Here is a 72,089-nt window from a genome sequence, read left to right on the forward strand (position 1 = left end):
ATATGTATATATATATATATATATATATATATATATATATATATATGTGTCCGTGAACACGATAACTTGAGTAATTTTTATCCGATTTTCATGAAATTTGGTTTGAAGGTGTAAGGCAGGATAAACTTGAATGAGTTCGCGAACCAGCATGATCAGACCATGGGAACGGGGTTTTACGGGGGGTTTTATGGGGTAAAAATTGGTTTTTCTAATTTTTGACCCTCCAAACGCAAAATTTCCCAATTTCTCTTCAGACCTTCTTAAAGAGCTCAAAAAAACAAATAATTTAGTATATCAAAGTGTTTTTGTACTATTATTAGTTACGGAGAAAATTCAAATAATTGTTATTTTAAAATTCCCATGTTATTCTTATGGGGAATATTGTAAAATGTTGTAGTCTGCTTGTTTATGGATATATTTTGATCAAACTTGGTAAATTTATTCATTTTATACTAAGTTATTAATATTTCTCTAAAAAAAAACACACTTTTTATCCTCCCTGTAGCAGCAAGCCTATGTACTCATTAAAATTAATGTTAATTAAATACATTTAATTGAAAATCAATTCAGGCAACTGGAAATTCGCTTAGTTGGCAGGTTTGCTGCGGCTGGGGTATTTTATTTAAAAAATTGTAGTCAAGTCAAAAAAATTATTTTAGCCACAATTTTTCCAATATGGCTGCCAACTTTGATTTTTCTTACGGAACATCCTGTATTTTATGATGTATTCTGGTAGAAAATGTGATTTTAAGACGATTTTATTCTTGTGATTTTTTCATAAACCTAACCGTTTCAAAGACAATAATGGTTAAAGTTTTGAAATTTTTGCATGAGAAAGAGTTTCGATACAGGCCTAAGCAAGAATGCCAGCTGTTTTATTCGAAAACCATTCAAAATTTCACAACTTAAACCATTATTATCTTTAAAACGGTTAGGTTTATGAAAAAAATCACAAGAATAAAATCGTCTTAAAATTACATTTTCTACCAGAATACATCATAAAATACAGGGTGTTCCATAAGAAAAATCAAAGTTGGCGGCCATATTGGAAAAATGGCGGCTAAAATAATTTTTTCGACTTAACAACAATTTTTTAAATAAAAAGGCCAAGGCACTTGTTGAATTGTTTTATTGTCACCGCTGCCTAGCCACTGTTTATTATTATTTTTGGTGATTACTCAAATTATTACTTCACATAACCTTAAAGTTGTACTTGTGTTGACAGTGTGCATTATTAGAGGTTATTGTGGTGATTAGTGGTAATAGTGGTATAGTGTGGTGAAAAATAGCGTTCGTACCACGTACCAAAATATACTATTCAATAAGGTTTTAAAAACTAAATGAAATATTAAAATCAAGATGTTTGCACTATTTGTTGTGATCTCCAACTAAATAAAATTTTTATTGAATCTGTGGAGAAACTCAATTTTCAAGGAACAATACATTTATTCCTTTTATCTATTAAATATAGGGAATGGCGCCTGCCTCTTTCGATATACTTACCGTTTCTGATAAGTTTCAAGAACGATCGTCAGAGAGGTTCTTGCTATTTGTGTCAGACATATGATTCTCGTCACTGAGACAAAACGATTGCATCATGTAAGCTATTACAACATGTTGCAATCATCCAATTAGAGATGAATATGTTGCTACAAATAATCAGGGTTCAGGTTTTTGGTGGATTATGTAACTTATAACAATTATTTTATGTGCTCAACAAAACACACAAACCTAAAACAAACTATATATTGTAAGGCAACAAAATAATTGTATTAATATAAAGCAATATCCAGAAGTAGGACAACGAATTCTTTAAACAAACTTACAGTTCCATTATAATTAAATTAGAAATATGAATAGTATATTGTTCGATCATGTGTAGGCCTATCTGTCATTGTATAAACAACAAAATCACCCAGAAAAACTAAATATTTTCTTAAACTACACACTTATAATTAAGAAATTATGGAAAATACAAAGTTGGTACAGAATACATATACAATCTTACCAAAAGTGATCCAAACACCATAGCAGCTAGTAGTTCCATGACTCAGATACAAATAAGCCCAACCATTCGCACTCAGGCAGTTGGATCTCTGGATGTACGCAATTTTGCTGTCAAATTAAGCAAGTGATAAATTACACTTAAACACATGTCAGTGGCATGAGCTCTCTTAACTGAATCATGACTTTTGCATTTAGAAGTTATAACTTATAATATTAGTCGTCATCCATGTACGAAAAATAGGTACTCGATATTTGTAGCATTTTAGTGACACAAATTGACTTTGAAGCATAACGCTCACTCTAAATTAAACGGCCGAGAGCCTTAAAACTTGGCCCTGTAAAACTACTTAATATTATTACACATGGTTTTATACTTTTCTCTGAATCCTCTCACATGTAACCCCGAATAAATGTATATTCTTAGGCATAAAAAATACAATCACTGGAATCTAAAATACTAATTAGGGCCTAATTGAAAATTTAAAATATTATAAAAATGAAATCCTCTTTGCAATTTTCAAGAAAAGAACGCTTGAAATATTAATAACTATTGGAAAATATAACTAATTTGAATTCTACAAAAATCTCTAGTTTGAATTAACTTTAAGAAATGCAAGTTAGGATATCGAGTGGTAAAAGTTACGGCAAGAAAGCGTTCACCGTAATTTTCTTTTAAATTATCAAAATGGCGGCCATTTAAAATCTTGAACTTAAATTACTTAAATGGCTGGTAGGGCCTATTATGGAAAAATGACAAGAACACTTTTATTTAGAATGTTTATTCCCTATCAAACGGTACCAAGTTCAAAAAGATCGAATAAAGAATACATAGCTAAAATATAACAATCTTTAGTTGTAAAATGGGGTAGAATAAGGCAAAGCTACAGGTAGTCAGGTTTACCTCATTTTACAACTAAAAATCATGATATTTCATTTCTTCTTTATTTGATCTTTTGAAACTTGGTGTCATTTGATACGGAATACAACAAATGCTAAATAAAAGTGTTCTCGTTATTTTTTCATAAGAACAAGCCATACTTTAGTAATTTCAGTTTAAAGATTTTAAATGGCCTCCATTTTGTTAATTTAAAAGAAAATTACTTAATATTTTTAAAACGTTTTTATTAACTCGCTTTCTTGTCCGGTACAAATTTTGCAATCAATTTTATACTAACTTCCCGATGAGCTAGAGACTTGAAACTTGAAACATAGCTCACAAATGGAAAAAAATGCAATATTATATAATTTAATTTTCAAATTTCCCTTGGGCTACGCCCCATGGGCTTGTTTTATTAATTCGCTTTCTTGCAAATTTTTATACTTCCCGATGAGCTAGAGACTTGAAACTTGAAACATAGCTCACAAATGGATGACCATGCCATATTATATAATTTAATTTTCATATTTCCCTTGGGCTACGCCCCATGGCTTGTTTTTATTAGCTCGCTTTCCTAAAAATGTTGATATCAATTCTAAACGAAGTTCCCGATGAGATAGAGACTTGAAATTTGAAATATAGCTCACAAATGGATGACAATGCAATGTTATATAATTCAATTTTCATATTTCCCTTGGGCTACGCCCCATGCGCATCGATATTTTCAATGTTTACATTTTGATAAAATGTAAATATATCAATTAATTTAAGTCAGATGTAAATACTTAAATTTGACAGTTTGAAGAGCAGAGGTTAAGAGGTACAGGTTATGCTCCCAAGAGATTCTTTATACAAACAAACATTTCAAAATAAATATAAACAATCTAATTGTAGATATAAAGGTGTTTGTTATTAATGTCAATTGTTATTTATTTAGTATTCTATAAAGTAAACAATACATTAAATAGATTGATATATTTATAGTTAGTAGGTAGGCCATACATTCAATCTAATACATAATTATATGAAAAGAAACTCAAATAAACCTTAGATTTCCCACATGCCTCTAATTGTCTTAATCTGATATAGATGCTTGAAATAGTTTTAACATCCACACACATTAAAAACTAAAAAGTAGAAAATAATTTATAAATAAAAAGGGTTTTTAAAACAAAACGTTTTTAAACGCACTAAAAAGTAGAAAATAATGTATAAATATGTGGAGATTATAAATACTTGCAAGATTTAAAACTAAAAACGTGGGGTGCATGCAATTGATAATAATACATTAGTTTAATAGGTGAAGGTTATTGTAAATTATCTATTGCATGCACCCCACGTTTTTCGTTTTAAATCTTACAAGTATTTATAATCTCCACATATTTATAAATTATTTTCTACTTTTTAGTGCGTTTAAAAACGTTTTGTTTTAAAAACCCTTTTTATTTATAAATTATTTTTATTGCCTCTTGACACAATAAATGTATGGAAAGTAAATAAAAGAATTGTCTTATAACACTTAAAACATATATTTACTCTTATACTGTTACTCACAAGACTATGGTCACCATGGGGTTTTCCAATTTGATACCCTAAAAACATAATATTTTGACATTTCTTTCCCACCTTTTTGTAGAGCTTAAAAAAATAATAAAGTATATTGAAGCATTGTTCCATGCTCATTTGTTACGTAGAAAATTCAAAAAATTGTAAATTTAAAATTCACATTTTTATTCTTATGGAGAAAATGAAAACTGTTGTAGTTTACTTGTTTATGGATACATGTTGATAAAATTTGGCAAATGTATTTATTTCAGCCTATACTATTGACGTATGGTCAAAACACACTTTTTCCATCAACGTAGCAGCAAACCTAAGTACTCATTAAATCTAATGTTATTTAAATTGGGAAATATATCTTATTTATGGAAATATTTTTGAAAACATGTAATCAGACAAGTTGAAATTCTCTTAGTCTGCAGGTTTGCTGTGGTGGGGGTATTTTAAATTAGGTTTCGTAAATCGTCAGGACATAATTTATGAAATATTCTTTTAAACATAAGTTAGTTCTTACAGCATTAACAAAGTAGATATGAATAAGCTAAACCATTGCATGTCTTCTGGCAATATGTTTTAAACATAGAACACAAATCTTAAAATTATATATAGTCTAAAATTATATTAATACAATTTTAGACAACATCAGACACTCAAATTATGCTAACACGATACACTCATCAAACAGGCTTCCAACTTAGAGAACATCATTGCACTTTTTAAATCCAATGGCACAAACGTGTGTTTCTAATAGCCCAAGATAAAGATTGGTTTTACAATGTGCTAATTAGTTGCCTCAATATAGGCTTGGTTAGCATTAGTAGTTTATGTAAGCGGCTAGTAAATCAGCGTAGTCTTGATCGAGATTTTTAATAAGTATTTTTTGCTAATTAGTAAGCTGATCTTTTAACCAGTAAGAAAGTTACACAAATCTCTCACAACCCACCCATTTTAAATTTATATTTTCGTTTGAATATGCGTTAGGTAGGCCTATATACTCTATGTAAAAAATTTGTAGTTGTTTATGTTTCGAACTCTACCAGAAAATAATTTATGGTTGTACTCGAACGAGGATACTACAGTAAAATGTTCACCAATAAGAAGGAAGGTCCAGTAATCAGTGGTTCTCAATGATTTAGCTGACTTATCACTTCACATCAAGCTTGGACTCTGGACCTCGGTAAACCTAGAGTGGTCGATGTTTCAAAGTTAGCAGACTCAAGCAATCGTCAAGATTAAACCGTTACAGCTTCGGTGTTTGAGGTTGACCCACATGTTTATTGGAGGGTGTTTTGCATAAAATAAAAATTGAAATAGTTCAAATACTCTGCTACACTAATGCTGAGGTGTTATGGTCTGAAATAATTTCTAGATTATATTATATGAAAATATTTTAAAATGACAAAAACATTTATTTATCAAGTTTTTTCGATTGGTGCACAACTGAATTCTTTCCATATGATATATACACTGCCAAAATTCATAGTTTGATGTTCATGTTTGTTACAGGACGTTTCTTACTGGAAGTCATTGAACTTCACTGTAATAAAATAAACAAAATACTGTAAGTTTTGGAAAGGCTCTCTTCAATTTTCATCATGAACTCAACTCAGTGAACTCATGAACTCAGTCCTATGTTTAGTGAAAACAATTTTATACCTGTAGGTATTGGTTCTTTAAAAAAATTGCTTTATCTTTTTCGCTGGTTTTCGGCATACCAGTTTTATTTCAATTTAATTTCCCTGATATAACCAATTAACTAGTGTATAAATAATTTTATAATTACGTAGTAATAAACGCCAAGGTACCTCAAGGCGTTCTTGAAATATTTATTTACATTTTTAATTTTTAATGGAGATTTTCCATAAAAACCCATAAAATGATAGAAAAACCAGAATTTCACCAAAATGGCTTGAACGATGTTAATTAAAATATGATATGTTTCTCTGAACTCCAAAATGTCAGCTTATTCATTGACAACTTCTATTTTTAGACCTTCCTTTTCACTGGTAAACATTTGAGGGAAACTACATAGTTCTTAAACTTGATTATAAGTTACTATGTTTATGGATTACTTAAAGTCAACAACTTTCAAAACTAAGAAATAGTATTTAGTTTTCAGATTATTATTAGAAAATAATTCATTTTAATTTAATACCAGTATAAATGATTAACATTAGTGGTTTGATAGAAATATTCAGCTACATTGGAAGAAGTGGTTTCTGTCGATAAATCAAGAGCAAGAGCTCGTTTAATCTAGGGAAAACTCCACCGTAAATACTGTTTATCCCCGGCCATACATAACCCCTCCAATTCAATTGTTTTAGACTTTTAGACTGTTATTCACTTCGTTCTCCATCAAACGTTACATAGTAAGTTTTGTACCAAAGTTGGGATTAATTAAGCAGTAATATTCAACAATGTAAACCATTGTATCGTACTAATTATATTGTAAAAGATTTTAAAAGTTTGTATCTAAGAAATCTATGCAACCTTAATTTATTTATACCGTATTATTTGTACCCCAATAATAAGGACTTTGCTTGATCTAAACATCCATCAATTGCCATTGCTTACGTGCTTTTGTTTATTTGTTCTTAGATTATTCTGCTTGTAAAATTACAAGACCCATTGCATGTATGTATATGTTTATTGATCGAACTTGATTTTAGAGGAAAGTTAACGTGCTGGCGTAGTAAGTAGTTAAAAAATATAGCTATTATGATAAATAAAAATTAGCTACATTTTGCTTATTATCATAATAAGCAAAGGAAAGGTTACTGTTTTTTTTTTACTTTTAAGTAGTTAGTAGTTAATATGTTGCTAGTGTTTGTGTTTTTTATGTGTACAAATATGCATTTACTTATGTTCTATATGAGAGGACTAAGGTGTAAATCCATGTTTACCACTTACGTTTGTTACAGTGTTAAATTAACTGTTGAGTTTAGAGTGAGCGGTTTGCCTAAAGTCAAATTATTTTAAAATGTTTCCCATGGTCCGATCATGCTAGTTCGCGAACTCGTTCGAATAAATGTAGGTTTTCACGTTTATACAAAATGTCATCAAAATCGCATAATTTTTGTTCGAGTTATCATGTGAATTTGAACGGATGGTGTTTTTGGCCTCTGGAGACCTCAAAACGAAAAATGTAAATCGGTCCCGGGTCCAGGTCTTACATTGAGACCTACGGTAATAGCTTATTCCCTGTATAGGAAATTCACTAAAAGGGAAACAAATTGAAAGAAAAAAACTAGATGTCTTATTACACCACACCAAATGAATCTATCAAAGCGTATAATAGGAACAAGCTAAGAAGCACTAATGTACCTTTACCGTATATTACCGCCAATAAAAATAACATGACTGATAACGCGACATCAGATGACTGCCAAGGAATAACAACACCGCTTTATATAAAAAAATTGTCGTGTGATATTTCGGAACTATCTTTGGACCTCTTCGGGCCTTGGCAGCATACACTGAAACTTGCATCATATACAAATTTAACTACAGTGAAAATTACCTTGAAGAATTCCTTATTTGCATTTTAGTGCAATTGAAAAATGCATTGGACCTACATCGTATAACGAGATTACCTATTCTTTTTAAGTAACTGATCCTTTTAAATCGAATGGAGTAAAACTTTCTTGAAGACAATCCCTATTAAATCTTGCCTCTGCGATTTCAGTACATCTCAGACAAGCACTTAGTTGTGGTGAATATGAGAAAATAAAATTTAAATGGCTTGCTAGTTGAGCAATTTTTGATAGGGAGAGTTACAAGCATGAACAAAAACAGTAAATGGACATCAGGTATTGAAGTATAATGAAGTATTGTATTGATACAAGTTTTCTTAACTTGATATGTTATATTCTATTAGCGAATTAAATTTTTTAATTCAAATTTCAATTCAAAAATTATTTATTTATGTTTTGTTTGCTCCACTCAATTAGCTGACCTGATGCTGCATACCTGAACCCAGTAATATGTTTGACTTCTACCCTGGTAACAGATTTGTTTCAATACAAGAGTGCAATCTGTACAGTTTGTAAGCAGACTAGTCATTCTGTTCCTTTCTACTGTCTATTTGCTACGTCCGTAGTGTTAACAGCCGTCATGGTTGTTTTATTTACTTAGGTCTAGCCTACTGCTTCTTTGGCCGATATTGTATAAAATACCTTTTAAAGAAGAACAAAAAAACATGTCATTAAATCAGATTACAAAAGATACGTAAAATATTTTGAAAAAAATGTTTGTTGAACGTAATACGATCCACTTCGGGTATGTAATTTATTGTACTGTAAAACTAGTGAAATTGATATTACAATGAAGAGGGGAAATGGTCAAGAGTTGTGCAGTTCTCAAACAAGACTCAATTCCGTGGAGACATCCCTTGTAAATGGCTCCATAGAGCCCCAGGTCTAACATATACCACCCTTTAGTTAGTTATGCCATTGTTAGCTACAATTAGTGGCTAGGATTGTACATGCTTCTCTAATTGAATGAGGGTTAAATAAAGTTATTTGAGTAGGGAAACTGTATTACATACCACATGTATCCAACATTAAGTAATGGCAATTTAATGTGCTGAGGTTAAGATTGCTGTAAAACTATTTTTAGTTTCTTCATATAAATAATTACGGAGATAACCCTAAATGCAAGCTTTATTTATAGGTTTGAAACAATTCAAAGAATAACAAATTTATGGATTTCCGGTTAAAAATTGATATGTTTCAGGGACAAACTCTGACTTTATTCATCAACACATTTAAGTAATTAAGCAGCACTTTGTGGTTTATTTAGCAATTTAACCAAGCCTATTACAATATTCCCCTATCCCATTAACACGAACAATTTAGTTATCTATAGAATTATTTTCTAAAAGGACCTACATTTTTATTCCATCATTTACATGTTAGGACTCTGGGTTCTAGTCAGAAATCGTTTGATATATCGCTCCAGGATTGGCCTGGCCTAGAGATTCGTGGCACTATCACACAGCTAAAATCCGTTGGCGATTTGACAAACTTGTAGCCCAGGACGAAGGGCTGAGGCTCCCCACCCTACTAAAGAACCAGCTCGCTCAGCACACGAAGAAATAACCTAATCTAACACCAATCCAGCCGTCAATCGCTAATTATTTTGGACGCACTTCTCACACAAAGATCTGCCACAGAAATTTGTTCTTTTATAATCCTAAATATTCCCCTAAAAACCAAAACGATGTTTTAGTTCACAGTCAAATTAGGTGACTTTGAACACTTGAGTTTATTGAAGTTTATCAGTTGAATAAATTGGGATTAGAATGAATCTATTTTGATATAGCCATTGACAATAACTCAGAATAATAATAAAAAATATTTTAAGTCAAATATAGCACACTCAAAGATGCTGTCATAACCTTGGTTGTAGAGGACATACTACAGCTAAAACATGGTGTAGTACGTGAGAGTTACTCGTTGTAGCAGATAATAGAAATGTCGTAACCAGAAGTGACTTGTGACTTGTCAACATGCTCGAGTGACGATGCTGTCATAAGCTTGGTTGTAGAGGACATACTACAGCTAAAACATGGTGTAGTACGTGAGAGTTACTCGTTGTAGCAGATAATAGAAATTTCGTAACCAGAAGTGACCTGTGACTTGTCAACATGCTCGAGGTACGATGCTGTCATAAGCTTGGTTGTAGAGGACATACAAGTACTACAGCTACGACATGGTGTAGTACGTGAGAGTTACACGTTGTAGCAGATAATAGAAAGGTCGTAACCAGAAGTGAACTGTGACTTGTCAACATGCTCGAGTGACGATGCTGCCATAAGCTTGGTTGTAGAGGACATACAAGTACTTGTTTTGTAATATGATTTCTATTGTACTGTCAAATATTTCTTCAGCTGTTTTATTTAAGACTGTTTTGTTTATGCATATAATGTTTACAGTTTTGTGCAATTCTCTCATGTAAAATGTAGCTGATTATTAAGTTGAATAAAACCATATCAATTTGGTTTCTAAACATTTCTTTTCATAACAATTTATTCAACTTAATCTTTTAACTATATTATTACAAGTTTTTCTATTCAAGTTTATTCCGAGAAATCTAAATGGATAAATTCTTCAAGCCGGAGTGCCTATCTTTGGACCCTAATGATTCCCATTCTGATCGACAGTGGAAACATTGGAAAACCACTTTCAAGAATTTCATGGAAGAAATATGTGCTGCAGAAGATGATCTACTAAAACTTCTAACTAATTTTGTGGACTACAACATATATGAAATAATCTCAGAGGCTGATTCTTATACTGAAGCTATATCTATTCTTGACAAACTTTTTATAAAGCCTACTAATGAGGTATATTCACGTCATCAATTGGCAACTAGAAGACAGGAACCTGGAGAAAGTATTGATCAGTATCTTCGAAAACTCAAAGAACTTAGTAAAGCATGCAACTTTAAATCTGTCACTGCTAATGAAAATCGCAACGAGTACATAAGAGACGCTTTCATTCGAGGATTAATATCACAGTCCATTCGACAAAGACTTCTTGAAAATCTAACTTTGACTCTTGAAGAAGCTTATAATCAAACCATTACCTTGGAATCAGCTGAAAATCAGGCGGTTTCATATATTTCAAGCCCTTGTAACTCTATATCTCAGTCAACTCCTAAAAATGTTGATGTTACTGATACAAATGTTTCTCAGGCAGCTTCTGATTCGTCTTCACACCAATTATCCTCGATAAGAAGAGAAAAATGTTTCTTTTGTGGACGGTCACGACACTCTCGAGCCAACTGTCCTGCCAAAGACTCAGTTTGTAATGTTTGTGACAAGAAAGGCCATTGGGCAACAGTTTGCAATTCTCGCAACCAAAGTAGGACATTTAAGGGTAAAACAACTCAAAGTGAAAAGACAGAAATAAACTCAATGTCTTCCTCTCTTGTTGCTGCCTCACAAAAATGTCTTTCAAAAGCTACAGTGTCACTGATGTTAAATGGCAAACCAGTAGATGCACTCATTGATACTGGGAGTTCCGACAGTTTTATATCCGAAGCTACTGTGAAAAGATTCAATATTTCTAAATACCCAACAAAGCATGAAATATCGATGGCATCAACAAGCCATGTTTCATCAACTCTTGGCCACTGTATTGTTCACATGGTGTACGATGGCCACGAATACCCACAGACAAAGCTGCTCGTCTTAACTGATTTATGTGCCGATGTTGTAATTGGACATGACATCCTTCGGCAACATTCTGCTGTGGAGCTGAATTTCGGGGGTAAACGCCCACCCTTCAACGTTTGCAATCTACTTAGGGCTAAAGTATCACCACCACCACTGTTTGATAATCTAACTAATGACGTCAAGCCTGTAGCCATCAAGTCCCGCCGCTACTCTGAAGATGATAGTAAGTTCATAAAAAGTGAAGTAAGTAGGCTTATATCAGAAGGAATAATTGAACCGAGTAAATCACCTTGGAGAGCCCAAGTGATTGTGGTCAACAATGGGCACAAGAGACGTCTGTGTATTGACTACTCTAAAACCATCAACAAATTCACACAGCTTGATGCCTACCCTCTACCTCACATTGAATCATTTGTCTCTAAGCTTGCTCAATATAAAGTGTTCAGTACAATCGATCTGAAGGAGGCATATCACCAAATACCTATTCGGAATGAAGATAAACCATTCACTGCCTTTGAAGCTAATGGGAGACTTTACCAATACACTCGAATTCCTTTCGGCGTAGCTAATGGTGTGGCGTGTTTTCAAAGAACTATTGACCAGATTATAGAAACTGAAAATCTACTAGACACGTTTGCTTATCTGGACGATGTAACTATTTGTGGTCGTAGCCAAGCAGAACACGATCAAAACCTACAGAGATTCATGGAAGCAACTAAAAAGTATAATCTTACCCTGAACAAAGAAAAATCTAAGTTTTCGTTGACCAGCATTCCAGTTCTGGGTTACATTGTAGAAAACATGTCCATGCGTCCTGATCCTGACCGCTTGCAATCACTCTTGAATTTCCCTGTTCCAACTGATAATGCAAGCCTTAAAAGAGCTCTTGGCATGTTGTCCTATTACGCAAAGTGGATTCCTAAATTCTCTGAGAAGGCCTTACTACAGTCAAATCATTCCCAGTAGGCAGTAAAGAAATATTGGCTTTTAAGACATTGAAAGAAGAAATAGCGAACTCCAGTATGTCTGCAGTTGAAGAGAATATTCCATTTACTGTAGAAACAGATGCATCTGAATCAGCTTTAGCGGCTACTCTTTCACAAGCTGGAAGGCCAATATGTTTCTTTTCAAGAACCCTAACTAAGAGTGAACAACATCTACCTGCTGTGGAAAAAGAGGCCCTCGCAATATTCGATTCAATACAGAAATGGAGGCATTTCCTGATTGGAAGACGGTTTAAATTAATTACAGACCAAAAATCTGTGTCCTATATGTTCAATCAGAAACACGCGGGAAAGGTTAAGAACAAGATTTTAAAGTGGCGATTGGAACTAGCACCTTTCTCTTACGACATAGTGTACCGTTCTGGCAAGGAAAATGTAGTAGCAGATGCATTTTCACGAGTTTCATCTTCCATCTCTTGTAGAGATTTCGAAAAACTCCGTAGAATTCATTGTGACATTGGACATCCAGGAATAGTACGGATGGTTCATTTCATAAAAAGTAAAAATCTCCCTTACTCTATCGAAGATGTCAGGCGAATGACCGCTTTATGCTCTGTTTGTGCGGAAGTGAAACCTCGGTTCTACCAAAAAACCCCATCAACACTCATCCATGCAATGGCTCCTTTCGAGAGACTTAACATTGATTTTAAGGGGCCAATACCATCAAGGAACAACACAAGGAATAAATATATACTGACGGTTGTTGATGAGTATTCAAGATATCCGTTTGCTATTCCTTGCTCGGACACATCAGCATCTTCTGTCATCAAAGCACTTACATCAATCTTCACCATCTTTGGTATGCCTGCTTTTGTCCACTCCGACCAAGGTTCTGCTTTCATGTCAAAAGAACTGAGTGATTTCTTACACTCTAAAGGAATCGCCACTAGCCGATCTTCACCTTATAACCCTCGAGGTAATTCTCAAGCTGAGCGATATAATGGAACGATTTGGAAGACTGTATCTCTTGTTCTGAGAAACAAGGGACTGAAGACAGAACAGTGGGAGTATGTTTTGCCAGAAGCTTTGCATTGTATACGCTCGTTACTATGTACAGCTACGAATGAGACCCCACATGAACGTCTTTTCAAACACCAGAGACGATCATTTTATGGCACCTCTCAACCTCAATGGCTCATGAATCCAGGACCAGTATTAGTGAGAAGGCATGGAAGAAATAACAAATATGAACCTTTAGTGGAACAAGCTAGGCTGATAGAGGCTAATCCAGACTATGCTCGCATCAAGTATAGAGATGGTAGAGAGGCTCTGGTATCGGTGCGACATCTCGCTGTTCCCCCTGAAGCTATCCAACAAGAGGATGAGCCAGTGACTTCAGAAAATCCCAGTCAAGAACTAGATCCTGTTCTTCAAGACCTGAGACGTGAATCAAACCTGCTTCATCAACCTGAAATTGGGAACTCTATTCAATCTGAAAACGAAACATCCCCTCTGCATGAGACCGTGACCCCTACTTCTGTGAGGTATTACGAAGAAACAAACCTGCGTCGTTCCACCAGAGTCCGAAGACCTCCCACCTATCTAAGGGATTACATTTAAAAAAAAGATGGGGTGAATGGGAGCCTACCAGTAGACCGACAAGATACTTGGTCGTCTGGCCACTAGACCGTCTTTTTTAATTATATAGATAAATACTGAAAACCAGTACGTCGACAAGTTATTTCATCGTCATTCCAGTTGACCGGCCTGTAAAACTAAATTATTATATACGAGAAACCAACTTGTCGTCAATCGACCCGACCGACTTACCACTTGCTCGTCTTTTAGGTGGGGATTGGGGGCAGAGTGGGAGGAGCTAACCGGGGATTACCCAGGAGTTTGAGGCGCTTCTCATGGTTGAACCACCTCGCTCGAGGCTAGAAGCCAGTATTGCCAACTGAAAGTACTATAGCTCCGTCGAACACTACACACGCGGCGTGTTTATTGTACAGTCTGGCGTTAAGTTGACGTTGGCGCGCAATTCTAATAGATAGTTTCGTCGTTTCTATAGCAACCGTGCCGTGACCTTGTCCTTGGTCTCGCGCATTCCTCTGCCTTTGTATTATTTAATCTGCATCGAAAGATAAGACTCGCTTATATGCATTGACTATTGAGTCAAATAACAATTTCATTCGGGGTTTTTGATCGTTTGTTTGGATAAAACTACGTACCGTATATTGTTGAATCATATGTTGAATTATACCTGTGTATAATTATGGGTATCATGGAGGTCAATTTACCTCGTGTATATCAACAAAGTTTAATATCTTAAATTAATCCGAACGATTCATAGTAGCCAACAGGCACAAAGTAGTGTATTATGCAAGATGTAAATTTCAAACATGTGTAAGAGTAAAGTAAGAAATATTCGCAAGTTCCCAAGTAGCATAACAATGTTTTTTCAATGTTGTTGTCAACATTTAATCAACATTAATTTAATATTGCCCCAATATTGATCAACGTGGTAACAATATTGTTACAACGTTTTCGTGAAACAAAATACATTGTCTTGACAATGTTGTCTTAATATTTTTCAACGTTGTTTCAATGTTGTTTTCAACATTGAAACAACATTCATTCAATATTGCCCAAATATTGATCAACGTGGTAACAATATTGTTATAACGTTTTCGTGAAACAAAATACATTGTCTTGACAATGTTGTCTTAATAGTTTTCAACGTTGTTTCAATGTTGTTTTCAACATTTAAACAACATTCATTCAATATTGCCCAAATATTGATCTATGTGGTAACAATATTGTTACAACGTTTTCGTGAAACAAAATACATTGTCTTGACAATGTTGTCTTAGTATTTTTCAACGTTGTTTCAATGTTATATGGAAATATTAAGCCAATATTAAGACAATTTTGAAAAAATGTAGAAATAATCAATTAAAAATATTATGTTAACATTAACAGTATTTTGATTATTGTTTTACAACATTGTTTAAGTATTTTTGTATCAGCTGTATTATCCTGTCAATATTAAGCTAATATTTTAAAAAATTTACAAAATAATTGTTAAACAATCTAAGTATTCAAAATACTTCGGCCTGCATAAATGCATAGCAAAAATGTCAAAACAAAAAAACTCATTTTAGGTAATACTCTATTGACTGACAAAACAATTATTAATATATTATTTTATTCTTGAATAACAGTAGGCTATGCTATTTCATAAAATCCGCAAAAAGTGTTTCTGTGGAATATTGTTGACATAAGTTATGTATATTTATTTGAAGAAAAAGGTAAAAAATAACGTCACAATTTAAAAATATATTGTTTATTCTTTCACAAAGCCCAAAATATACATTTTTTATAGAAGGTCAAATCACAAAGACCAAAAAACCAAGCGAAAAAAATATTCTTATAATATATCAAATCTATAAACAAAAGTAAATCACTTTCAAGATTTAAAAATTAATAACTGTAGGCTCAATGTATAGGCCTAGTGATTGTTGAAAAGTGTTTATATCTTCGCTGACATCTCCATAGGCCCGATTCTCTTCGACTGTAGCGGCATCCTTCCCTTTCCTAAAAAAAAAAAATGTTTGTGTCAAGTTTATTTTGCATGGGAATTGGGAGTATCTGAAGGTATAGAACAACAACAGCTGCTATTTCATGTTGTTGAGGGTTGGATAGAGCTTATGAAGTACATCAGGCATGTTTGATCTATGTTCCACGCTCTCACGGCCGCACAATTTTTATTTCAGCTAGGCTAATACTGCGGTTTCATTGTGGACGAAATGAGAGTAAAAAAAATGAAAAAAATATAAAACCTAACCGTCATAAACTAACATAGGCCTAACTAACCAAACTTGCTAATAATATAAAAAGAGATATAAGATAAAAATCTAATGAAGGTTTACTACCTACTCGAAAAAAATTGTTCTGTTCATAAAATAAAATTATAAATGCCTCAATTTCTGACAAAAAATGAAGTTGGCTAATCACATTCTAAGCAAAATCTTTAACAAAAAGTTAGCTTCACCGGAGGGATTCAAACTGGATAACTCTTAGAAATCGTTTGACTACTCTATCCACTACACAACATCGATAGTTGAACTACGTATCGTTGCGCTAATGGTGTTATCTCAAGAGAAGAGAGTGACGTCAGACCATGACAGCCAATAGAGTGTTCTCATTTCGTCCGTATTGAAAACCGCAGCTGAAATAAAAATTGTGCCTCATGGCCCACTTTAAAATAACTATTTTAAGGTTAAACGTAGCCTTGGAGATTGTTAATGGTTTGCAAGGTCTGTAATTTAAATACTCCCTTTTCCACTATTTTCTCCATTGTCAAAAAATTTTGCATATTACCATTGACTAAATTGTTGAATAGGGCCTACTTGTATTAACAGCCAAATATAATACAAGACCTATATTAACCTATATTATGTATGAAAGGCATGTATTTAAAAATTTAGTTAGGCAGAGATAGAGTCAGAAGAGAGTATAAAGGCTTATTTATTTACTCTTATACAAGCTTCAAAACATCTAGAAATATTTTAATATTGCTATTTATTGCCTTATTTTTAGTTAATGAAAACAAAAACTCAACATAAACTATGCGGTAGGCTGTTGTAAAATTAGTCATTCGAGGAACGATTTCCTAAACATACAACAAAACCAAAAGCTATTTTTTGCCATTATATCAAACCGTATATAGGCCTACCAATATATTTTTTAAACCGGTAGTCAATATATTTTTTGGCTACTGTAATTCAAACATTAGGTGTCAGAATCTAACTTAATTTTTTTTTTTTAAGTGAAATGATCAAATTTGTTTAATCTTTTTAAGAGGGTGAGCAAATTTTCGTACAAAAACCGCCATTAACTATCGGTTCAATAACGAAATACTAAGTATTTATATTATTTCGGACCAAATAGGTTCAATTCAATCGATTAATGGTTGAATGAATACATATAATAAACACTGTTACCGTACTGCGACGGTACAAAGTGCTGCCATCGGTGTTCGAGGTGAAGTGGATAGTGTTCGGCTCATAATCAAATATACTTATCAGATCGAATCCCACCGGTGACACTAACATTTTGTCAAAGATTTTGCTTAGAATGAGATTACTTCTTAGATGTACATCTTTTTTTAGAATCTGAGGCATTTAAGTTATAATTTTATTTTATGAACAGAACAATTTTTTCGATAGTAAACCTTCAATTGATTTTTTCATTAACAGCATGTTTGGTTAGTTAGGGCAGGTTATGACAGTTTGCGAAATCACACGGCGTTTTTTTTGTACAAGAAAAGTGCTCACCTTTTATGATAGCCTACCTAGTTTTTACCATCTGGTTAGCCGACTTTACTAATCGATCTTGGCTGAGATTACCTACAACGTAGCCTCATCAGACACAACACTCCCTATGATTATAAATACATGTTTTTTGATTTGATTAATCTAGTCAAACGATAGGCCTAGCCATACAATATGATATAAAGCAATTATTAATATTTAGACAATTACATTCTATTGATACTGTCATGAAAGCTTGAAAAGCAAAAGTCAGTCTTACAACAGTAAAATATGATACATTAAAGCAAAATAAGTTAATAAGTTCATTGTACTAAAAACCAAATAAGAGTACTGATAGCTATATTTTAGAAAAACATCATGCAAGATTAATAGAGCTAAAGTCCGCTTTGAAAAATCTTTAAGTCTGTAAAAGGGCCTTACAATACAATCAACCATGCATACATCACATTCTTAAAACTATCTAGGCTAACATGCTGAGCTGACAGAGGAAATCAATTGAAAAGGTCAATTACCTGTAGTTTCAAAGGATGTTAGAAACTTGGTCAGTCTTGTGTAGAGTCTACTGATTTTATTTTGACCTCGTGCCCCGTGGTTTTATACGTGCCTGCGTGCCTGTGAAGAATGACAGTGTTTAAGTTAAGGGATTTTTGTATTTATGTAGCTTAAGACACCTGCAAAAATGTACAGGTTGATTACTGTTTGAATTAAGCTTCAATTACTGCGCCATATTCATAAGCAGTGGACTAAGTTAAAACAAACAAATAAGTATAACCTATATAAAGTACAGCAAACCTTGATCGGAACAGAACAAGTTAGGCCTACCAACAAATTAATGTAGGTAGGTAAGTTAGTTAGGAGTACTTTCCTGTTAGAGAGAACATTCATTATTATTGATGATTTTTCGATCTTAGTTTTGACTAACGAAAACAAAAACTCAACATAAACAATGCGGTAGGCTATTATAATATAATATTAAAGAGTAATTTAATGGTACCTATTAACTAAAATAACACAACCCAACTACACTAATGTAAAGTGATGATGTTAACGACTGATATTTTAGTTTAAAATATCTTTTTAGTCTAACTTATAACTATTAGGCTACTGTAGTTGTAATGGTAAGTTAGTGGTTGAAATTAACGTAGTAACTTAACTTAAGGTAGAGCCTATCGTAAAATCAATTTAGGCCCTAGCATAAAAGTTATTTTAGGTTTTAAATAACATATTGTTATTCTGCCTCGTGCCTGTGAAGAATGTGTGTTTAAGGCTACTGTAAGTAGTTGTAATGGTAGGTTAAGCTAACTTAACTTTAGAGGTCGAAATTAGTGAAATTACTTAGTGTAGTAAAATCGATCAATGCAGGCCCTAGCATTAAAATTATTCATGGGATTAACCCTCCGAGTGTCCCTTGTTTTGGCCTTAATGTCTGCCTATTTTTTGCTTATTTGCAAGGTTTTATTAAAACGGATCTGAGAAGCTTGAAAACAATGTTAATTATACTGTTCTATATACCATTTTGTTTGGAAAATCATGGGCTTCAATATTTTACATAGAAGATAAGGAACATTTGTTTCAAAAAAATTTTGAGGTAAAAAAAAAATATTTTGGGAAATTTACAAAAAAAAAATCAGTTCGCACTCTACATAGCGTTTAGCTAAGAATGTAGTATAGCCTAACCATAGCTAGGAATCTGGCTGATAATTTACATCAATATCACGGTACCTAACTTACTTCTTCAGGATCATCAACCAGCCCTTCAAAATCACTTAAATCTTCTTATAATGCACCACGTACATCACTACTTTTGATTTTTAACACTAAAACAATGATAAACGTTATAAAACAATCCGATTTTGTCAGTCATAGAGCCTTCGCCGTACGTAAACAGTGTTTGTGAGTCGCTGCAGCGACACAAAACACTACACAAAGTGTGTTATGTGTCGCCCCAGCGACAAATAACACTCGGAGGGTTTAATAACTTATTAAGTTATTCCGCTTATAAAAAGGCCAACGGTAACTTAACGTAAGTTAGGCCTAGGCCTACTTTAAATTTACAAATTATTGACCAATTCATAGGATAATTAAATTGTACTTAGCCTTCTTTGAAGTTGCAGCTAAATTGGCTTCGGTATGTTCAGTTTAGGTAAAATATAATATTGACATCCTAGGCTATTTCAAAGGTTAAACTGCAATGGCAAAACAGGAAAACGCATTTTCGTCTAAATTAACTTAAGGTTAGGTAAAAAAGATGAGATGATTAACTTAATAAGTTAACTTATAACTTCAATTTTCTGGGCAAATGCATTCACAATGATCTCAATGATTAGGCTAGGTTTTACTTTTTCTTTCAGCATTCAAATGAGTTTTTTTTTTTGTTTGCTTATAAATATTAGCCTTAAAGGCCTAACTTATTTAGCCTACATAGCCTTGCATACGATTACACTTAACATGTTTTATTTGTGTGTTAACAATCAATCTTAGCAGTTGGTACTGCATTTATAGGTTAAAAGATTTTAATAAATTAGGCTTGGCTCTATTAAGTTACGACTAGAGTGCAAGCCTAGCCTACTTTGATATGTAACTATGAATGCAAAACTTAACTTGATAACAAGATGCACTTACCTTAAAGCTGGTATCTCAAGTTGACCACCATTAAAAAACTGTATTCAGCCGTAAATAATTGTATTATTATACATCAGAATCTCAAAGCAAAGGGAAAAATACAATCATTGCAACATGGTGTGAAGTAAGTGAAATAAAAATTACGAAATTGAGACTAGGACTAGAGATGATTGATTGAAATGAAAGATGCTCTGGAGCTGCCGAGTGCCGAGCCGATGATGGAAGATGGATGCCACCATGACCATGCTATTATAGTGCTGCTAGTGCTAGATGCTAGCTGCTAGCTAATAGATAGATAGATCCATCCGCGCGCGTTTTAATGGCGCGCACAAGAAAATAGTTCTAATTTAAATTGAAGATATTTTTGTTTCTACCCGTTTGGGTAGAATTTTCTTTTAGTATTTTGTTTTTAGCATCAACCTTATTCCCTTTATTACTTAATAAAAGCCTATTTTATATTTATTTTGATTTTCAGGATGAGCTGAGTCCATAAACAGTTTTTAATCTTATTAATGTTGTTTTAATGTTGAAATAAAAATTATTTCAACATTACTCAATATTGACAACAATGTTTTCAATAAACGTTGATCAATGTTGGGAAAATAATGTGTTAATGTTGAAATAATGTTTTTTCAACATTAATCAATATTATCAAACAATATTTTCATAACACGTTGATCAGTGTTGGGAAAATCTTGCTTCAACATTAAAACAATATTCTCAGAACAATATTGTTGACAATGTTAAGCAACATTATTTCAACATTTTAACAATATTGTGTTGCTACTTGGGTTTACTGCAACAGTAGTTCGTTAGGATTGTCTATTTAAGAAAGTTATTATTCCGTGTATAAGCCGTTCATCAAGCGTCATGATAAAGAAAATCTTTTATAGAAGTAAAAGTGTAAATATCTATAAATAAAATTAGAGTTTTCTCTGTGCATTGTTCAGGATTATGTATTTTTCGGTTATGTTTGAGTTTATACTTTAAAAAGCTTTTAATGTGTTATCTCACTTTCTGTCCGTCTGTTTGTCATGGCCCAGAAGGCATTTTACGTAGTCTTTGCATGTAAAAATGAACAAGAGTTCTTCTCCTGAAATACGAATACGAAATACGATAGGGATTTAAATAGTTTTTTTGTGTTCACTGAATTGGCAAGAGTGTATGCCATTAAAACATGCATCACTACTTTTGAAATAACCTGACTGATGACGTTCAAAACCCAATTTTGTGGATTTTTGTCAAGTTTTCTCCCTTCTCCCCATGTCTACCACATACGTCTTTATCAAATACTAATCATCTGTTTGGAGAATACGACATCTATGAAATAACGAACATCTGTTTGGATGGATTATTTTTTTCTAGCTGTCACTGATATGTGTGATATGTAGATATCCAATGTGATATGTGGATATCACATTGGTGGATATCCACCAAGATCCATTGGTGGATCTTGCCTCAGATGCCTCTCTCTTTCCTCGATGGTGTATCTTGCCTCAGTTTACCTCCTCTTTCCTCATTGTTGTATCTTAGCCTCTCTCTTTCCTCGTTGGTGTATCTTGCCTCGGATAGTTCCAGACACCGGGCGCTTGGAGCGCTGAAATAGTTTCTTTCCGTAGTAAGTCAACGTCGTGTCGGCCGTTACGGCAGTGTGTGAGAGGCTGCTAAAGTGACAGCATGTCGCTCCCATCGATATGTAACACAATGGATCGCGCTACGTGAGCCAAAACGCGGACGCCCAGACACCATAGTCCGGTCAACCACTGGGGTTGCCGACGTATATCTGTACGTCGTCAGCACGGGTGTGTGGTTTGAACTGGTGTTTTTTTTTGCAATGGTGCTGTTTAGTTTATATTTTTATAATGAATTGAGTATATACGTGGGACATGCCATGCAAGTGTGTTCTACTTCTACGATCTGTATTTGTCAGAACAGCTAAAACTATAACGAAGTTAGTTTGTTTTTAGTGAATTTACCATATAGGGAATATGCTATTACCGTAGTACTCATGGTAAGACCTAGACCCGGGACAGATTTAATTTTTTGTTTTGAGGTCCCTAGAGGCCAAAAACACCATCCGTTCAAATGCATATGTATATATATGTGTGTGTCCGTTAGCGCGATAACTCGAGCAAAAATGATCCGATTTTGATGAAATTTTGTACAATCGTGTAAACCTACGTTTATTCGTACGAGTTCGCGATCCAGCATAATCTGACCATGGGAACGGGGGTTTATGGGAAAAAAATGGGGTTTTCCATTTTTTGACCCTAAAAACAAAAAATTTTGCAATTTCTTTTTAAACCGTTTTGAAGAGCTTAAAAAATTAATAATTAAGTATATTGAAGCGCTGTTGTATGCCTAACGGTTACGGAGAAAATTTAAAAATAGTATAATTTAAAATTCTCATGTTATTCTTATGGAGAAAATGAAAACTGTTGTCGTTTACTTGTCTATGGGTATATATTGAAAAAATTTGGCAAATTAATTATTTCATCCTATACTATTGACATATATGGTCCAAACACACTTTTTACCTTCCCTATAGCAGCACTCGTTAAATCTAATGATATTTAAATTTGGAATAAATATGTCTTATTTATAGAAATATTTTAGTAAAAATGTAATCAGACAAGTTGAAATTCGCTTAGTGTGCAGGTTTGCTGCGGCGGGGGTATTAAACATATGTGCTGATAAAGAATCGATATAGGGTACACATTGTGTTATATACGTTATATGCTATGTTATGTTAGGTCGCTCCCCGGTTGAGTGAATTTGATACTTTCCAAATTTCTTCATTAGGAGTAAAACAAGTAGACTTCTTACCCCATTGTAAATCTTGAAGCTCGTTTTCGTGTCTAGTTCATGTACGGTGACACTGGGCGCTAGTGACAACAAAATTGTGTTTCTATTATATCTTGATTTGTGCTTTCCTGTTTAGTTATATAAATAGGAGACGAGTTATTGTTTATGATTAGATCGTATTATTCGGTTAAATGATGTTTTAAATAACTGAAATAACAAGAAACCAATTGTAAACAAAACACGGCCTCTGCAGTACCGTACAGAACTATAGCCGAATACAGGATTAGGCAAAAGTCTGGAACCCCCCAGTTACCCGGCCCACAAAATGGGGTATTTTGGGGGCAGCACCAAATTTTCAAATGTAAACACCTATCATGTGACCCCTCATTTCAAAGGGTTTTTCAAAACAAATTAAATGGCGCAAACTAGAGGTCAATATCGCATCCCTAATCAAAATGGCAGTCATTTTGAAATATCCCTTATTAACTTTTTAACAGGTTATAGCAGGAAAACTAAACTCAGCATACCTGATATGTTTGGACATACTCTCATAATACGGACTATTGCGTAGTATGAGAATTTGACCGAAGTTGGTCAACTTCGCTTTGATAGTGTAAGTGAGCTACAACCAATCTTATATAGTGCTTAGGTTTCTCATCAACATGATAATAGAGTTTTTTTAGCGTGTAATGAGGTAACTAACCTAAGGGGCTTAAAAACTCGAATGCATACAACAGAGTGTTCTACGTCCCTTGGTAAATAACCGAATCAAAACTGATAAATGCCGTTTCCTGTCGGTAACGAAATCAACCCAACCGGTTAGTCTATGACCCAACATAACCATTCATTGAAACCTGTTGTAAAGAAGAGATAAGAGGTGATATTATTTGAAGATGGGTTTGTTAAATATATATAGAATAGTTGGTAGGTATGTAAAAATGAAGATTAAAGGTTAAATAAATAAATATTCGTTCGTTTAATTAATATAACTTAAAAAGTTGTACATTTTGAACAAACAGCTGTAATAACCTACAATCATGCGTCCACTCATAACGGTGTTTCTTTCGGCTCTCTTTTAGCGAATTTCCCATATAGGGAATAAGCTATTACCGTAGTACTCACGGTAAGACCTGGACCCGGGACAGATTTTTTTTTTCGTTTTGAGGTCCCTAGAGGTCAAAATCACCATCCGTTCAAATTCATATATATATATATATATATATATATATATATTTATATATATATATGTGTCCGTTAGCGCGATAACTCGAGCAAAAATTATCCGATTTTGATGAAATTTGGTACAAACGTGTAAACCTATGTTTATTCGAACGAGTTCGCGAACCAGCATGATCGGACCATGGGAACGGGGGTTTATGGGGGCTTTTATGGGGTAAAAATGGGTTTTTCCCATTTTTGACCCAAAAAACATAAAATTTTGCAATTTCTTTCGAAACTATTTTGTAGAGCTTAAAAAAACAAATAATTTAGTATATTGAAGCGTTATAATGCGCCTAATGGTTTTGGAGAAAATTCCAAAAAATTGTAAATTTAAAATCCCCATGTTATTCTTATGGAGAATAAGTAAACTGTTGTAGTTTGCTTGTTTATAAACATATTTTGCCCAAATTTGGAAAATGTTTTTATTTCTTACTAACTATTAACATTTTACATAAAAAACACTTTTACCCTCCCTGTTGCAGCAAACCTAAGTATGTTTTAAACTGATTCTATTTAAATAGGGAATAAATGTGATATTTTTAAGGAGACATTTTAGTGTAAATCCATTCAGGGAAATGGAAATTCGCTTAGTCTGCAGGTTTGCTGCGGCGGGGGTATTTAACGTCTTCGCGTCAAGTAAAAATAATGATTGTGGAGGGTTTTACAAATGTAGCTAAGGTCACGGGAGATTTTACGATGTCATCGTGATCTTCATGGATGTTAACGGATGCTGCTGAAATTGTTTCGCTATATTTTGTGTTTTAGACTTCGCTTTATCTGCAAACTTCCACTAATGAGTGAGTCTGCCTCCGTGCCGTGACCGGTTAATAGTTGGCCTACTTTAAATTTTAAATGTTTTGCGTGCGTTGTGTTCGTCTATATCATGTATTTTTTTCTTGAAATGTATTGAATGTGTTTATGTTTCATTACATAAAAATTGTATTTCGGAAAAATAAATTTACAACAAAACGCATTAAGGAATATTTGCAAAAGTCAAATAAGAAAACCAATAATCCTACACCTTGAAAGGTGAGTTGCCTAAAGTAAACATGTCAATTTCAAAAAACTGGCTATAGTGCAGCGTCGCAATTAAGTTAAAATTTGTATTTTGGTTTAATCAGACTAAAAATGTTTTAAAAGGGCAATACAACAAAAGGGCCTATTGCCATACAACAATAGCATTGTTTGTATTATCTAGGTGTATTCAGAAAACCCGCTCTTTGGTGTTTTAAAAAACATTGATGCAATTAAAAAAGTAGCCATCTTGGATGAAATGAATAACTTCACCCTGCAGATCGATATAACTAAAATTTCAATGGTGGCAAGAAAAGCCTCTAACGTGAATATGCAACTCAGAACGTACCAGTCGAAGGTAGACAAAAGTTTTGTTATAATATCACCCGGGCATTGTTAAAGCTAATTCCCTGCACAGTCATGAAATAAAAATTTTCCCACTAAACAAACTCAACTATAACTTCAAAATATTTTAAATGTTTTTTATACAGAATGTACCAAACCCAGAGGTTATCCCGTTCAAAATATCACAATTATTGTCAAATGGGTGTAGCAAAATGTTTTATTTTTGGTTCTCTTTTTGGCCCTAAACAGGTGGGTCAACATTGTCTACAATACCAAGCGGAATTTACACACATAAATAAAAGTGGCTTTTTTGAAATACCGAGTAAAAAAGAATGATTAATCCTCGATATTATGCATACATTTCACTACGAAAAAGCATAAATAACTTATTCCTTGTATGGGAAATTCACTAAAAGCAATTTGTAATTCGCTACAACCGCTGATACTTGACATATAATCCAAAAACATAAAGCAACAAACTCATCTGCAATTGCATGATTGTGACCTTTTAGCCTTTATGTAAGGATGTAGGGATGATCGAACTTACATCTGATCTTCTCTCTTGAGCAAGCATTATAAAATAATCATAAGGTGATTAACATCATAAGTGAAGAAGGCAGATGACCTTCCCTAAAAATACTAGATAAACTCTAGTGAAAATAATCGTACCTTTCACGTATTCTGGACACATTGAAAAATATAGGCCTACTGTTATTTAGTTGTGTGTAAACGCTGATATTAAGAACCACAACAAATAGTGAACAAATGTTGATTTGTAAATTCATTTAACGATTTAAAAAAGTGTTATGCTGTAAAACACGGATTTTCAACCAACAAAACAATGCAAATATTTCCATTCAAACCAAATAAATACAACCATCTCTATAAATAAAATAAAATTATAAATTAAATAATAATAAGATAAAATAAATAAAATATCTCTATAAAAATGTCACATTTATTCCCTATTTAAATAGCATTAGTTTAACGAGTACACATAGGTTTGCTGCAAGAGGCAGGGTAAAAAGTGTTTTTGTGAAATGCCCCTCCGTAGTTAGGTGTAAAATAAATGCATTTCCAAATATTATCAAAAATATTTTCCTTTTACAGGAAATTACATCAGTTTACTTATTCTCCATAAGAATAACATGGGAATTTTAAAATTACATTTTTTTCATTTTTCTTTAACAATTATGGCTCTTAATAACGCTTTTAGTAAAATTTTTACTGCTATGACTATATACTAATGCACCTGTTGCTCGAATTAGAGCAATTATTGTAAAGTATTACAGGCGATATTTCAAAACTAATAACATCCATACTTCCCGATGACTTAAAAGAGTCAGCTCAAAGATAATGTAATCAATCACTCCACTCCGGTTATCGAAACTCAAAACGAACTGAATCTGAAAACGAACGCTCTTGTGTGTATCATGTGTTTACTTTGAACAGCTGTGTTAGTATGCAATTTATACAAATCTTACTAATATTATAAATTTGAAAGTTTGTGAGTTTGTGTGTATGTTTGTGTGTTGCTCAATCACGCATAAACTACTAGACGGATTGGTCTGAAATTTGGCATGATGATAGCTAACATTTCCTATTAACATTAAGGCATATTCTTATCTCAAAAATCATTTCGGGCTCCGCCCCAGTGGCTCTGTAGTTCCCCATGTTAACCTTATGAGTATTCATATTTAAAGGGAATTAAAGAATTTAATCAGCTGTTTCAACTTTACAAGTTGGTTCTCTAATATGCAAGAGCATTAAAAAGTTATAAGGTTTCCCAACTGGGTGCAGCACTATTATTATTTCGTTTTTGCATATATGACAACAGCTAATTTGAACTAAGCAGCAACAAAAAGCTGTGATACACAATGAGAACTGTCAAGTCAAAATAGGATTGTTTACAGTTAGGTTTGATTTTTTTATTTAATGAATAATTTGAGATATTGTGCGAATGTTTGATAATTTACCTTTTCTATTGTTTAGGTGCAGTGGTAGAACATTATGGCAATGGTAGATGTGTTATATCATACCGTAAATTTTATCAAACTGTGTCCTCCCCCCATTGCAAACTCAAAGCTTAAGTATAGCTGCAATAAGCATTTTATACTTATATACCAACCCCGTACGAAGGACGGGTGCTCTGCTAGTTATTAATATGTTGAAGTAAACAAAATTCTTGCTTTATAAGAAATACATTGGAATTTAGATGGTCTGTAGGACAAAGCCCGTGGACTTTTTGTAGGACGTGAAACCGCGTCTACATAAAAAATACTTAATTTTGACACATCATTTGTAAAACTCCGTCGATTATTAACGGAGGAGTAGTGTTTCGTATAAATCGCCTTCAAGTATTATATATAAGGATATCTATTTAATTATTATAGAGACAAATTAATTTGCTTTAATCTATAGTATGTTTTTGGTTTGTAATTAATGAATGATAAGTGATTTATTAGAATTGTATATATGCTCTGCTATTTATTTAATATACTTCTAAACTGGTTTACACATTTCTGATTAACGATCTATTACAGTTGTATACGTCATTTATTTATACAAACAGCGATTTTATTTTATACTAGCAGAGTACCGTTCTACGTACAGGAATCTTGTAGTAAGTTGAAACCTTCTTATATTCAGAACAGGAGTTTGTTTGCATATTTAGAGTGCATTTTTCCAGATATGCTGGAAAAACTATTTTTGTATAGGAATACATATAAACCTTCGCAAATACAATATCTGACAGTTTCAAGCCAAAATGAATGCTTCGCAAAAAAAGTCACCCCATCGTGTTAGTCCTTATTTTATATCTAATGATAAAAATAATTGCTTTATAGATCTATGAGGCATAGCCCTAAGGTAGGCCTGTAATTGGAAGTTACTTTTCACACTGGTTAAAAGTAGTTAAAATACTACCTCAACCTCACTACTGTACACTTTATTCGGGGTGAAATTTTCATTAACAAAGGCACTCTTGTCTTTTCCACGAAACACAAAAAAATAAGGACATTAATGCGTTACCAACAGACATACACACACAAATGCAGAATTGAATTAGGTGATTTGCTACGCTTTAGCAAAAGCAAATTCCAAACAAAATAATTATTTGAAAGTTTTGATAGTGTCATCAAATTTTATGATAATCGTATTTAGGCCTAATCAAACTGTAAAATTTTTGTAAATCCGTTGGCAAATATATAAATAAGTAAATAAATACACAGTCCACAAAACATTGATACGTTAACAACGTAAAGCTTTAAAAATTCATGATGGTTTGCTGAAAAAATCTTTCACTAATGTGTTATTACTTTCATAGCTGAACTAACATTTTTGAGTCCAGACAGAAATCCCCAAAAATATACAGTAAGACATCAATTAAACTTAAAAAGCAATAAGGTGCAGCACTAAAGATAACAAAGTTGTAAATAGGGAAGTGTTTCTACGTAAAAATGATTCTTACTGCTACCACAGGTTCTAAGAAAAAGTACCAGTACCAAAAACCAACGTTTACAGTTAAGAAAAGAACTATTAGTACTTACGACCAATTCAAACTGCCCTTCTAATCAAATTGTATTATTGGTGTTAATCCGTTGGCAAATAATAAATAAATACACAGGGGACAAAACATTGATACGTTAACAACGTAAAGCTTTAAATTTCATGATGGTTTGCTCAAAAAATCTTTCACTTGATGTGGTATCAGTACCGAAGTTATTAATCTCCCTTGGTTTTTTTTTAAGTTTTCGAAAATCTAAGTTATTTCCCATTAATAGCATTATTTGTAAGCAACTTTTAATGTTAACATATTAATGACAGTTTGAAGAAACCACCTTTATTCAACCAAAGGTTTCTTATTTAAAAGATTGCGTAATCTTTAAACCTAACGTAGATCGGTATATCAAGGAAACATTAGGAGGAGATGTGACAAAAAACGCACAAATCTGGGGTTTTGAACGTTTGTAGTTTTACTTTATAAGTAGGAAGGTTATGTATTCTAAAAGTACCGATATCGTTGTCGAAATTTGGTTGTGAATAATTCGGCCTACGTAGGGCCTGCCCAAGAGATGGGCTATGGGCCACGATTTGCGGTATGGTCCAGCGATTGCAGCACAAAGAGGTAAGAAGAATTTAAAAGTGACACATTGGAAAAGCGAGTTTAACTACATCTGTAAGTTAAACCTCTGTTACGATCACAGCGAAATCAGACAGATCACAGCAACATCCACGATCACCCTTGCAGTTGTGTTTTTATACTTTGCATTTTACACAACTGTCCTTGAAACGCAGTCAATGAGTGGAAACCTTTTTGTAAGCTATTGGTGACGATTTAAAAAAAATATATAAGTTTCCCAGGACTATACAACACTGATTCACGGTCTTTTCCTTGGTTATCAAAACTCAAGTACAATCGTTGCACTTGCGATTAATTAAACCGATTAAGTAAGGCACAACGTTTTTAATCTCACTTAGTTTGGATGTGCTTACAAAACTTGATCGGAAATGGTTCCGGTACTGTATTTGTAAACAGTATTTAATGTAAACATATCAGTGACAGCTAGAAGTGGGAACTAATCCAAACAGCTGTTTGTTATTTCATAAAATGTAATAGTAAACATTGAAAGAAAATTTGACAAAAAGCGAACAAAATTGTGTTCTTGATAGTTCGTTATTTTGTTTTCAAAGAAGCGAAGCCATGTTTTTTATAGCCAAAGACACTCTCACTAATCCAGTAAATACAGAAAATGATTTGAACGGTACTCTAGTTTTCTAGATTTCATGTAATTCTTCAATAATTTAAATGTAGTGGCTAAAAAACGTGCATTTAATTGAAGTAAATTAATATAGGCAATTAATAGTGAATTAATTATATTCACTGTACTGTATATAAACAAATTTCGATTGAGAAACAAACAATTACACGTAATAAAAAACCTCACTAGTCCGCTGCATTGTGATAGCTGGAAATCGTCGGAATAAAAACCGCCGCTACAAGATACAGAAGTTGGTACGCCTACAGCGCCCTCCACAGCTGCGCGCGCCGCTGGCACTGCTGCTCAACACATCCCCACCTAAAAGACGAGCAAGTGGTATGTCGGCCGGGTCGATTGACGACAAGTTGGTTTCTCGTATATAATAATTTAGTTTTACAGGCCGGTCAACTGGACTGACGATGAAATAACTTGTCGACGTACTGGTTTTCAGTATTTATCTATTTAATTAAAAAAGACGGTCTAGTGGCAAAACGACCAAGTATCTTGTCGGTCAACTGGTGGCCCCCCGGGGTGAATGTTATGTAATATGATTTCTATTGTACTGTCAAATATTTCTTCAGCTGTTTTATTTAAGACTGTTTTGTTTATGCATATAATGTTTACAGTTTTGTGCAATTCTCTCATGTAAAATGTAGCTGATTATTAAGTTGAATAAAACCATATCAATTTGGTTTCTAAACATTTCTTTTCATAACAGTACTACAGCTACGACATGGTGTAGCACGTGAGAGTTACACGTTGTAGCAGAAAATAAAAATGTCGTAACCAGAAGTGACTTGTCAACATGCTTGGTCATAAGCTTGGTTGTAGATGACATACAAGTACTACAGCTACAACATGGTGTGGTACGTGGGAGTTACTCGTTGTAGCAGATAATAGATGTGTCCTCGCCAGAAGTGACTTGGGACTTGTCAGCATGCTCGAGTGACGATGCTGTCATAAGCTTGAGGACCTACTACAACTACAACATGGTGTAGTACGTGAGAGTTACTCGTTGTAGCAGATAATAGAAATGTCGTAACCAGAAGTAACTTGTCAACGTGCTCGAGTGACGATGCTGTCATAAGCTTGGTTGTAGAGGACATACTACAACTACAAAATGGTGTAGTACGTGAGAGTTACTCGTTGTAGCAGATAATAGAAATGTCATAACCAGAAGTGAATTGTGACTTGTCAACATGCTCGAGTGACTCAACCTTGATTGTTTAATGTTTTATTAAAAAAAGACAGTACAGAAATGGGAATACAAGTGTCTTTGAAGTTGTTCAATATTTTCATCGCAGCAGTGACTTAACACAAGGTCATTGTAAAAACTGTTATAGTAGTTTACACAACGACTGCGTAAAGATTGTGTTAACGACTAGAAATAAAATTTATTTATATTTCAATTAACGAGTTTGAAAATTTAAGGTACGAGCCTTGGCGAGTCCCTTGAAAACTTTTACGAGTGTCGTTAACACTATTTAGTTAGTGATTTGCATACACTACTTTACGTTCGACAGTGTTTTAATTCCAAAAAATCATACTCATAACTTCTGAGAGGTTATGTTTCCGTTTATTGACGTTATGTTCTCATTGCCATTGACAGTGATGCTACGACACATTGTACCAATCACTATTGCACCACTCAAGAATTAAATTGGCCTAACCAGCCGATTAGTTGAAGTTCGAATCATTACAGTTTCACTTGTTCTCTCTTAATCCTTGAACCTCATTGTTCCGTTGCCCGTGTTGTTATTGAGTAAACGGGGACGGGACGATTGGCACACATTTTTGAATCTTCTGCCCATGGCAGTATTGGCACACTCATTAGAGCGGAATAAGTAGGGTCAACTCGCCTGCTTGGAAAAGGCACGATTGGCACAACCGCTCGACCAGGTAGACGCCATCGAACGAGGTAAAACGGTAATTGTAAAATTCCCCGTCAACTCTGCACGGCAGTCATTTCAACTCAACACAAATATGAGCTAACGTACAATAAATATAAATATTGCATTTGTGAAGTAAAAATATGTCGCATGTACATTTTTGTTATTTATACTGTAATTTAAACCCATCTTTATAAAAAGATTAAGATTACATAACTAGGATGACTTGTAACCAAACTCCTGTTATTTTTTTAGAAAAAACTAAATGTTAACAAAATTTCCAAAGCTCGACACATTTGAACTGATAAATCAGCAAATAAGCTGGGATACATTTAATTTTTAAAGTCCATACAGAACTTACGATAACTGTTAACAGTTTCAAGTTTCAATTTACGTTATTTTTACCTCAGGATTATGATCTAATTGTATTAGTGTTATTGAGTTCTATTAAAAGACTCCCTCACCTTGAAAAGGTAGAAGATTACTGAACTTTCCCCATAATATATAATTCAAGTTTGGGAACTATAATCTTCAAAAACTTTTTGATTAATCTATACATAAAAAACTAAAAGTCGACCCGAGACTTTAAACTCCCGGGGTAAAGGCGAATCCCCAGGTAGCGGCAGGGGTTGGGTTTTCCACATATGCAAAACTGTGGAATGTAACTAGACCGACCCCTCCCCACCACAACTCATGGTTTTGGTATTTTTCGGGGGCAAATGTAGCAGTTTTGTGTCATATTTCAAAGTGGAAGGATGGATGAAGTTGTAGTGAGTTTGAGGGAGAGAGGCCAGGAGTGCATTATATTGGATGGATACCGGTACACTAAACAGTATACATTCAAATGTGGGAAAATTAGGTGGCTTTGTGAAACAAGAAGGACAAGATGTCAAGCAAAGTGCATCACAGAAGGTACGTGTCGCATCTTATTTATATTTGATAGTTGTTAGATAGCGCATATAACATAAGGCCATCAGATTAATTTTATGTAGACAGCCGAAAGCAATAATTGTACTGTCCGCGCAGAGATTATGGAAATTTCAGTTATGGTATCACACCTCTGAAACGGCCCGTTTGATTTTAATGTTTATTTACACATCCGGATCTGCCAACACTAAGAAGCAAAATTCTTCTTAATTGCCTTTACCTATAGAAACGATTGTGGCTTTTAAATCTGGCAAGTAGTGAAACCTGTAATTTTGGGTTTGATTAATTATAATAATGTGTAGGCTGATATAAGAAAAACTAACCATTTTTTTCGAATCACATTTTCATATACACGTGTGTCTTCATCCCCCTTATTTACAATTTTTTTTCTTTATTTTTTACCCACAAAATTACAATATTAAAATTTTAAAAACTACTAATTATTAGATTGAAATAAATTATATTTTAGGTATATCGTCTTAAACAATAAATCAAAAATCTTCAATCACAACAAGTCATTAGCAACACTAACATTGTTTGTCATTTATATTATTAGTACTTCGGTGTAATTATCAAATTTATATCCAACCTACTCATCGATTACAAATTATAGATTTTACTTCATTCTATCGTTTATAAGCTCTGTTCTATGGTATTACCGAATCCAAAGCACTTTGTATAATTGTTATTGTTTTTGGTTTCATACATGGGTTTTATAATATTGATGTTGTAAATACATTTTCATTTTTTTAAGATAATAAGATAAATTACTTGTCTCAAGAATCGTGAATCGTATTAATCTTTCATTTCACACCTTTTCCACCTTTTTAAGCATTTAAACATATTTAAAAACAGTTGGGCATTTTTTAGAGTTGCTCATTTGTGAAACCGAATTTAATAACTTTACATTGCCAGATAAGACCGGGATGCAGCATTAGCTGCGTATTTTGACCGGTGGCAAGAACATTTTTGCTATAAATAATTATTAGAGTATACAATTCAAATTAATAAGTATTAGTGTACTTTGCAATCAAAATAACATTGATAAAAATCAACTGGTGACGCAGAAGTGTTGATAATAGTCACTTGGGGTTCCAACCTGGATTTTATTGTGGAACTGAACTGTTTTTTATTAAGCTATTAGGATACTTAATTTTCATTAAAATCCTAAATTGAAGGAATTAGATGCAAGAACTAATTTTCTTGCGTTGTTAAAAATCGTCCACACCTGATATACTTACACCAAAAGCAGGTGTACTTTTCTGAAAACATTGATGCCAATCCCAGCTGCATATTGTATGAGGGTTTGACAATACCATACGTTGATTGTTTATTTGGATCCAGCTAGTGCAGTAACCGTAGCAGCAGATTTGTCGCGCGAACTTAAATTTTGCTTACTTCAATAGATTGTAGGACAACCTTTCCCATGGTCTCCTGGCCAAGGGTCGGTCGTAAAATATTTTTGCGGGGGCGGCCAACCGAGTTTAGGAAAGATGGGGACAAGGAAAGTTAGGGACACGGAAAGTTAGGGCCAAATAGGGGTTCGACCGGGGGGAGGGAGAGATTAGCTGAACTAGGCTCTGAAACGACTCTTTTAGAACGAATCGTTCTCCTGTTTCAATTCACAGAGAGCTACAGTAACGGGATTGACTTCAAAATCATAATTTGAATATTTCCAAACGGTAAACCTAAAACATTTAGAAGTATTTTAAGTAGCCTAAAATGCGATGATACTGTGTATTAGGAAGGAACTCTTAAACAACAAAATAATCGTTTAAAATGTTATTTGTTTAAGCACATAATGCGTTGGAATAGCGATAATTAGTTAGATTTTTTTTTTTTTTGCAATTTTGAGGATGAAGCAACCCGGCATAATCCTGTCACTATCTAGTTCCCACGAAATCTATCTACTGACTATATCACTGATAGACAGTAAATCACATAGTAAATGAAATACGGAATACCTGGAGACTACAAATGATTTGTCAGTTTGTAGTTATTTTAATAATCACCTTAATATATTAACGGATGTCTCGTAATTCTTGCGTACACATACAAAACTGTCTACGGTCATATTCACAAACAGTAAATTGTAAAATAAATATAACTATGCCAAAGAAGCTGTAACGTTGATGGTGTTGTTATAAGTCATACGGCGACGAGCATATACATAAAAGTGTAGCAAATACTCCGTAGCAGCAAACCTAAGTACTTACTAAAATTAATGTCAATTAAATAGGAAATAAATCTGACAATTTTTATGGAATATTTTAGTAGAACTCAAGCCGGGTGGATGGAAATTAGCTTAGTTTGCAGGTTAGCTGCGGCGGGGGTATTTTAATTTAGTTTCGCGCCTCGCGGCACTACCGGATCGCACAGCGAAAGACATACGGTAAGAAGATTATTCCTATTCTTGGCGTTATAACTATACGCCTACATACTTTTGCCTTATCCAACATCATACCTTGCATGTTAGGCTGCCAACTAACAGAATTCGTTGTTACTCATGGTTTTGGCATAAACAATTTTTTAAATGTAGGCCTACTGTTCGATGTTTTTTTATCTTAAAATATAATTGTTGCTGGTTAAATTAATTTGATAGTTTCATCCTGAGATCATTAGTTCACCTTATTTAGATTAACAAGTTATTGTCAATTGACCAACAATTTATCAAAATGTATTACTTTGTTAAGACTTAGTACTATTGATTCACTCTGATTCGGATTACTTTGACCCTACTAAGAGTTATTCTTGCCCGCGAGTCTATGACATGAGTTAGTTATGTACCGATTGTACTGGTACTTTGAACCATAAATACATTTTTTTCAAAAACCTGTACCGATAACGAACGTGTAAAATTTGTGACTAAATTAATTGTCCTGGAAGCGATTCCAAAACACGTCACTGATTGTAAATAACTTATAACTTAAAGATACAAGTGCAAGTTTGTAGGAAGAACACGTTTCTAAACAGATCGGCATTTGTTTTCAGACGAAATATTATATCGTCACATTATTGGTATTTGGTAAGTGACGTTTGCAGTAAAGAATTAAAGAAAACGTGTCCAATATCATACAAATCAGTGTTTGGATAATTTTTTATATAAATATTTCAATCAGTATATACTGACGACGAAGGAATAAATTAGGCCTAAATTACTACCACTTTTAAGAATTCACAAAAAAAATAGTTTTATCAACAGCTGATCCTTAGAGTTCCTGTTTTGCGATTGCCACGTAAAACCAAAACAATATTTAGGTTGGGAATTGGAGGTCAATCACACTCTCGCAACTACACAAAAGTTAACTGACCCGAGTGACCTGACACCCCAATAACTGGCCTGTTTGAAAGGAAAATCTAAGAAATTGCAAATGTAGTCGATTCGGAGAAACGTGCGAGGGGATTAACGGGACATCGCTGTATTCTGTTCACTCATATTTCCATTACCTTTCCAAGTACTGAATGTTTATGGGTTTGCTTAGATTAAACAAAAGGTGGAATACTTTGTACCAGATGCCTACGACTACATTTTACAACAAGTATTTCTTTAATCTTTCTCAGTAATAGCTAGTCACGGGTTGTTCCTGAATTATATTGTATTATTGTTCTAATACAAACGAGAGAAATTCGTCTATGTTCACGGTCGTATAACATAAATTGGAGGCTTTAACATCCTCACGAAGTTGAAGCTACTGTTTTAGAAATATTCAAGTGTATTTTTTATTTAAAAAATGTATGCTTGAATAATCATTTACAATTCGAGTTTACTCCGTGATTAATAAAATAACCCTACAAAAACACTTCAATGTACTAAATCTGTTTTCCCTAAGCTCTACAAAAGTAACCATTTAAACAAGGTGAAAAATGTAAGGGGAGATAGAACTAGATATAAATACAAGTCGTAGTTACGACTAGACCTAGGTACAATAAAAATAGAGAACGAGTCGATTTAAAGAGTCGTTCTCAGAGCTTAGTCAGCCTCCGTTTGCCTCCCCCTCGGCTCAAAACCCGATTTGTCCCCAAGTTTCCGTGTCCCTAAGTTTCCTCGTCCCCATCTTTCCGGACACCGGCCAACCTGTCCCAGGGTGCATGAGGATTAGTGCTGGGACAGGTTAGCCGCCCTAGCCAAAATATTTAATGGCCGACCCTAGACTAGTAGAACTTGGGGCAGGGGTTGAAACTAGTTGATCATAAGATACCAGTACTCAAATGAAGCATGCATCAAATTTATATTTCTAAGCTGCAAAGTTAAGCTTAGAATATAAGTAACAACACTTTAAAAGAATATCTTTGCGTTTCCGGTATCAAACACGGAGAACCAATATGTTGCAGGGACTAGAAAATTAATTGTCTGCTTGCTCCTTGCGCTTCTTAATAATCAAGTCATTGTGAAAACCTTGGTAAAGTGGGCCTATATTAAATAGTGAATCTAGGTTTTTTAATTTACTATATTGAATTTTCTATATCTTTTAAAAATAGCACATGATGTGAAAGTGAAGAAAATGCTCGTCAATCAAAAGAGAAAGTGTCAAAGTTTATTGTTTTTAATTTTAAGCCTTTTTTCAAGGGCTTTTTTTCCTAAAAAAAGCCTAAAGAAACAAATATTCAGCACTCATCTTTGTCATTACAGTAGTAGGTCATCACACTTTACTGTCCCGCAGTATTAGCGAATTTCTCTATAGGGAAGTAGCTATTGCCATTGGTCTCATGGTAAAACCTACCCGGGACCGATTTACTTTTTCATTTTGATGTACCCATCCCCAGAGGGGAAAAACACCGTGATAAATAGCTTGTATCAGGTCTACCGTATAAAAGAGGATAATATGAACAATACGTTTAATATAAAATGTGTTTACAAAATAAATACAGACAAATTGTCTCATTTCCCATTTATACAAGATCTGTATTATTTTTATGTTAATTTAAAGTTTTAAACGTCATTGAACATTACACACGTAAAATAGACTTAATATATTTTATTGTGGGCGAAATATCTTTAAACACTGTTTAAAGTCATTTAATAGCTCACATTTAATGAATATAGGTATATTTTATGAATATTAGCTCACGTTTACACTAGTATATTTAGATAATAATTTATTTGACTTTTTGCTTGATGTTTTTCTTTTTTCAAATCGCATGAATAAATATCATAAATAAAATCCGTAAACACTAACAATTTCTTAAGGGAAGTAATATTATCTTCCAGTGCATCGCAGTGCAAATGCTATAAAACAGGGGATGCAATGGATTATGCATCCCCTGTTACCTATCGTCAAACTCGAAGATAATCCTGGCAGCAGGGGCGGCCAACCTGTCCCACCCAGACCCCTCATTAGTGATGGGAAAGGTTGTCCATCCCTGCAAAACAGGCCAGAAATTCGCAGGTCAATTTTAACCCTGGGAAAGGTTGTCCGTTTCCCCTTCAATAAGCACCACAGCAGGGAATTTGTGGGGACAAAAACTATTCATAATTTCCCTCATTCTGGCTACCTGGCTGCTACTACCTGACCGGGCTGTTGTGCCAATCGTGCCTTTCCGAACCTTACAGTTTGACCCTTCTTAATCCCCTCTAATGAGTGTGCCAGTCGTGCTATTCCAAATCGGCTTAAAATGTGTGCCAATCGTTCTACGGCCGAGTAAACTATGCTGTTGTGAAATTAAACAATGCTGTTATGTAAAACCTTTCAATTCTAAGAACTGAACTGAAACGGCTACTTTAAAAAACCGTCGTAGATAAAATTTTTACCTCGGAAAAAGTTAAAAAATAACTTTTTATAATTTGAACTAACTGAAATTTAAGTCAGAACTATTATTGACAGACACTAATGAAATAACTTGATTGCAGTATGTAATATTCCAAGAAGGTTGGCTTTATTGTTTGCCATGGAGGGCTTGTTAGTGATATTTGTGTGGTAAATAAGACCGCTCAGATCGTGCGAAACAGTGACGAGGTTTTTGAACATGTGGAATATTAATGTTTGTGGTTATAGCACAAAGCACATATTATTCAGTACAGATTTTATACCACAACTTCTTCTGAATATATATTTTAAATACCTATTTTAAATCACATATTTTGGTTGACCATTCTGTTTACTATTCTGCTTGGGAATGAATTTACTTGAAACATGCTTTGAATGATAATTCCTATTATATCTTTATACCTACGTTTTCAACCGAATGGTTTGCAGGTACTGTGTTTTGACGTTTAGGCCATCGTCAGCCCCTCTCTATACTAGGTTCAATAATTGTATCTTGACTGCTTTGGCGAGTCGTAAAAGACACATTTCCCCATACATACTTGCCAACCTACCAGGCATTGAATTGTGGACCACGACGTCATCAACACATTGTAGCAAACTAAATCAGTGTCGCTGCAGTCCCGAGCCTGCTTAGTGCTCAGGTTATCGTCCGTATTTGGGTTCTGTGTGAAAATATATGCGACGATATGCCTCTTGCGACTAACTGACCGAGTTGCTTCAACATCAAGTCAGCCAAGATAGAATTAATGAACCTATTCGAATTAGGCTAATCCCATCCACTCTTACGTGAACGACGTGAAGATTGGCGTTCCTGTGTCCGACTTTGCCTCATCCACGGATATTAGAACAGAAACTGTGTGGATCATATACATGAACAAATGACGTCACTGATCCAAATCATATACAACAAAAACATTAACATAATATGGTTCAGATGATTTTTCACAGTTTCAATAATGATGCAAACATGTTTACTTTAGAGCCAGTGACATAATTTGTTTATGTTTTTCCATGCAGTTTCTGTTCTAACATTCGTAACCTTACCCATGAAACTTATGCACCGTAAAATGCCTAGTTCAATACTAGTAATGAAATATACTACTAACCTATGAATGTGATAGTAACTGCTTTGGAATTACGAAGATCTACTCTGGTATTTAGCCTAAAAGATGTGGAAGTTTAACTACAGCTGAATTCGAATGCATTTTTGATTCAAATATTTTTCCCTTTTCCCCAACAAAGCAATTTGAAAACTTGCAGTGTTGGGTACAGTTTGAGATAAAACGGTAATTAAAAGATTGATAATTCCTAAGATAAAAAGTCTCAGTACCACCAGCATAGGCGTTGTGCCTCCGAGCTCACATTAATAGGATTTTGATTACCTCGGGGTGGTTCTATCTCCATTAGCGCTAAAAAACCCGGGGTTTGGTGTTGAAATCGCGGGAAAAGTTGGAAGGGAAGGGAATACATTAGAGGTATAACGCCATTCGGTGACTCACTTATTGTGAAAAAGGTTTATTTAGGAAAATACATATACACTCAACATCAGATTATGTTAATCGAGTTGTGGTGAATTATCGCACCTATATTCAGATGTTTTACCTTAAAGACAAGCCTTGTTGTAAAGTGGTCAATAAAAAGTATAATACAGAATATGGCTGTTTCAAAAATAAAACGAGCTGACTTGATAATATTTTCTATTTAAGTACCGTACATAGCTTGTATATCGAAGCAATTTGTATATTTACGTTACATTTACTTTCACTAAAAATGTACAACTAAACTATTACTTTTTATTATTCTATTATTTTGTATCAAATTACCATTAATATTATAATTAAAATTAACATTGTATTTTTATTAATATTAAAATGTATCGAAGATTTTCAAAATCTGCCCTTAAGTTAGCATATTCATTTATACATTTTTACCAAACTAATTAATCACCATTTATAACCAAGTGTGTCGTATATTATTTTTCTTCACAAATTAACTTACTAAGACAATGCATGAATAATTAATTCAATATCGAATATCGACATTTCACTTATGCAAGATGCGAATATGAACTATCGTGGATGCAAGAAGCCGACATCTAGGTTAAAACTCAACTAAATAAATACACATTTCCTTGCAAGTACCTAATGTTGTTCTGTATCAGATGACGACTGAGCTTTGTTTTATATTTTAATTTATAATTCCATTAATAACCAGTTAAATTATATACATATTTGTGCCATACATCTTTTTGAAACATTACCCTCCTGTTTATCAATAAAAGTTTATATTTTTATTTATGACTAGCTGTGTGCTAAGGATCTTGTAGTTAGTTGACACCTTATTATATTCAGAACAGCAGTTTGTTTGCATCTCAAGTTAGCATATATCCAGATATTCAGGCAAAACTGTTACAGTATACACATAACCGTCGCAGAAACAAAATCTGACTGTTTTAAGGCGGAGATCTATTTTTAGTCTATATTTAATACCCGATGATTAATAAACTAAATCAAAGATTTTATAGGTCTTTCAGACCTAGCCCTGAGGTAAAATTGAAAGTTACTTTCCACTTAGTTTGAAAGTACTTAAATATTACCTCACAATTGCACACTTTATTCCAATTGGCATTATTATTAACAGCGATCTTTTGTCTTTTCCGCGAAACGCTAAGAAATAAGGACACCAATGCGTTACCAACAGTCTTGCACACAAATATAGACAATATAATATTGAGTTAGGTATTACATTACCTAGCTAACCAAAGAACTTGACAGAAAACATTACATTAATTTGATAAAATTGTATCACCCTTTATCGTATTTACTTAAGTGCAATGATTATGCCGTCGGTATTAACAATTTAAACTTGCTTGATTCCAAAGATGGCCCGAAATGGCGTTGAAATGACTACATCGTGTATAAAATATAAAAATTGATGACTATTTCAGTTAATCTCCAAAAGATTAATGGTATTATATCCAACCTTCTCCATTTATAATATTGAAAGAGTAAATATGAATAAATTAATGTTGGAGAACTACATTTCAAGTCTTTTAGCAGGAACCTTATATGACTGGTATAAATTATTACCTTTATTCTCTAAGTCTGTCTTTTGTGGTAAAAAAAAAAGATTCAAAGGTAAGGTTGCGGTCCATAAGCTCATAAAATTCCTTTTTTTAAATTTAAATTTACCAAATGTAAAAGCTAGTCACTGCTTAACATTAGAAACGATAAAAAATCATTCTTACCTATTTCCAAGTAACGAAAATAGTAAGCAAAGCAATGTTAGAGAAATCCTCTCTTAAACACACAAGTAAGTAAATCTTCCTCATAAGTTTCATACAAAATCTATTATTTTCTCTGTGATTACCTGCGACACATAAACAGTTTCTGATCACGTAAAGTGGGGACAATCCTGATTATTCAAAGGCCACCAATACGTGACTAGAACATTGTCTTTGTTTCATTACCTTTATTATTGGTTCAGCCACTGTTTTTACTTTGAACTTTGAACTTGATTACAAATGGCTAATGAATAAAAAAAAAAATAAAACAATCAAAATCAAAATGAGATAATCTAGTGATGAAATACAACTCACCTTGTGGCCAAAATTCTAAAAATGATTTTTAAGATCAACTTTGAACTCAGGTGACTCTGACTGAATTGAGTTTAATAAGTGGAACTATATTTAATTCATGTACTCCACGATGATGGACCAACGTGTAACCACTTACAGCAACTTGGGTTACTAAACCGCATTACAAGTACATCGGTCGTGAATACTCAAATTTAGTATTAGAATAATAGAAAATATATTAATAAAATAAATATTAATAACATTTTATGTTTAAGTAGTCATCAAACATAAAATAAATAAATAAATAAAAAGTGTATAGTAGGAATAACAACAGTTCAATTTGACCCAGTGTGTTGCAAGATATATGTTTAAGAACGCAATAGCAAAGGTGGAGTTGGTGAGGTGAATTAATGTCTGGGTTTCAAGGGTAGAAATGAAAGGATCCTTAGAAAGGATAACTGTATTGAAGGATCAACGGTTGAGAATCACTGATCCTGCGAAAGAAATCTTTTCTACATTCAAAGGAAATGAGAGCTGATTCTGCCCAGTCTGCGCTTTTGGCTTTTACACTCAAACATAAATGTATGAAAACCTTTTGAAATAAATAGGGCTGTACCAAATATTTTGATTCTATATGTAAAATAAAACTATTCATTGATAGGCTAGTAAAATGAAACTATAGAACGTTATTATATAAATATAGCATACATGCTATAACTTTAAGGCTTCGAATAAGTAAACGAACTTTAAGTAAACGAATAATTGAAGCCTATAGTTAAATTGTAAGATATATTCAATGTGAAAATTATGTTGTTAATGCAATACAGTTAATTTGTTAAGTAAAAATTTATTGATTTAGAAATCCTTCTACGTAAATCGGATTATTAAGCATTCTAGTGTAGAGAAAACGACTGAAAAAAATCTACATCTACGGCGCAATGAAGCAAACATATAAAAACATTGACTTTGTATATCTTGATGTGACAATACTTGATGCTCTTCTGTAGTATACTTAAAATACCACCGCCGCAGCAAACCTGCAGACTAAGCGAATTTCCATTTGCCTGATTGGATTTACACTAAATTGTCTCCTTAAAAATATCACATTTATTCCCTATTTAAATAGAATTAGTTTAACACATACTTAGGTTTGCTGCAACAAGGAGGGTAAAATTGTTTTTTTTATGTAAAATGTTAATAGTTAGTAAGAAATAAAAACATTTTCCAAATTTGGGCAAAATATGTTAATAAACAAGCAAACTACAACAGTTTACTTATTCTCCATAAGAATAACATGAGAATTTTAAATTTACAATTTTTTGAAATTTTCTCCGTAACCATTAGGCGCATTATAACGCTTCAGTATACGAAATTATTTGTTTTTTTAAGCTCTACAAAATTGTTTGGAAAGCAATTGCAAAATTTTATGTTTTTTGGGTTGAAAATGAGAAAAACCCATTTTTACCCCATAAAAGCCCCCATAAACCCCCGTTCCCATTGTCCGATCATGCTGGTTCGTGAACTCGTTCAAATAAACGTAGGTTTACTCGTTTGTACCAAATTTAATCAAAATCGGATCATTTTTGCTCGAGTTATCGCGCTAACGGACACATATATATATGAATTTGAACGGATGGTGTTTTTGGCCTCTAGGGACCTCAAAACGAAAAAAAATCGGTCCCGGGTCCAGGTCTTACCATGAGTACTACGCTAATAGCTTATTCCCTATATGGGAAATTCGCTAACAACATTTAATAACACCTAGACAAGTAAAAACAATAATAAATTTGGAATACAGTATAGTGAAAAGAAATCTCAGATAAACTTGTTTTGATCTACTCTCACAACGAAACAATACTAAGTGTTTGATTTAAAATGATATTAGGACATGTTTAGTCCATCAGGGTAACACAACTTTGTAAAGTAAACCATATTAAAACTGTTGGGATGAAAATTGGGAAAATCAAATGCCATCACTATGACATGTCATATACCACTGTGGCTGACGTTGAATTTCAAACTGACGGCTCAAAAAGTCTTGGTTATTGAGTTTTGAATCCGGACTAACAAAATAAAAAATGTAAAACCACAAACTTTAGTACTCACATCGATTCGGGGTGTCTCGCCTAAAATGAACCAGTGTCTAAAACCTTTTTATTATGAGTATGGTGGCTAACGTTCTATTGGACCTATTGGACCCTTCTTAAAGATATATTTGAAAAGGTATGGATTTTTTTAAATACTACCACCATTTTCCAATATGACCGATGACTTTAATATTATTCTTATCGAACATCTTGGACTTGTTTTTTTATACATACATTTCAAACACTTCTTTAAAGTTATTAGTTTTTGCGTAAGTGGAATGGTTAATGAACTGTAGCTAGTAATTATGCTGTATATTAGGACATATTGTTGTATTTGTTAATTGTGAGATTGACACTAGTGAATTATGGTTTTGGGACATTCTGTATTTAAACCTGTAGGTTGGTTTTATGGGAAAATTTTACATTTCATTACCGTAGGGCCAACGGTTTGTGTGAAATCAACATTGGACACCTTACTTAATTAATTAATTTTATTTATTAATACATTTATGTATTTTTTTTAAAATTGTACTTGCCAATTGTACAGCTTTGTACATTTTTAGCGAATTTCCCTATAGGGAAGTAGCTATTACCGTAGGTGGCACGGTAAGACCTAGACCCGGGACCGATTTACTTTTTCATTTTGATGTCCCCAGAGGCCAAAAACACCATTCGTTCAAATTTTTATATATGTATGTATATATATATATATATATATATATATATATATATATATATATATACGTCCGTGAACGCGATAACTTGAGTAATTTTTGTCCGATTTTGATGAAATTTGGTTTAAAGGTGTAAAGCGGGATAAACTTGAATGAGTTCGCGAACCAGCAAGATCGGACCATGGGAACGGGGCTTTACGGGGGTTTTTATGGGGTAAAAATTGGTTTTTCTCACTTTTGACCCTCAAAACACAAAATTTCCCGATTTCTCTTTAGACCTTTTTAAAGAGCTTAAAAAAACAAATAATTTAGTATACAAAAGTATTTTTGTTCGATTATTAGTAACGGAGAAAATTAAAAAAATTGTAAATTTAAAATTCCCATGTTATTCTTATGGAGAATATTGTCAAATGTTGTAGTTTGCTTGTTTATGGATATATTTTGATCAAACTTGGCAAATTTATTTATTTTGTACTAAGCTATCAATATTTTACTCAAAAACACACTTTATTAGTTTCCTTGTAGCAGCAAACCTAGGTACTCGTTAAACCTAATGTTATTAAAATATATTTAACTGGAAATCAATTCAGACAAATGGAAATTCGCTTAGTCGGCAGGTTTGCTGCGGCGGGGGTATTTGTATGTATACTGCTGAAATAAAATATTAATTCATTCACTCATTCATACACTGAGAGTGAACAGTTTGATTTAGTAAACGTTTTATCTACCGTTTGGTTGAGTGACAGCTGGAATCGAATTCGGTTTCGGGAAATTATAGTCATTCACTCACTTCAGTCTTCTTGACGCCGCAGAAATCGCTCTGTTGTTGCCACCGATAACGGCTACGTATTAAATACGTTCTTTAACCATTTATATTAGATTTGCTAAGGAAATAGTATTTTATATGTTGTGGTGATAAAACATTGTTTCTACTTGAATTATTAGCTAACAAATATCATTGTATTAAAAAAATAACTATTATGTGTATAGACATTTTTTTACTAAAATATATCTCCTATGAGGCTAGAACACTTGCTGTACTTAAATGATTCAACATTAGGGGAACATATAACTATTATTAATTTAAGTGTTTGTTCATATGAAAAAACACTATCATAAAATACTTATTTTTAAACAATAATTCATAGCCGTTTTCTCAATACGTTTTTATGATAATGAAAAAAGACTTCATGCAAACATTTTGTGTTGGATGCAAACAATACTTGAACATAAGTTTCGTTGGTGATATTATAAAATGTATTATGATAAAATAGGTAGTATTTTTTTCATCTAACTGTACGGAAAGTGCCTCATGAAAAATTTAGTTTGATCTAAAAGAAAGATTATTCAGGGACATTCGAAAATAATAGATTTAATCCCATATTCCATTACACGAACCAATTCATAGAAAATTAGGCTTCAACTTATGAAAACGTCTCACCCTTGCCTATGATATCGTGCTTGGAATATAAACAGCAAATGCAGAAATTGGATGCAGTATAAAACAATAAGTAGTCTAATATCAATATTTAACAAATTATTCATTGATAGTGAAAACTAACTTTGTACATGCTGCTAAATTGTACGAGTAAATCACTTTAATCAATTTAATAATCACTAATACGTCAAACACGTATATTTTTTTGAATATTGATTAATTACTAAGTACTTTATCGAAAAATCCTTTTATGACTATCAAGAAATTTTTGCTGGGCCAGTAGAGCCAAGGTAAACTTTGTAGTATATTATATTTAACAGAGGGTGATTACCCTCCAAGTGCACTTTCGATTTTAATAGCAAAAGTTATTATGAGAGTAAGTTTACAATCAAATATGAACAAGACAACCTACATATGTGAATATGTTACAAAATATAAAATCCAACCAAATGTTAAAGCTATTTGATTAACAAACCGTTAGAGATTTAGTAGGAAATTAGATTTAGCAATTTCACTCTAATTAATCGTAGTATTTAACTCAAGTCGTATCTAGAGGTATTTTTAGAAATCTGTGTTAACCTGAATTGTTCAGGAAATGTAATTTTAACGATCGTGAAGCGGAAACTCTAATCGCGGACAACTCTTGCATGTTAATGAACGTGCAATCTGATTGCAAGATCTCTGTTTATTCAAAACAAGTTTAGCTGTTTGTAAAAATGTTTTGCAATTTTACACGTATCTTGACTGTGTCACTTTTGAATTGATTGATTGAACACCACACTAAAGATCCAAGTTCTTTCAAGTCGTGTTTCATATTTGTTTAAAAGTACAATTGTAAATGTAGGCATTCCATGTGATTTAGTTTAAAAAAATACACAATCATCATTTTAATTGTACCACGAGTTTCAGTTTACTTAACTATTCATGTTGAAGCACCGTTAAAACCACTTGATTTTATATTGTGAACGCGAAACAATCTAACATTATAAATGCCAAATTTACTTAGCTTACACAGTGGTTACAAACTCCCTTGAAAGATTTTGTGGTTTTGTTAGTCGTCAAGTTCAGACTTAGTGAATAATTAGTGACAAATAGGAACAAGCTTTGCACAAGGTATCAGATTAAATCATTTTACCAATTTAAAATGGTGGCAATATACAATATTCAATCTTAAATATCTAAAAAAAAAAACAAGTGATTTTACTAAAAACTACTGAGCGTACGCGTTTTTGGGAAGATGAATGACTAATAAAACGATACTCCAATCATAAAGATCGGTTAGTAAACAACCGATATCTTACAATATTTTGCAGACCGTGTATATGCATTTTATGATGTTTTATGTCTTTGCCATTGTTTTACCATGCTTGTTTTGTCGGTGAGGTACGCGGGGGTCTTGACCATGCACGGTCTCACAAAAGCTGCAATATTTTCGTTTATTTCAAAAACCGATTTTCACAATTAAGTATCGTTGCGGTTTTCATATACCTTCCTAACAATATTTACTCGTAACAGTCTTTGGAATTATCAGTTTTTATGGCAGTAATTTTCAATTGGTAGAATTTCTTAATCTTATATTCTGTGCATGCGGTTATAATATGACGATCAATACTATATGTCACTACTTATTTACTAAGTTTAAAGTCAATCACTAAAAAAATGAATAGAAACACTTGATGTAAGCCAGATGCGAGCATCCTCTTATGAGGGTTCGCCTTGACGTATCAGATAAATGGAACGTCATATTTTCAAAGGCTGTGTGTTGGGGAGCTCAACGTATAAGAGGTATTTGTATTCAACATTTTGAAATTCTGTGAATATGTGAAGTTAAGGGAGGATCAATAAAATACTACATTTGATTAAAAATATCCCTGCAACAGTAAACCTGTAGACTAAGGGAGTTTCCACCTACCCGATTGGATTTTCAATCAAAGATTTCCTTCGCAATTGTCGGATTTATTATATTGTGTCTTGTTACTGTCTAACATACTGTTTTTAGAAAGCATCATAATTTATAAATTTACAGCTCAATAACAAATGTCATGTGAATTCATTTATAATATTAATAATATATAGTGATAGTGATATGGGATAATGATAATAATTATAGTGAGAGAATAATAATATAGATATATATTATTATTTTATCTATCTATATTATTATGAAGATTAATAAATTATGGATATTAATCTATAATATAGAATAATAATATATTGTGATATAGTTATAGATTTTGTAATAGGAGGGGTCAAAAATATTGTGAAGAGGAAGTGTTTGGTATATTGCGATAATAGGCTGGAAGTACTTTATTGTTAAACAATTACTTGTTGTGCCTACAGAAGGCTGTTTCTCCAAGTAGTACAATGCACTTATTCAGGGTAGCCTTGGTCTTGGGTAAAGGTAAGACAATCTTATGGGTTTTCAAAGTTGAGGTTTATAGAGTCGTTATCCAAATTGTGGCGTTTGTTTTAAACTAAATTATTATCACTGTTCCAGTCTACCCTACCTGACGGCTGTTATTATTTGTTGTATGTTTTGTGGACTAATAATAAAGTTGAGCTCTCTGAGTGAGAACATGTTGGTGGGCCTGGATTAAAAAATATAACTGAATAAATGTGCCATGTTTATGAATTAAAACTGGTTGAGAAAAAAACTTAGAATCTTTTTGAAGAATTTTGTATGGTCGTAAGTTGTATAGTCGTAAGTCCTTACTAATTTATAAAATATCAATTGACAAATTATCATCTTGTAATTACAGCCTATCTTGTATATTCTAGTACAGTCATTTATTACACAATACACACTCTACAATCCCATGTGACATTTGTGTAAATCCAGTGTTGTATGAAGTACAGTCACGTCCTCTCACAATGTACAGTCCCAAAGAGGCCGTTCAGAGTTCAGATCTGATTGTGTAGCTCCACATACTTTTCATTTTCAGTGATACAATTAATAATATCTATGTGCAAAGTATATGTATAGTTACGTTTATCAGTAATATAACTACAAGTAATTTGGTGATTTAAAAATGGGAAAAGGAATTTAGGCTATATAAATAAATTCTTAAGTGCTTTTAATAGTGCAGGAAAAAGTGCTTTGTTGTTTATATACGAGAAATCACTATTTCTGTGCTTTTTTATGATCTTACCTCCTATCAATATTGTATTCCTACTACCTGATGTCAACCAACAAATTAAATTTTTTATTGAAAATCTTTTAGAAGCATTCATAGGACAACTATTTCTATCTCAACATGTGTAATTCAAATTTGTACCTTTAATTTGAACTGTATTAAAAAGATGTTTGTGGTAAAAATAGACATTAACGTGGCATAGCCATGGAATAAAACACTTTCGGACTACCGAATGTTGTCGATTACCCATTCTACAATTCACAAAAGAAATCAAATAAAACCGGTTTTTTTTAACAGTTATTGTTTATAGACAGAAATAAAGACCATAACATGTTATAAGATTAAGATTTTAATGTTTTTCTTGAGGAAAAAAAAACCCTTAGTCATGGCCAACCCAATAATAAAAATTAAATTTTTGTTTGATGTTTAAGTGGAGTAAAACTAATTTGTTTTTAGTTAATGTTTATAGTAAAATACCCCCGCCACAGCAAACCTGCCGACTAAGCGAATTTCCATTTGTCTGAATTGATTTTCAGTTTAATATATTTTAATAACATTAGGTTTAACGAGTACCTAGGTTTGCTGCTACAAGGAAACTAATAAAGTGTGTTTTTGAGTAAAATATTGATAGCTTAGTACAAAATAAATAAATTTGCCAAGTTTGATCAAAATATATCCGTAAACAAGCAAACTACAACATTTTACAATATTCTCTATAAGAATAACATGGGAATTTTAAATTTACAATTTTTTAAATTTTCTCCGTTACTAATAAACGAACTAAAATACTTTTATATACTAAATCATTTGTTTTTTTAAGCTCTTTAAAAAGGTCTAAAGAGAAATTGGGAAATTTTGTGTTTTGAGGGTCAAAAGTGAGAAAAACCAATTTTTACCCCATAAAACCCCCCGTAAAGCCCCGTTCCCATGGTCCGATCGTGCTGGTTCGCGAACTCATTCAAGTTTATCCCGCTTTACACCTTTAAACCAAATTTCATCAAAATCGGACAAAAATTTCTCAAGTTATCGCGTTCACGGACGTATATATATATATATATATATATATACAGGGTTAGTAAAAAGTGTGGAGACCCCCTGATATTTTTTTAACGGCCCATACTAGAAAAACTAAACTCGGCACACCATTATGGCATGTTATGAAGTACTTTCTGGGCATAACCACCACTTGGTGTTCATCCCCAAAATGGGGGATTTGGGGGGAAACTAAAAAATTTCAAATACAAAGACCCATCGAGTGACCCCTCATTTTGAAGGTCCTGGTAAAAGAAAACCAACAACGCAAACTAGAGATCTCTATCTCAGTTCAGTACAAAATGGCAGCCAATTGAAATTCTCATAAGTTCCCAAACCCAAAATGGGGGATTTTGGGGGAAACTCAAAAATTTTAAATGATAAGCCCCATCGAGTGACCCCTCATTTTGAAGGTCATAATAAAAGAAAACTAACAACGCAAACTATAGGTCTCTATCTTAACACAGTAAAATATGGCAGCCAATTGAATATAAAATTGCAAGTTATTTCCGATTTCTAAAGATTTCAATCAGCTTCCATTTTTTACTGGATTGAGATAGAAACCTCTAGTTTGCGTTGTTAGTTTTTTTATACCACGACCTTTAAAATGAGGGGTCACTTGATGGGGCTTATCATTTAAAACTTTTTAGTTTCCCCCAAAATCCCCCATTTTGGGTTTGGTAAGCAAGTGGCTATTAGGCTTAAAAATTACTTCATAACATGCCAAAAAGGTGTGTAGAGTTTAGTTTTCCTAGTGTTAGCCGCTACAAAATTTACAGGGGTTCTCCAGACTTGGAAAGCTGCAAGTTAAATTCAACTTCTGAAAATTTCAATTGGCTGCCATTTTTTACTAGATTGAGATAAATACCTCTAGTTTGCGTTTTTGGTTTTCTTTTACCAGGACCTTCAAAATGAGGGGTCACTCGATAGGTCTTTGTATTTGAAATTTTTGAGTTTCCCCCGAAATCCCCCATTTTGGGGATATACACCAAGTGACGGTTATGCCCAAAAAGTACTTCATAACATGCCATAAAGGTGTGCCGAGTTTAGTTTTTCTAGTATGGGCCGTTAAAAAAATAACGGGGGGTCTCCGCACTTTTTACTAACCCTGTATATAAGTATATATATATATATAATAATATATATATACATATATAAAAATTTGAACGAATTGTGTTTTTGGCCTCTGGGGACATCAAAATGAAAAAGTAAATCGGTCCCGGGTCTAGGTCTTACCGTGCCACCTACGGTAATAGCTACTTCCCTATAGGGAAATTCGCTAAAAAAACATAATAAAAACGTTTAATAGATATTGACTCCTTTTAGCAAAGTATCTTAAAAAATATTATTTTAATTTAAAGTGTTTAAATTTTTGAAGAACCCAGTTATTTGCTTAAAAACTCCTATCAAGATCTTGTAAACATTTCTCTTGATACAACTTATTTCACCACAGATTCATCACGCGCCAGGTGGGTTGCTTTGTCGTCCTGTAAGAGATTAATGATGTAGTTGAGGTAGTGGGAACTTTTTACATTTAGACACCTGACAAATAATTGTATTTATAAATAATACAATTATTCATGATTGTTAACAACAATCATATTAAATGAAAAAATAACAATACGCTATCATAAACTCCAGATTACCATTAAATACAAAATGGGTAAAATCAGATTATACTTTTTCTTACATTCCGTACATGTGACAAGAACAGGCAAGGAATGAGTCCAGTATGAGAGTCTGGGTGGTTCGGTCCTTAACCTTTTCCTCCCCATACAATGGGGACTGGTTGGCAAACTTGCGTGGATCGGGGCTTCTTGATGAGTTCCTTGCCCGTTTCATTCAGCTTTCCTCCCTTTTTCTTCAAGTTCCCGGCCGTTAACCAGAGCCTTCCTTTCGATAGACCCTCCTTGATAGACCGGTTAACGTTGGTCTGGACCCCCAAAGTTACATCCATGTTCTTGATGCAGCCTATTATCTTGACTAGGAGAGATTCTAAACTCCTCAGGATAGGAGGGAACTCCTTTGTGCACTTAAAAGGTGCAAGTGGAGTAAGATGTCCTCACGTTTTTCGCCGGTGGGTTCCTGCACCACAACAGGGGCACTCCCAGTGAGAACGTTTGCCACATACACGTTTAGTCACCTCTTACGACAAGCTGTAGAAGGCTGCAGCCCTATTCACACCCGGAAAACCACGTAGGGAATTCAGTCCTTTATTTGGGTATTGATATATCCTATTAATACATTTAGCAATTTGTAATTTGTATTACTTTTGTAGGTCTATTTGTATTATACGTATTTCTATTACACGTTTCTTTCCTAAGATTAGAATCACCACACCTAGATACATTTAAAAAATATAATTCATGTTTTATAACGAAATATCATGGTTACAGCAAAGTCTAAAAACAGGAAATATATGATTTCAGTAAAACATTCTCTCTTTTGTTCTCATATAGGGTCGTAACAGCTTCATGTTTTTATAAAGAGTTTAGAATACCTATATAAAATACACAAACCTAGCTGCTGGCTAGAAAGAAATATGCATGGCATTATTTCCGTTTTCTCTAAACATGAATTCCAGCGTTAAAATCTACCTGAATGAATTAAAAAATCGGTCTTTTAATTGTATTAAACTACCTTTATATGTGTACCACGAGCAATTCAAAATTTATCGGAAAACGTATGTAATTATTAAAAGTGAAAGAAACCTCCTTTAAAATAACACGGAGTTATAAATACATGCAAGCCTATATAAACTATTATTTTTCATAATAAAATACAATATTTTGTTTTTATCAGAATAATTATTAGGAAAAAGTGTAACTGCGTGTTTTAGATGTCACTTTTTGTAAACAAATTGTGCAACTCCCCATTCCTGTAAAAATTACGTTTCAAAATGCAACTTAATGCAACTTTTGTGATTTTACCTATTAAATATCATAGTTACTCTCATTAATTACCCATGTTAAAGGCTGTTGACAAGCTAATGGGAGAAAGAATGAGTCAGATTACGGATCCCATATCAATACAGTTAAGATATAATGTAGTTTTACTTATGGATAAAACAAAAACTTTATTTCTGGGTAACCATATTTATTTAAACTTCTATACAATCATTGACTACAATTCAGTAACTGTTGATTACTGACTGCGGGGTGGTCCCTCATGATCAGATGTTTTATGTATTTACCTGTAAGTTATAAACATTCTCATCAGCTGTTAGCATGGTCCAGCTGATATTTGTGATCATATGATTCCTCCAGGGATTACTCCATGTTCGGAAATACGTAATGATCAGTGATAAACATATGTTTGTACATGTATTGTGTTTAGCCTTTGACTATTGATAGTTCAATATCCAATAGTCAATGGTTTAACCTACAAATGATTTGATTCTATCCTAATAATTATTTTATTCTGAACAAAGCTTTTTTGGAAAGGTGATTAAAGCTATGAGTATTGTGGATTGTTATGCCTCATAACTAACTGCTTATTGGCATTTTATCACGATTTATCAATAAGAATTTCATCATAACCCAAATTACGTAAAACAAAACTGTTATATAAAAATAAACATGTTGTTTGGAGTCCGATATTTTTGCTTTTTAATTAAGTGCCTACAAATCAATCAATTCAAAATTAAAATACGACTTTTATCTAATTTTATAATACATTTTGGTCCACTTATCAAAACTAAAATTAATTTCGGATTTTGAATACAGAGATAGACAGTAAAATACAATTTGGTAGAAAACACATTAATGCAGCTCTGACAACACAAACAGTGCATTAACTTTGGCGTTAGTCAACTCTAAGTACATTATACCATGGTGAAAGCCTAGGCCTATGTAATAGGATTTGAAATGTATCAAATAACACTTTATGCTGAAGTTTTATATATATATACGGATAAATGTTAGTAATGCTCCTCTTCCATCTAAAAATAACATAAATTAAAAATATGAAAAGCTAGGGTTTTCAAAGTATAACGTTGGGTAGCTGACCTGATAGGACTATAGTGCTGACTTGGTTAACACGTAATAGAAATCGAATGGTTTTCGGTTCGAGCTGAGGAAAATAATATATTTTGATGATTGTTTAAATGGACCCAGGTTATATTGATCACTGGACCTTTAATAAATGGTTTTTAAAAAGCTGATCATCATACTTCTCTCATTTCTCACTCATACGTACTTCACTAGTATTCTGCTTGATATTTGCACCTTAGCTTGTCGATGTCGAATCAATTGTATCTGAGTTGAGTTCAATGAAAGCCTGTTTAAAACCAGGAGGACTCTATGATTTAGTTTCAATTGGATACATTTACTTTTGTCTATTCTCGTACGTTTTCATAATTACCTTGTTAATTTAATTTTGACTGTTGTACTTTCACACTCTAATTTGTTATATCTTAAATTAAATATTACTTATACTTAAAAGTAACACGAAAAGTTAAAGAAGAACTTACATATGCAGTGTCCAACTATAATAATGTTTATGACTTTTTCATCCACGAAATAGTACTAACGTTATGGATATAAGGGAAAGCAAATTTTACTATCACTATTTTGCATTGTATTAAAACAAAAAATAGTAGTTATTAAATGTAAATTCTGTTAAATAATTAAAAAAACGTCAAAAATTATAATAGTTATGGTTTTTAACTACTTCAGAAATTCAAGGCTGTAGCTTAAACCGTTAAGGAGTTATTGATGTAATAAATCTACGCCGAAACTTAAATTAACTAAGCTAGTAGAATATTAGGTAAAATTGTTATAAATGGTTAAGGTTTTTAACTACTTCAGTAAAAGGCATCATCTTTAAATTCATAGAAAACCTGTCAATAGGTATTTTATATCTTAAAACTTTGTATAACACTGTCCATGTAAAGATATATGGTATTACTGGTATCATTACTAGACATGCTTAGTAGTGATATTGCATAATAAAAAGTTTTATAATTTTAGAAAATAATTTACGATAGTTAGTGTTCAACAAGGGTCTTAGAGATAAAACTAAAAATTTCGCGGAAATAAGCTTAAAAGACCAATTGTGTGTAATAGTCCGTGAACAGCACTGAAAGGCATTGAGGTTAACATTAAGCCCATCATTGATATTCAGGGATTATAAATTAAAAACTATCTATGATTCTCATTGATGTTTAAGATATAGTTTTACCTCAGTATTAAAAAAAAATAGTATCACCTAAGTGGGATTCAATGCAATCTACAAAGTGTTAAAACATGTTGACACATAATTTAAGTAGTTATTCCCTGGATCTGAATAAGAAAAAAAAATAAATTCTCAGTTATCCTTTGAAAAAAAACCTCTATAAGCTACCTTTAAAATCCGCATACAATTTACAGCATTTTATCTATATGAATTTACAACTTTTTATTGAACTGGGACGAAAGTAAAGGTAACTAAACCACTATTATTTTATAAAATAAATTTCCCCACGTATAGTCACCACCTTTTTTTGAACATTCTGTATATTTACTGTTGTTTTAGAAAATACGTTTGTAAGTGCACACTTCTAAAATGTAATACACTATACAAATATACGTTGAAAACTTAAGTGAACTAAGCTAATATAATAAAGCGAATGTTAAGTAAAGATTAAAAATATCGAAGTACCTAATTTACTTAATTCACATTATAGTCATTGCGAATATAATTGATATTGGTAAATTTTCCAAAACCTTTTAAGACGGATATGAAAAATATTATATGATTTTAAAGTGATCGAGCGGATAGAGTTAATAATTAGACATCTCTTATTGGACCCGCATTTTTGTTTACACATATTATTTAATACCACTCTGATCATGCCCAAGGCTAGAACCAACACAAATCACACGGCAAATTGTCGAACCAATCAGAAAAGCCTCTAGAGGATTCTGTTAACTAACATGAAATTACAAAATTCAGCATCAATGTTTCGATAAATGTTCAATTAGAGCCTCTTTGAACGTATTTTTTAACAACTCTTTTTCAAATTATTGGAATCATATTGCTAGATTTATTACACTGTTGATGAGGTCTATGTTTACCTAAATAATTTTTAGTAAATCTGAGTAAATATAACAAAAATTAAAATTAAGGATGGTTCATTCCCATCTTTTTTACAAGTTAGATATTAAAGTTTTGAAAACAAATTCTATAGGCTACTATACTATTAAATTTCATATTTGTATGTCAAGCACGTGTTTCATGGTGAAGTCATATAGAAAGAAATTAGTATTGTTCGTCAACTATTAATTGAAATTATGTTATTTACAAACAAATGTTTGGCAGTCAAAGACAGTTTGGTAGAAGCACATTAGTGCAGCTCTCCTCGATACATAGGCTGTGCATTAGCTACGGAATCAGTCGACGCTAAGTACATTATGCTGTGGTGAAAGCCTATATCTAAATGGATTTGAATGTAGCATGGGTCCATAGTTATTACACAAAACATAAGACTTTAAAAACAGTTTATGGGTAAAATGTAGTTTTCCAGTATTGTCTATTAGTAAGACACAAGACATAAGACATAAGATCAATTTATTTCCTTTAGAACTTACAATACACAAGTCATTGGAAAACGTCAATTTCTAGTACATTATGAAATATACATTTTATAAAATATATATAATTATAATAATCATATTAAATATACATTTTAATGAGTAAAATTTTTTCACCACACTATGATGTTTTTGGCTGTATTACATACGTTAATTGGTGACTGAAAGTTACGTTTTACTGGCCATGCCAGCTGTCATCGAAATTTGGGGACCGAGCAGGTTTTTACAGGCCGGGGCCGCAAAATCAGCTGTCCGCTTACTTACTTAAAACATGAATGCATTTTAAATACACAATCAATAGTATATTTTGTACCTAGGGCCGAAAATGAGGTTTTGCCTTCATACATAAACGTAAATACAAAAAACTGAAACCAATGAATGAAACAAAATGCTAAACAAACTCTGTTTTTGACACTTTAGTTGCTGAAATGATTTATAAGTTCTTGCATAATTTAATACATTAGAATGCATATACTTAATTCTAGTATATAAATAATTTACAGTAACCAAATGGCGCCACTGACTGATAAAATGTTACGTAAATTTCTTCAATTAATTACGATGAGTTAAGGATACAAAATATTTCTCATAATAGTCTACAGCGTAATATAGTGTGAATACTTACCATTGTCTTAGTAAAATATTAATATAATTGGGCTGAAGAACTAATTTTAAAATTTGTAAAAACGATATTCTGTCGTTTGAATTTGAAACTCAAACAATTAATTTATGTTAATTAATATTTGATTATTATCTTCCACAATGCGATTTAATAATATTTGGTAGCTTTTCCATTAATTCACTACCACTAGTAGAGTATGGTTAGGTTAGATTTTTCTAATTCTATAAAAAAAAAAAAAAAACTAACCTAACCCAAACAAAATTTAATTTACTACTACTTCTATTGCTAAAGTTGTAACAGAAAACTCATATATTTATTTGAACTATTCAAAATTATCTATGACTTATATCACGTTGGTGGAAACTTTCAAGTTGTTTGTCATCCAGTCTTGGAAAGGGACGTGATTTCAAAGTATGTCCTACAAAGATATCAATGTGTTGCTTATTGAAATATTTATTGCTATCCGTACAACAGATAACTGAAATAATCAACAAACATAAACATTTAATACCAAAGATGTTTCGCAGACGAGTAAACAATGAAGATTACAAAAATAATTTTTCAAAATTAGCACCATCTATTATTCAAAGTCGTATGCAATCCATTCATATAGGGTTTCAATAAAAATACAAAATCTCTGATAGTATTTTAAAATTAATTAAGACACAAATTCCAGGTAACAATTTAAAACTCAATTCCACAGAAACTTATGTAAGTGGTAATAACGTACTCTGAACACATCAACAAAGAACGTCTACAATAAATATGAGTAACGTTATCAATGTGTTGGCCTGGAAATTCATGTGTTTGGAATGCTTGAAACCATTTTAGTGTGGAAATGTTTAGTTTATAAATGTATAAAAGTCCCCCAGGGATCTTTTATACTAGCAGGAAGAGATACTGCTCTGTTTTCTGTAGGAGGAAGAGGTATTGCTTGGATTTCTCTAGCAGGAGATGGGACTGCTCGAATTTCTCTAGCCTAAATAGAACTGCTTGGATTTACTTAACAGGAAGAGGTGCTGCTTGGATTTACTTAGCAGGAAGAGGTGCTGCTTGAATTTCTCCAGCAAGAAGAGGTGCTGCTTGGATTTTTTTCAACAGGAAGTAGTGCTGCTTTGATTTCTCTAGCAGGAAGAGATGCTGCTTGAATTTCCATAGCAGGAAGAAGTGCTGCTTTGATTTCTCTAGCAGGAAGAGGTGCTGCTTGGATTTCTCTAGCAGGAAGAGATGCTGCTTGTATTTCTCTAGCAGGAAGAAGTGCTGCTTTGATTTCTCCAGCAGGAAGAGATGCTGCTTGGATTTCTCTAGCAGGAAGAGATGCTGCTTGTATTTCTCTAGCAGGAAGAAGTGCTGCTTTGATTTCTCTAGCAGAAATAGGTGCTGCTTGGATATCTCTAGCAGGAAGAGGTGATGAGGACTAAGTCCTAAAACAGCCTCAGTCCAGTAGGGGTTCAGCTCTCTGGATTGGAACATCACGAAGAAGAAGAAGAGCTGCTTGGATTTCTCTAGCAGGAAGAAGTGCTGCTTTGATTTCTTTAGCAGGATAGGTGCTGCTTGTATTTCTTTAGCAGGAAGATACGCTGCCTGGATTTCTCTTGTAGGAGACGGGACTGTCTCGTTTCGATGACCGCGATTGACTGACTTTGTCCTGACCCCGGGGGCAACTGACTGTGGTGACTGTGGAATATTATTATGCAACTCGTTATATAGCTGCTCTACTCCTTATCCCCCTGAACCCTTGCTGAGCTGCATTCTTGCTCCCTTGAACCCTTACTCCGATGAACTCTTGTTCCGATATAATGCTGTCGGGGCACACTCTTTGGTGAGAAACCTGGCTCTTTAAAACTGTACTTTATTCTTCTGCTTTACATACCTATTAAGTTAGAATTTCTCAAGAGCTGCTGACAAAACTATTATTATCCTGACTAATGTCCCCCACTAATGAACCCCCACAATTTACCTTTAATCAGGTTAATACCTGATTAAAGGTAAATTGTGGGGGTTTAAAAAATTAAAATGAAAACAAACCCACGGAAACAAATGTCACGTGGCCACCTATTTTTCGCCTAAATATATAAATTTTAAAACGTAAATTTAAACGCATAAACTTTATACTTAAACAGATTATATTTGAACCTAAATTTACTCAAGTGCTTAGGACATATTTTTCAATGCACATGAATTGAAAATGCATATCCCATACGCTAGGAAGAAAAATACATTTAGTTAAATAGTAAACAAAAAATATGTAAGCGTCAGACTTCTTTTGAATTCTACAAAGGCAAATTATTATTGTTAAAATTATAACAAATTCTAAGTTTATAACCAAAAGGAAAAAATGTCAATTTCTTCAAACAGATTCATTCCACTATCACCACCGTGCATAATGAAAATTGTCTATGTTCCGTTAGCTATTTTTTATTACCTTTTAAGGACTAGCAATATATGTTATTATAACACATACAAAACAAGCTGCTTGCCTGTGTTGAATGGTCCGACATTAAACAAGCTCTATCAGTTATATAAATCACTGGCACTGTCAAAATGGTTCTCTAACAATAACATATGATACTGAAAGACGTGCAACCGCAGTAGTTGGTGTGTGTAAACGTAAACAATGTCTATATGTTTTTAGGAGGAAATTTGTTCAATTAAAGTTGAAATCAAGTTTATCTTGTAAAGTTTTGAAATTTTTCAGATGAATGTAAAAAATTCTTTTAAGTATTTACCTTTTTAAAAAACAACAACAACAATATATTAATTGCACTCAAATCCTATAATTAGTTGCATTGAAACGTCATTAATTGAAAGATATTTTATATTATCTCTAGAGGATTTTATTAAAAAGCAATAAAACTTACAATGACATATGGATACTAAACATTTCATAAGTTGAAAGTGACTTTAAACTTACCTCTTTAGATGGAGATAAAACACCCTAGGTCAGTCACTTAACATACGGCTTAGAAGATAAGAGAAAATCTTTAGTAGAGTTGTTTTATTTTCAGCAGAACCTCTTGGGAAAATATTTACTCAGAATAAATTTTCTTCACTTCTTAAATGAAAGAATCCTACCTTTATGTGTATTTGGTAAGTACCCAAAGTAGTTATGAAAAGTATAAATTATATCACAATATGTCAGCATACAGAGCATTCCTTCCACTGTCACATTTATTTTAGTTAGTTAACCGTTTTGATACTGTTGTTGACACTTTGCTGAAATTTATTGGTATGGATGTTTCTATCAAACTAGAATATAAATTATGATCAAAATAGGTTTTTACCTTTTAATCAAAATAGTGATTTTAGCGAATTTCCCTATAGGGAAGTAGCTATTACCGTAGGTCTCATGGTAAGACTTAGGCCCGGGACCGATTTACTTTTTCATTTTGATGTCCCCAGAGGCCAAAAACACCATTCGTTCAAATTTTTATATATGTATATATATAGATTTATATATATATGTGTCCGTGAACACGATAACTTGAGTAATTTTTATCCGATTTTGATGAAATTTGGTTTGAAGGTGTAAGGCGGGATAAACTTGAATCAGTTCGCGATCCAGCATGATCGGACCATGGGAACAGGGTTTTATGGGGGGTTTTATGGGTAAAAATTGGTTTTTCTCACTTTTGACCCTCAAAACACAAAATTTTCCAATTTTTCTCTGAACCTTCTTAAAGAGCTTAAAAAAACAAACAATTCAGTATATCAAAGTGTTTTTGTACGGTTATTGGTTACGGAGAAAACTAAAAAAATTGTAAATTTAAAATTCCCATGTTATTCTTATGGAGAATATTGTAAAATGTTGTAGTTTGCTTGTTTATGGATATCTTTTGTTCAAACTTGGCAAATATATTCATTTTCTACTAAGCAATAATTATTTTACTTAAAACACACACTTTATTAGTTTCCTTGTAGTAGCAAACCTAGGTACTCGTTAAACCTAATTTTATTTAAATAGATCGATTGAAAATCAATTCAGCCAAATGGAAATTCGCTTAGACGGCAGGTTTGCTGCGGCGAGGGTATTTGGATTTCCAGTAAATATTCACTAAAAAGGGTTTTATGAACATATGTTATTATTTATTTTTGGATGTGTTTATAAACTAATTACGTGTTGAAAGGGAACGATCCAAACCCTGGTCTTGTCAATATCTAACGTCAATCATTTTGTTAGACAGCAGAAATTATCCATAGCCCAGTAACAAGCAGCATCTTGGCCTGGAAAAGATTTCGCTTGGAATCAAACTATCATCCTTCAGATTTGAAGGTGAGCATTTTAACCACCGGGCTACCCAGACAATTGTTATAAAACTCATATCGGACCCAAAACAACTTTAACACTTACTAGTTGTTTTAAGTGTATGCCATGTCCCATTGTAGTTTATTTTATTTTTTTTTTTTAAGAATTGGAGAATATCTCTTAATACCCCCGCCGCAGCAAACCTGCTGACTAAGCGAATTTCCATTTGCCTGATTGGATTTACACTAAAATATCTCCTTAAAAATATCACATTTATTCCCTATTTAAATAGAATCAGTTTAACACATACTTAGGTTAGGTTTGCTGCAACAGGGAGGGTAAAAGTGTTATTTTATGTAAAATGTTAATAGTTAGTAAGAAATAAAATGGAAGGTATGGGGGTTTAGTGAGTGGGAGAATATTTCGCGCCGTTCCGGCCAAACCTCGCATGCGGGGTTGGTTCGGCAGATTGGCCACAACCTAAACCCCAACTCTCACTTGTTAGTTGCGGAGAGCTACCTTCTGCCACTGGGTGTTGGTCCACCTACGGAACCAAGTGAGGGGGGCCCTAGACTAAGGTGTAATGCGATCCGTGCCAAGAGTCTTGTGGCACTGGGGGCCTAATATTCAGTGTCTTAACGGAGCCTTCTGGGAACCAGGGGTAACCCAGTCGTACGCACCCCTTACCTCTCTAATCGGGTCACTGGGGAGGTGGACTTAAATACCCGGTATTCGTGAGAACAATGTAGACAATCTGACCCAAATGCAGGAGGAAGGTCTACTGAAATCTGACGATGACGACAAGCTCGCAGAAACCGGAAAGGAACGAAAAACGACTTTCCAGGGGCGAGTTGCAAAGTTGGAGGATAGCGGATGCTTAAGCCAAAGGCGAAAAGGTGCTATCCAGAAGTGAGAGGAGGCTGGTGTGGGCTACCAAGCACCCTAACTCTGCTGCCTGCAAAGCCAGTTCCTCCGGGAACTAGGATGCTGGGAAAAAGCAGAGCAAGGGTGGTACCCCCAAAGCTGACTCTAATGAAGCCTCCCGGAAGAAAGGTGGAGGCTGTGCTGACGCAGCCACAAAGGATTGGCTGGTCAAGCAAGTTCAGGAGCTGAGTCCTTTCAGGAAAATCTCGCTTCGGCTTGCCCCAGCCAGAGACCTTGTGAAAGCTGTGAAGGTATATTTATGTGCCCAGCCCTACAAGGTCTGCGTATGAGATCCCTCTTACGAAAAACGACTTTCCAGGGGTGAGTTGCAAAGACGGAGGATAGCGGATGCTTTAGCCAAAGGCGAAAAGGTGCTATCCAGAAGTGAGAGGAGGCTGGTGTGGGCTGCCAAGCACCCTAACTCTGCTGCCTGCAAAGCCAGTTCCTCCGGGAACTAGGATGCTGGGAAAAAGCAGGGCAAGGGTGGTACCCCCAAAGCTGACTCTACTGAAGCCTCCAGGAAGAAAGGTGGAGGTTGTGCTGACGCAGCCACAAAGGATTGGCTGGTCAAGCAAGTTCAGGAGCTGAGTCCTTTCGGGGAAATCTCGCTACGGCTTGCCCCAGCCAGAGACCTTGTGAAAGCTGTGAAGGTATATTTATGTGCCCAGCCCTACAAGGTCTGCGTATGAGATCCCTTGGCCTATTGATGGGAGATCAAAGGGAAAAACAGGTCACCATAGTCAAAAGGCTCTCACGGTTCACTAAAGACCTGGGATTTGACGGAGAATGAGGATCTGTGAACGAGGGTGCACAATAAGCTGTTCTAGCTGCGATGCAATCCCATGGTAACTTGTAAGCCTGGCCCTCTATTAAAAAAATAAAATCATTTTCCAAATTTGGGCAAAACATGTTAATAAACAAGCAAACTACAACAGTTTACTTATTCTCCATAAGAATAACATGAGAATTTTAAATTTAAAATTTTTTCGAATTTTCTCCGTAACCATTAGGCGTATTATAACGCTTCAATATACTAAATTATTTGTTTTTTTAAGCTCTACAAAATTGTTTGGAAAAAAATTGCAAAATTTTATGTTTTTTTGGGTCAAAAATGGGAAAAACCCATTTTTACCCCATAAAAGCCCCCATAAACCCCCGTTCCCATGGTTCGATCATGCTGGTTCGCGAACTCGTTCGAATAAACGTAGGTTTACACGTTTGTACCAAATTTCATCAAAATCGGATCATTTTTGCTCGAGTTATCGCGCTAACGGACATATATATATATATATATATATATATGAATTTGAACGGATGGTGTTTTTGGCCTCTAGGGACCTCAAAACGAAAAAAAATCGGTCCCGGGTCCAGGTCTTGCCATGAGTACTACGGTAATAGCTTATTCCCTATATGGGAAATTCGCTAAAAACTACTCTACAGTCTGACGCCCTTCAATAATTGGAATAAAACAGACCATGTTAATGTCTGATCGAGAAATTACTCTTACTTCATCTTATACCAGAAATTACTTTTACTGGTTGATGTAGTATTATTTATATCATATCTCACAGTTATACGTTATAGCCTATATTAGAAAATAGCTCTGCCAGGAAAAAAATATTATTAGCTAAGTATATTTCATATGACTAGGGTGTAATAGTATATGATTTGTATATGCATGGACTGTAAATCATTAGTATTTACTGTAAACAAATATTATCTCACTAACATAAATTGTCTTTTTTATCGGAATTTCAAAACTATACTATATAATCCGTGTAGCAGATCCACAAATAATAGGTATTTTCTCTTCATTTTCGTATCGTAAAAAAAACTATTATTATTATTTACCATCGATAATAAAATATGTACGATCTATTGCTGTAGTAAAATAAAATAACTGCGCTGAAAATTAATTTTTAACTTCGAATAAAATATTCAAGCCATAGCTTCTGTATGAATATTGGGCAATATTTCATACTGAACGAGTTTGCACGATATAAAAGGCATAATTTGAAATATAACCAGTTATTAAAAATGTATTTTCAAACCTTTTTGCCATATTTCCAACATTTCCAATATATGGAAAATCAACCAATTCTTAACGGTTTGAACATCAGTTTTCAACTAATGTTTGACAATATAATAGTTACTTATTTATTTAAATTTTAAGAAAACATTAGCTTTACTTATATCTAATAAACTTTTATTTTAGTGTTGATTTTTTTGATATTATAAATCATAATTGGAATTCGCGTCAGTCACACGAGAACCAATTTGATGCAGCGATATTGCGCGAGTAGGTGACAGCTACTTGCTGAGATTGATGGCTTTCTGGAATACTTCCAGGCAAACTGTCAGGGGATAAGGGAATTACGAGATATGGAAGGATATCAGCTTTGGTTATACTTCTAATTTTTTCTATCCATAAGAACATGAGAATTTCAAATGTACAGGTTTTTTAAATTTTCTCTGTAACGTTTAGGCATACAACAATGCTTCAATAGGCCTATATTGAACTACTGTATATGTTTTTTAAGCTCTATAAAATGGTTGAAAAAGAAATAGCAAAATTTGCGTTAAGACTGTTTGTGCTCGTGATACACATAAGATTTTTCCTACCATCATAATTAACTAATCATAACACAGATTAACTTTTTAGTTGTTGGTAGTAGTTGGCATTTAGGTTATGTTTGCTTTTTTATGGTATGTTATTTGTTTATCGGTTGTTAAAGTGCCTAGTCCGCGGTTGTGGTTGGTGTAGAAACGCCAACAGTGAAATCAGCTGATTAGCTTTTTGCGAAGTGGCGATTATGGCTGAGGCAATATGATCATTGAAGTGAGATCGGCCCCAGCTCTAGGTCTTCCCTAGCCACCTACGGTAATAGTTTCTTCTCTATAGGGAAATTTACTAAAAGGACCAATTATGGTCCAACTTAGGTATGAGAGTGACGATATGGAACATATACATGAACAAGGGATTAGAACCATTTTCCTCTGAGGCATTTTTGATTCTTACACGTTTACTACTGTCAATGTATGCTTTGTGACTGACAAGAGAAATAGCTAGTATCAGTAAAAAGCTACATAAACCATCACATTGATCCAAAACACTCATTTATAATTCATATTTAGGTAAACTAAGCCTTATTTCTGTGAAAATCTCAAAATAATGTGATAGTAATTTTTAATGTTTTTTTTTTTTTGTAGAAATAGGTGTCATTTTCAGGACATAATAGGCTACCTTGAAAAACATTATTACATATTTTTGAAATTAAACATCATCTATAGAAAAATGTTTCAAGCATTCTAAACACACAAATTTTCTGCCCAACAGCTACACATTGCCAGCATCAATCACATTTAAAGTAGACGTTCCTCGCTGAAGACGTGTCTAGGGTACGCTATTACCACTTACATAAGTTTCTGTGGAATCGACCATTTAATAAAGAATTGGAACGTATGTATGGTGCAGTTGGTCTACAGGCCTGTTAAATTTATTGGTAGGAAACATAAATATGATTTTCACCCATATAGACCTATCAGAACAAAATAGATTGTTTAAAAAATAAGAGGGGGGCTACCTAAGTATAATTTAAAACTTACCAATACAAATAATTCATTATAGTTAATTTCCCATAGGAAATAAAAATGCTGATTTAAGTACCGAACTTAGGACCTCATGACCCTTTCTTATGGTAAATCTCTAAGATAATGTAAACAGTTATAATAATTTATTATGATACAACATGACATGAAAAAATTGCATAAAACACATTTTTCTTCCTTTTCCCTATAATATACAGTGGCACCCACATATACTCTTTGCGGCACCTAGGCCTAATGTACGCCGTCTCGCCATGCCCACGACTATCCGGTTGACGTAATATTTTATCATTGGGCATAGTTTTTCTATAGATTTAATTGGATAAGGTATGGGGTCCATCTTGAAATACTTTATTATAAATAGTTGCATGTATTAGGAATGTGCAGCGTGACGAGCCAGAGTGAGTACTCCTTTTTCCTCGCTCGAAAAATTCTCAAATTCTTTTCAATTTTATTTTGAATTCCCAAATTGATGGCTGAATGAAAAGTATTTAGGGAAATATAATATTGCCTGGTTGGACTATGAGTACGGGGTTTTATGTGGTCAAAATGTTTTTCCCCTTATTGACCTTCAAAACATAAAACTTAGCAATTTTGTGTGAACCATTATGTAGTGCTTAACAAATAATTTAGTATAAGCGTTGTTGTGGGCTAAATAGTTACAAACAAAATTTATATTGAACAGATTTTTGATTAATTTTTTTCTTTCGACGCTATTGATATTCCCACACCCCCAAAAAACATACTTGATTACCATCTCTGTAGCAGCAAACCTAAGTATTGCTTAAAACACAATGTTATTGGAAATAAATGTGGACATTTTTAGGGAATATTCAATGAGGCAGTTGGCAATTCGCAAAGTCTGCAGGTTCACTGTGGTGGTTGTAAATAACATTTAATATAAATGGGGTAGCGGATTTTTAACGACAAAAGTAGTAACTTAACTCTACATAAGTGATGTCAAACATCTTAATGAATACAATAATTGTAATTGTGTTCATTATAATTGTATTCTTGTTGAATGGTTCCAGTTACAAGCATCTATTACAAAGTTGATATGAAATAAAATCAACACATTTTTTTTCTTTTAAGGCCACATTTTAAAACATGCACTAGTTTCAAATATGAGGGGATAACACATTGAAAAGTTATATGTCAAGTTATACATGTTTTTGAAGGTAGCACGTTTACCTCTGGCACGTAATGACAAACAACTTTGTAAGTTTCTACTCTACGACGTGAGCTAATATCACAGGAATGATTTTAAAATAATATTGAACAGTCCTATTACATGAACTACTTGACATTATACGGAACACAATTGTTAATGGTTTGAAAATATTAAATCCAAAGGTTTGCAAGATAACCCTTTTTTTATTTATTCTCTGAACTACATTATACTAATGTATATACTTAGTACACATAATATCTTGTGCTTGAAACACTAAGTAGGTCGAAAATAACTTAATTCAAAATTGTTTTGGAAAAAATAAACGTTTCAAATTGTGTGTTAGCTGCAATCTTGGTTGGAAAAAACAATATACCTTGCGTTTTGTTATATATAAGGCTAAACGTGGGATTGAAACTATATAAGCTAAGGTCTCAAACAAAGACACACACTGTATGGCACTAAAAACAGTTTAAAAATATGTTATTTTGGTTTCGATCTACATTAAATTACTTAATAAAATTGATTTTATACATAGTGTGCACTATATTATGGTTTAAGTGGTAATCATGCATTTCTTAAAAAACATCAGTCAGTATTTATTCAACTTTGTACTTTAATTTGTATTATAACAAATTGTGTAACCAAGTCTATATGGTTTTGATGAAAATTCTTTATGCATCTTACGTTTTGTAGTAAAACTATGAAAAAATCAGGTGTATAGGTGCATTTTGTATGTAGTGATATAAAATGCCAGTTACAAAATAACTGAATATTACAGATAAATATTGAACTCACAATGAATATCTATTAGTTATAGCTTTGAGTTAAAAGTTATAGGTTTTATGCAGTGTTTGGTATATGTTGATCCATTCTAAATTATCAATTAAAATATATCACAATTTAGATATAGGCTTTCACCACGGCATCATGTACTTAGAGTCGACTAATGCCGTAGTTAATGCATAGCCTGTGTATTGAGAAGGGCTGTTGTACTTCTAACCAATCTGTCATTAACGATCGGAGATTGATTTGTAAATATTTATATTTAAATTTTAACTAAGCAAATATAAAAAAAATGTACATAACTTCATCATTAAACAAAAGCTCATAGCTACAATCCGATTTGTCGTAGTATTATGGGTAGCTTACATATATTCTAAAACGATAAAAAAGGTAATTAACTTGCCTGAACCTAATAAAATTATTTACTTTCCTTATCTAGAGATTATTGGACCAACCTTAACACCTTAGTATAAACCATCCCTTGATTTGGGAAAAAGTTGCTTAAAAGAGACGTGCAAATCGCGTTTAATTTAGCATTCATTGAACTCATTGATGTTGAATTTTGTAATTTCATGTTAGTTAACAGAATCCTCTAGAGGATTTTTTGATTGGTTCGACAACTCGCCGTATGATTTGTATTGGTTTTAGCCTTGGGCATGATCAAAGTGGTATTAAATAATAAGTGTAATCACGAGTGTGGGGTCAATGAACTATTTGTAATTTATTACTCTATATCGCTTTACAATTATAATTAGTTAGACATATATGATAGAAGGTAAAAAAAATAAATACAGTAATCTACAACACAAGTTTACACTCAGAATGATTTTATGGAAACGATGTGTCGTGAGTTTGCGGTGAGTCAGTACAGCTAATCTCTTGATTTGCTTTGATGCACTCATGAAATTATAAAGTGCCAACCGTTCTTTTTTATTTAAGTTAATATATAAATAAATTTAAATAGATAGAATTAAAATTCATGCATTTAATCTAGAAAGAACTCATAATCAAGAAGCATCCGTATGGGGCTTAGATGCACAGACAGCATCCCTATTCTGCAGATTTTCTTAAAATAAATTAATTAAGTAATGCAGAAATGTTTTTATTTCAGGCTTAGTTTATATTTTGTAGTTGTTTATGTATTTAAAAGGTTGTATTTTGTTCATTCTACATATTATGTGAAAAATGAATATATTTTTTAATTTATTTTTTGTCTCATTTAAAAGTATACCGCTAATTATCACCAAATCGATTGACAAGTTTTTTTTACAATATTTGAGTCAAGTTTACAGAGCTATACGTTTACGTTTAAAGTATAAAAAAACCATTTACGATTATTGTACTAATGTTTGGTGTAAAATACAATTTAATTTACAAAATAAATAATCATTTGATATTAATATTTTTGTCATTGCTTGTTATTTCAATAACTGAGTTAGGGATTGAAAGTATACATCTTATACTACGAAGGTATAAATCTGAAATTGTACGAATCTGACAACATGGATTATTTTAGCATCTTGCTAAAAACCTCAATATAATCTAAAACGATAAAACAGTTAATTAACTTTGCTTGAGCATAATAAAATTATTTACTATCCTTATCTAGATATAATTGAACCAACCTTAGTATAAGCACCTCAGTATTAACCATTCCATAATTTGGGAAAAGTTGCTTAGAAGAGACGTGCAAAACAACCGAATTATCTGTACTTTACACACATCCTCGAATGTTGTTTTAAACGAAAAATGATAGGTTGGCAATTAAGAAACTAGAAACACATACGTTTTGATACAAATGTAAAAGTGATCCTTCAAATTAAATGTTTATTGAATATAGAAATTAGTTAGATTCAGCAGAGTGCCCGAGAAATGTATGTGGCTTGTAAATTCAGTGGGCAATCTTACTCGATGGCTCCAAAGGGACTGTACATTGTACATGAACGTGACTGTACGTCAAGCAATATGGCGGGAAACGATGAGGAGAGTATTGCTAAATAATAGAGTTATTGGCTATTCTTTTTTAGTATCTCAAATCGTTGGGTATTATCACTAACACATTTGTTATACATTTTGAATTACTTGATTCATACGTTAAAATTTCAAATTTACTAGATTGAGGCCTAAATATTTGCATTAGAGTACCTATATTTGTCGATAAGTTGAAAAGGGTGGAATCAAGTATTCTATTACATTTAGATTTCAAATGCCTTTATTAACACTAACAAACAATCTACAGTATACTACTACACTATATTCAACCTAGCTTCAGAATTCCCTCGAACTATTAAAGTTGTACAGTAAAAAAATAATCATAAAAAGTTAAATATTTGTTAGGTCTATACTTGCTTTGCTTCCCATACATGTTTTTGTTCCCCTTGTATTACAACAAAATTTTCATACACCTAAGTACAATTATTTATTTATAATAGAACTATTACAATAGAACATTATCGTAACCGTGATGGTAAACACGAAACGTTTACTAAATGTTTACCTTTGTCCATCAAATATGGCCAAACAAACAAGCAGTAATCTCTGGACGAAACATATGATCACAAATATCAGGTAGGCCGTGCTAACAGCTGATCAGATGTTTACTCATCAGTTCATGTTTTGTCTTTACATACAAAAGTGGTTACATTAATGCTTTAACATTCGTGCGTGTTCATTATGGGACAACTGATCTTTAATTAGTTATGTGAACATACAGCTACTGAATCATATTATGCATGTTTAATAAGCCCGTTTATCTATACACTTAGGTTCGTTATAAACAAATTAATTGTATGTAATTACAAATATACTACTATATAAATATAATACTAACTAACTATATCATAATAAAAATACATAGTTTGTCATCGTTTTTATAACTACCTTAACCAAAAAAATTATAATCAAAAACAATTTAAAAAAAATAATTACCTACCGTTTTTAACAACCTTCTACGATGTTACAAATCAAAACG

General features: G+C 33.1%; 3 protein-coding genes and 1 long non-coding RNA gene across 4 annotated transcripts in view; 2 read left to right on the forward strand and 2 right to left on the reverse strand.

Moving 5' to 3' along the window:
* The window catches only part of LOC129000142 (uncharacterized), a 23,663-nt gene extending 21,564 nt beyond the window's left edge, over window positions 1-2,099 (reverse strand). Inside the window, exon 1 of the mRNA XM_054427070.1 lies at window positions 2,009-2,099. Coding sequence (XP_054283045.1) covers window positions 2,009-2,047 — 39 coding nt within the window. The 5' untranslated portion in view covers window positions 2,048-2,099. The remainder of the gene's footprint in view (window positions 1-2,008) is intronic.
* An 8,442-nt stretch (window positions 2,100-10,541) lies between these two features.
* LOC129000393 (uncharacterized protein K02A2.6-like) lies at window positions 10,542-12,590 on the forward strand. Its single transcript, XM_054427358.1, has one exon. The coding sequence runs from the start codon at window positions 10,542-10,544 to the stop codon at window positions 12,588-12,590; it is 2,049 nt and encodes a 682-aa protein (XP_054283333.1).
* A 56-nt stretch (window positions 12,591-12,646) lies between these two features.
* Window positions 12,647-14,188, forward strand: LOC129000394 (uncharacterized). The gene has a single exon (XM_054427359.1). The coding sequence runs from the start codon at window positions 12,647-12,649 to the stop codon at window positions 14,186-14,188; it is 1,542 nt and encodes a 513-aa protein (XP_054283334.1).
* A 1,748-nt stretch (window positions 14,189-15,936) lies between these two features.
* Window positions 15,937-20,752, reverse strand: LOC129001307 (uncharacterized). The gene is made up of 3 exons (XR_008491411.1): window positions 20,527-20,752; window positions 18,417-18,516; window positions 15,937-16,165 (listed from the first exon to the last, which is right to left on the reverse strand). It is a non-coding gene; the product is annotated as an uncharacterized LOC129001307 (long non-coding RNA).
* Window positions 20,753-72,089: the final 51,337 nt, after the last annotated feature.

The sequence above is a fragment of the Macrosteles quadrilineatus genome, unplaced genomic scaffold, assembly GCF_028750875.1.
Source record: "Macrosteles quadrilineatus isolate MER2022 unplaced genomic scaffold, UCM_ALF_1.0 Scaffold_8__2_contigs__length_117827958, whole genome shotgun sequence".
NCBI classification, from domain to species: Eukaryota; Metazoa; Arthropoda; class Insecta; order Hemiptera; family Cicadellidae; genus Macrosteles; species Macrosteles quadrilineatus.

Bases quoted from the DNA above. Each gene is read 5' to 3' on its own strand.
- LOC129000394 (XM_054427359.1), top strand. From the start codon at position 12,647: ATGTCTGCAGTTGAAGAGAATATTCCATTTACTGTAGAAACAGATGCA.
- LOC129000393 (XM_054427358.1), top strand. From the start codon at position 10,542: ATGGATAAATTCTTCAAGCCGGAGTGCCTATCTTTGGACCCTAATGAT.